This window comes from Salminus brasiliensis, chromosome 2 (assembly GCF_030463535.1).
Source record: "Salminus brasiliensis chromosome 2, fSalBra1.hap2, whole genome shotgun sequence".
Lineage (NCBI taxonomy): Eukaryota > Metazoa > Chordata > Actinopteri > Characiformes > Bryconidae > Salminus > Salminus brasiliensis.
The window spans coordinates 9,391,058-9,452,267 of NC_132879.1; the positions used below are offsets into that span (position 1 = coordinate 9,391,058).

Sequence of the window (61,210 nt, forward strand, 5' to 3'; positions counted from 1 at the left end):
ACATTAATTACAGATTATTTACAGGTAATTGCAAATGACTCTTAATTGTGTGTGTGAATGCAGAAATGTTGAGAGATTCATTATTACTAATACATTAAAACATGTCTCCCAGGCTTTCCTGCCACCCAGATCACAAGGCTGATAGACTGGTGCCAGAGGGCATGTATCAGTGCCAGAGTTCGCAGAATTTGCATGGAGGATTATAAAGATAACAGAGCTGCACTAAGTAAGGCAGAAAGTTAATCAGGTCCTAGAATGGATAGCTGTACTGATCATGGCATAATTGAATAATGTGAGTTCAGTACAAACAAACTATGAGCCTCAAATACTGTTCTTCCTCCTTCAAAAGAAAATCCAGCAGAACCAAAAACAGAGCTGTAAAACAGGCCAATTCCAAAACCCCAAAACTGTTACATCACAGTCTTAACTTATTCTATTTACGCCCCCACAGTTTAGCCTAAACGCAACTGCTAATTCAAGAGAAGTGATGGAAGTGATGCTGAAGAGTCAAAAATAGACTAGGCTATGCTACATGGCTACTGTAAGCTGTTGCGGTGCCGTAAACCAGCCAATCAGAGCAGAGCTCTTTTTTTTTTTTAAATCAGCATCTTTCCTTCTGAGGTAAAATAGTAAAATAACAGGGTGGTAAATGGGCTTGTACAACTGCATCGAGTATTTTCCACCCACTTAAGTAACATACTTTCTATTTATTCACCTTTATTCAACCAAATATATTTAATAAATACATTTACCTTTAAAATAATGCAGTGCCAGATGATACTGCCCTGACACCTAGAGCACAGGGGTTTTGTACGGTACTGAATAAGGTTCTTGATTCGTAACAGTAGTGGAACCATCTACAAAAGGTTTTTCACCCGTGTGAAGAACCAGTTAAGCACCTAAATGGTTCTTTGGGCTGTCTTGGTTCTATATAGAACCACTGTCTTTACTAAAGAGCTGTTGAATATCTATTTTTCAGTGTAGATATTACAGTAGATCCCTCAGTATTGAACAGCCTACCATGGTCTCAGTCTCAGGTTGGTCATATGACTGTGTAACATGTGTACAACAAAGTACTGTATTATCGCTTAAAAGCTACTAAATACACGACCATTCTGACTGAAAGTTTTTACTTACTTTTGAAGATCTGCTAATCAGTGTTTTTTATGCATATACTAGCTAGATCTGAAACAACCCCCTTGTTTTTGATTCCATAAAAGATATTAAATCATATGTAAACACTATTAAATTATTTAAACACACTGTATGGACTCCAAAAATAAATCAAATCACGTTTATTGTCACGTCACATTTCAAAACTTAGGTGCATCATCCCTCACAGTGGAACAAAAAGCAACACGTATTTACAAAAATAGAAATACTGAATATTTACACATTAACTTACACTAAACATACACACACATTATACATACTGCACTGGTTTAAGCAGTTAATGTACAGGTTTGATATAATCTAAATGTCCACATTAATTACAGAAGACACTGGATGGGTGTGAGTTCAGGTGTAGTGTGGGTGAGGAAAAGTCTTTGTGGGTGCAGTGTGACTGTGCATAGGGTTTCCAGTCGTAAGTGCAGGGTGCAGAGTGTGTTTGAATGGGGAGGAGGTGTGATGATACAGATGAGGTCCACAGTGCATGAGATATTGCTCATTCAGCAGCCTAAATGAATACAGTCCATGCAGTCCATATGAATTAACATACTGAAGTCACATGTATTTTTATTTTTTTTTTGCTCATTCATCTTACAGCTTCGCCCATTCACACTTACGTTACTAGAGTTCTTTCTGAAGGAGGCCCAATACAGGGCAGCTGGAATGGAGGTCATTTTAGCTATAACTGTATTTTAAAACCACACTAGGAAAATCTACCTTTAATTCTAAATGATAGACAGTTGGAAAATGGTTATTAAGAATTAATTATGACAGTTTTTTAGCACATTAAGCAAACTCAATCATGCAAAATCAAATCATGCAAATGCTGCAATGCAAAATATTTTTGCAACAGTTGCAACACAGCAGGAGCAGTGGTGGCTCAGCGGTTAGAGCGCCGGGCCATCGATAACAGGGTTGTGGGTTTGATTCCCGGGCTTGGCAAGTTGCCACTGTTAGGCCCTTGAGCAAGGCCCTTTACCCTCTCTGCTCCCTGGGTGCTGGAGTTGGCTACCCATCGCTCTGGGTGTGTGTGTACTCACTGCCCCTAGTTCACTAGTGTGTGTGTGTGTGTGTTCACTACCACATATGGATTAAATGTGGAAGACAAATCCTTGCACCTTTATCTTTTACATACATTTAGCAGTTCCAATTAAATGCTCCAATTAAAAAACAACATTATTATTATTATTATTATTATTATTATTATTATATTATTATTATTATTATAAAAACATATTAGTGGTTGGTGTGGCGCAACAGATAACACCACTACCTGCCACTGAGCTACCACACCATGTGGGAGACTGGGGTTCGATTCCTAGTCTGGGTGACTATGCTGCACTACACCAATAAGAGTCCTTGGGCAAGACTCCTAACACTACATTGGCCCACATCTGTAATACGAGTAACCTTGTAAGTCGCTCTGAATAAGAGTGTCTGCTAAATGCCATAAATGTCAATGTAAATTATTTAGTTATTTAGTTAAGTTGGCATTTAGGAGTTACAGCAGTGATAAACAATGAATTAAAAATGGGCTACATTTCCTTAGATACGTTTTACACACCTCAGCATGTAGATTTGTAGATAGGAGCATGCAGACTTCTGCACAGGGATTGGCGGGTACAGCCCTGCTTGCTGCGCTAGGATTGGCTAACAGTTCTGGGACAGTTTGTCAGCTTTGCCAATCATAACGCAAAGAGGGAGGAACTTTCAGGTCCAGAACCACCGGCGAATCACAGCGCAGGAGGGGCGGGACCTGTCTCAATACGGGTGTGGAAAGGAAAGTGAGCGGGACGGAAGTCAACTCGCACCCAGACGAAGAGCGTGTGTGGCGCTGAGCGCTCCTTAACTTTATTAATATCATTATTTGGCTTTTTCTGAGGGGCTCGGACACTCCAGAGCATCATGAGCGACGACAGTCAGACAGAGGTCGAACTTTTCGTGAAGGTGAGGCTGAGTTTTGCTCCATGTTCTCCATCCGCTGAATTAGAGCCTGTTTTGAACTGGTTTAGAGCCAAATGTGAGAATAATGGAGCTCAGACTGACACATGTATCAGCAACCACCCTGTTAAAGCGCTGCAGGTGAGGCTCAGGTGCGGGGAGAGCTGCTTAGAATAAACTGATAGATAAGGTATCTGATTAGAGGAGCCAGGTGCAGCTCTCCACAGGCTGCCCCGCGCTACAGGCTCGCTCAGGTCCGCAGGAACAGCCGGTATTTGCTGCTGCTGCTGTTTTTGGGGCCGTGCGTGACAGAGATGGTGTCTGGGTTGGGGTTTGGGGCGTTGGCGCTCGAGAGGAAACGATGTGAGCTGCGCTTCAGCCTCAAACACACGCTGAAGTCTTCACTGTGTGGGAAGGAAAGTGTGTGTGTGTGTGTGTGTGTGTGTGTGTGTGTGTGTGTGCGCGCGCAGCCGTATGAAAGCGGGCATTGTTCACTGGCACAGTTCTGAAGGCCAAAAAGCAGCTTTAGTGCTCCGGTGTCCAACAGCGCTCAGAGCAGACCAGCTGGACTGTGACTATTACTGTTATAATAATAATACCCCTATCACTGCCTCTCACTGCCTCTACTGACACTTCTACTACTATCACTGCCTCTCACTGCCTCTACTGACACTTCTACTACTATCACTGCCTCTCACTGCCTCTACTGACACTTCTACCCCTATCACTGCCTCTACTGACACTTCTACTACTACTATCACTGCCTCTTACTGCCTCTACTGACACTTCTACTACTATCACTGCCTCTACTGACACTTCTACTACTATCACTGCCTCTACTGACACTTCTACTACTATCACTGCCTCTACTGACACTTCTACTACTATCACTGCCTCTACTGACACTTCTACTACTATCACTGCCTCTACTGACACTTCTACTACTATCACTGCCTCTTACTGCCTCTACTGACACTTCTACTACTATCACTGCCTCTTACTGCCTCTACTGACACTTCTACTACTATCACTGCCTCTACTGACACTTCTACTACTATCACTGCCTCTACTGACACTTCTACTACTATCACTGCCTCTACTGACACTTCTACTACTATTACTGCCTGTACTGATACTTCTATTACTATTACTGCCTCTACTGACACTTCTATTACTGTTACTGCTACTACTGCTACTTTTGTTACTATTACTGCCTCTACTGATACTTCTATTACTATTACTGCCTCTACTGACACTTCTATTACTGTTACTGCTACTACTGCTACTTTTGTTACTATTACTGCCTCTTCTGATACTTCTGTTATTATTACTGCCTCTACTGATACTTTTATTACTATTACTGCCTCTACTGATACTTCTATTACTGTTACTGCTACTACTGCTACTTTTGTTACTATTACTGCCTCTTCTGATACTTCTGTTATTATTACTGCCTCTACTGATACTTTTATTACTATTACTGCCTCTACTGACACTTCTATTACTGTTACTGCTACTACTGCTACTTTTGTTACTATTACTGCCTCTTCTGATACTTCTGTTATTATTACTGCCTCTACTGATACTTTTATTACTATTACTGCCTCTACTGATACTTCTGTTATTATCACTGCCTCTACTGCTACTTTTGTTACTATTGCTGCTACTGTGTCTATTACTACTGCTTCTACTGTTACTAATTCTACTACCACTTTCACTACTACTACTACTACTTCTATTATTTCTACTATGACTGTCAGTACTACTTCTATTATATCTACTATGACTGTCTAACTGTTAATACTACTATTACTATTAGTACTGCTATTTCTACTACCACTATCTCTACTACTACAGCTCTTACTACTGTTACATCTTCTACAACTATCTCTACTATAACTACTACTACTACTGTTATATAATAGTATATAATACTAATAATGTAATATTAATAATTTTGGGATGTTACTATAGCATCAAAATAACACTAAAATAATGAATTATTATTAAAATAATTATTTAACAATTAGCAATATACCATGGCAACAAAACAACAAACTAACCATGAGAAAAATGTCATATTAATTATGAAGCAATCAAGAATGTACATGCTTCCATAGCAACAACATAAGAATTAGAGTAATGAAATGAGTATGATGCAGCAATCAAACAGATTAAGGACACCATATAAACAAATCAACAAAACAATAATAAAAATATAGTAATTACAATCATATAGCAGTAATGTAATATGTATAATATATAATATGGTGATATTAATGGTTACATGAAATAGTAAATAAATGTAACATTAAGAATAATTAAATAGTATTGATGCAACATCAGCAGCAATACTAATAATGATGAATGTCAGCAAATAATAAAACATTACACCAACAATAATAACATTGGTAATAATAATAATAAGATGGTGATGTTGTGTAACGCTTGTGGGTGTGCAGTGAGCACACTGTGACACTAGAAATTTGAATGGTTTACTTGCATTAATAACCCACTTTTTTTTTACATATATCAAGATAATAACTTATATGACTACAGACATTACAGACAAATTCACCCTATGCTAAGGTGCTAGTTTACTTCATGACTTTCTCTCACTGTGTGTGTGTGTAGGCGGGCAGTGATGGTCAGAGCATTGGGAACTGTCCCTTCTCTCAGAGGCTCTTCATGGTCCTGTGGCTGAAAGGAGTGACGTTTAATGTGACTACAGTGGATATGAAGAGGTATGTAGATGTTTCATACATAAAACACACCAAATGTTTGTGGACACCCCTTCTAATGAATGCATTCAGCTACTTGCACCCATTGCTGAAACAGATGTGCAAATGCACACAAACACATCTCGTCTAGTTCCTGTAGAGAAGTATTACCAATAGAATAGAACTTTCTGCAGCAGACAAGCATGAAGCTATTGGCACCATGCCTAATGCCTGGCAAAGGCTATAGGGGGATAAAGCCAACAAGCATTGAGTTGTGGAGCAGTGGGACTGTCTTTGTTGCAATGATGGTGTGCCATCCAATACTTTTAGGATGAGTTAGGAAGGTGGGGTGGTGATCATCCCACATCCTGGCCTCAGTAGAGAAACCTTTTTTTAATTCCCATTAAAAAAAAATTTCGTAAGGCAATGAATGTGCAGGTGTCCCAATTCTTTTGTCTATAGTGTATCAATAATGTTACGGACCAACAGAACATTCTGACCAATGACTTTCTGTTTGTTTGAGTTTATTCTAATGTTTTACAGGTAGACACTCTCACTGACCACTGACTTTATGTTTATTATATACTTTTGATTTGGGTTATTTTGTATATTTTCTATTGGTCCATTCATCAGGTAATGTTCTCACAATGTAAAGTCCACTCAAAATGGTCCTAAACATAATCTCTCTCTCCCTCCCTTTCCCTCTCTCTCTGCAGGAAGCCTGATATCCTGAAGGATTTGGCCCCCGGAGCCCAGCCCCCGTTTCTACTTTACGGGAGGGAAGTAAAGACAGACACAAACAAGATCGAGGAGTTTCTGGAGGAACACCTCTGCCCTCCAAAGTATTCACTCACTCATTCATTCATTCTTTCCTTATGTAGCCATCATCCTGTTTACCTTATCCTGTATTCGTCCACTGTATCTAAGGCTGCACTCTGTGAACTGGGAATTGCTTTATATTTACACCATCACTGTAAATTCTCCAGGCCAGATTTTAATGGTGCATTCCTTAAAAAGAAAGAATCTACAAAAGGTCTTTTGAGTGCTGCCTTAGAAGCACCACTTTTGGGTTCATAAAGATCCATTTTTGTAATAGAGAGGTGTGTGAATTGTAAAGCACCTTCAAAAACCCCCACTTGATGTACAGGTTCTTTACCGATTTAAAGGTTTTTGGAATGTGTTGTTTTTACTGTGTCACTGTGGTGGGTCTCAGTGGACCACCTCTTTTTGCTCGCTACTGTGGAATATTTTCACTTGATCTCAATCAGAATCCACAAACTGCAATTAAACTGCATGTTTGAGCTGATTTCATTACTTTAATTTTCTTTTTAAATAATTACAGAGCAAAAGAATATCTGTCCAGTTGTTCTACCATCTGTTCTTAGATGAGAAGCACCACAGGGACCTGTAGCACACTCACTTACTTACTCAAGTGTAGCAGACTGTAGCAGAGGATTATCACTGTGTGTGCCTAAAAGTGGTAGTGGGAGTTTTAAAAATCTTATTAATTTCTCTCATTCAGAAATCCAGATTAAGCCTGGAGTCCCTAATGTTGGCAAGATAACATTACAGAATGACCACATAACTTAGTGGACTATAAAGGAGGACATGATGGGAAACAAATGGGGAAGGCCAAAACAAGGCAGGACTGTTACAGAAATGTATCATCTCACTGGTTCATGTGGTAATTTTTTGTAGGACGGTGTTCTGTTATAAAGCGGTTATATGAATTTGTCCTTCCATCTTCAGCAGAGAGTTTAGCGGATGTGTTGTTTATGTCCAGTATGTTTTGTAACTTTCACTGGTCCCTTTCAGGCCACTGACCTTTACTCTCCTCACTATAGGTATCCCCGCCTAGCTGCCCGAAACCCAGAGTCTAACACTGCTGGCATGGATGTGTTCTCCAAATTTTCTGCCTACGTCAAGAACTCAAATCCTGGGATGAATGACAGTAAGCAATACTAACAGGGATTGTTTTTCACATAGTATTGTTGCTGACAAAGTGAGTTGCTACTAGGAGACAGTACAGTCATAAAGGAAGTCTGCGGTATACGAAAGACAATTAGACATTGCTAAGTTCATCTGCAGGCCTCTGACTGAATTTGGTGGTATTAATAGGGAAGCTGTTCCCTTTACTGCAGCTATACTCTTCTAAGATGGCTTTACACTAGGTGTTGGAACATTGCTGTGATGATTTTATTGATTTTCACTTCACAAAAGCATCAGTGTGGTCAGGTTCTGATGTTGGATAATTAATTCTACCACTCTGCATCTCGTTATATGTTGGACATTATATGTCTAAATATATCCAGAAGAGTATAAGCTGGAGCTCAATCACTCCAGAGATCACAGACCACTGCTCCACAACCCATATTACTTGTATGTACACATGTGTTAGCACCCAAAAGGTGCTAAATCCATTCATTCGAAGGGGTGTCTTGATACTTTTGGACATGTTAAAAGGTCAGTCATTTTAATGGAAACAATTGTCAGGGTTAAGATGCTCACGTATGTATAGCAGAACTCTAAAAGCTCTAGACCTCTAAAGGTGTGGTCCTAAGTAAGTACTAAAGTAAGTACCCTGGGGGCTTGCATGTTTTATCCCAGGTGAATTCACAGCCATCTGTGACCAGAGGTCCAAGAAAGCACAATCAGTCTTGCTCTTTCTGATGGGGTAGGATAGCCCACCCTCTCCCCCTCCATTCAGGGTGATTCTAATCTACTCAAACACTACTAATGTTTAATGCGTAATAATTAATTTGCCATTTTAGTGGTAGACTAGCTTACGGTTAGCCCTGAAAAACTGTATCTGTAAATATGGTATTTAAAGAACTGCAATGTTCACACTTTCTACCCCAAACAGGCCAAACCCAGTGGAGGGGGATGTGCGGGTTAGTTTAGGGGATTTGTCGGCACCTGCTCTATAAATGTGCGTGCCAAACCTAATCCAAATCCAATGTTCTAGGATTACAGCTGAACTCTAACTTCCCTTTAACACACACGAACACACACACACACACACACACACAGTTAGTTTACTAAACATGGATTAATCCCAGTCTAAAACCTCATTATACCCACTGGAGAAATTCTTTATTGACAATGTTTTGTAGTCTGAGCGTAAACTTTTGGTTTTAATGGTGTGTGTGTGTGTGTGTGTGTGTGTACTAGACCTGGAGAAAGGCCTGCTGAAGGCTTTAAAGAAGCTAGATGATTATCTAAGCTCTCCTCTGCCTGATGAGATTGACGAGAACAGTGCTGATGATGTCACCACGTCGACCCGCCCCTTCCTGGACGGTCAGGATCTCACGCTAGCCGACTGCAACCTGTTGCCCAAGCTGCACATCATCAAGGTAACAGACGCTGGTGCTTTATCGCAAAGGATAAATGTACAGTCTGTGAATCTGGGTATTAACAATGACTCCTGTGCAAAAAATCAGATGAACGTGATTGACCACTGAGCTCAGATTTAGGGCATTTTCAAAAGAGAGTTCAGTAAGTCTAGTCTAGTGAAAGCTGTTTTCAAGCCCAGTAACCGCCCAGAGAACCGGTATCTGGTCCTCCTTAAATTGATGACCTGTAGTTTCAAGCTTCACGCTGACTCTGGTGCGTCCTGCTGCACATCTGGAAGCTATCCACTCACACTGCCATGTGGGGTAGCATGATTGGTTGATTTTGTCATGTGACTGCTTGGACTCATCACTTGCATGGCTAAAAACCTTCTCCTACGAGATCAGTTTCTTGATTTCTGGTGTTCCTGAACAGTTGCATTTTATTTTTTACGGAACTAAAGCTGAGTGACACACAGCTTGTGTTAAATATTTACTTGTTTAAAATGTACGAATAGGTTTTGGCAATATGACGACATTTTATCATATCGTGATATTCAATATGCTTTTCTAAGCATGTCGAGGAAATTGTCAATGCTTAAAGGACACTGATCAACTGCATATTTCATCACAAACAGTGTAATTAGTGTGCTTTAATTAGATGAGGTGCAGCAGATTTTTATTAAAAAATCACATTACTAAGTGTGAGACAGTATTTGAATAGTAATGTTTAAGAATGTCTTTAAATACTGTGATAGAATATATATTTTTTAGTATCATCAAGACAACATTAAGATAGAGGGAAGCTTTCTGTCCCACTTTATATGAAGTGTCTGTAATAACTGTGTAGTAACACAATAACAATCATGTCATAGCAGAATAATTACTAGAGATTTCACTGTTTTTACACATGCATTAATGTATTACTCAAGTAAATATGTACATATTTGTACATTTTAGTGTATCTCAATTGCAGTGACAGAAAAAGCAGCAGTTCATATTACACATATATAATTACATAAGAGAATTCATTGTTAAAGCTATTGAGACACCCTTACGTAATTACAAGAGTTATATACACATGTGCATTTCCATAATCAGTTCTACTGCAGTCCATCTGTAACAGTGACTGCATCGTCAGTAGTTACATTGTTGTTGCTTGGTTATTAATGTGGAAGTACACAGTTATTACAGACACTAAATTTAAGTGGGGCTTCACTGTATGTGGGTCATATAGTACAGCTTCACTGTCTATAACCCCCCCCCCCTCTTCCTTTGTGCCCCGCTCAGGTGGTCTGTCTGAAGTATCGGGGTTTCTCCATCCCACGTTCCCTCTCTTCGCTATGGCGATACCTGGATGCAGCTTACGCACGAGAGGAGTTCTCCTCCACCTGCCCGAGTGACAACGAAATACACATTGCCTATTCATCTGTCGTAAAAGCTCTCAAGTAGGACAGGGAACACACAAACGCAAACACACACACTGCTGTATACACACAGAGACATGAAGAGGTTGCCAATATGTGTATTGCCAATGTGCTCAGGTTTAAAATGAGAGTTTTCACATACACACGTTCCCCCACACACCCTTGTATATAATCACACACTTTTTGTTTTCTTATGAAATGCATTTCAAGAGCTCTTAAAGGGAAGGTTCATCGTTTTATTTTATTATAGACGGCGAGCCTAATGTCACTCATTTCAATGGAAAGTTTAAGGTTGTCACATCACATATCTTTGGTTTAGAGAAAAATTGCATGCAAATTCGCTGCTATGACTATGATGATAAAGGGGCAGTCCTTTGTGAGTAAGTAGCCCAGATCCAACTATCATCAGGAGATTGCAAGTTCAATCCCTGGTGATGCCAGTGTCCAAAAGAGCATAATTGGCTGATCTAACAGAATTAGCAGTAAATGTTCTCCTCCAAGCGTATTGAGCTCCATTAGGGGCCATTTGAAAAGATGTGGTGAAGCATCACAACACTGTAAACATCGAAAACAGGGGCAGTCCCAGCTAGTGCATGGAATTGGCAGTAAAAAAAATGGAGGGGGGCCGTATTTTACAGTGTAACATGTTTATTGAGTTGCTCTGAATTGCTCATCTTCACAGGCTAGACATTTTATGCAATTCTTCCTAGCCTGACTATAAATGTATGCACAAAAGAGACAACACAGAAGTATGGATAACAGTATTCTTCTCCTTTTTGTTCCTCATTTTCACCAAAATATCTTTAGCCATGGATAAATTGTTCATTTGTTAACAACACTACACTGGAGGACTTTTCCCCATCGTCAATCTTTTGGACCTACCTTCACTGAAACAAATAATCTGCTTCTTTCTAGATGTTTTTACATGCTTTTAAGTCATTTTATCCAGTCAAATTAAACACTTCTTGTTTGTCAGGTATTTTTTCTTGCTTCATAAATAAGATCATTTTTCTGCAGATAAAATTACTCAACTAAAACTTCTTGTATTCTTGAAGCACAGTGATTTCTGCAGATAGAATGACTTAAAACAAGTAAAAACATCTAGAAAAACCTTAAAATGTCCTTCATTCAGACATCAGTCCTTTAGACAGCAATCTCAGAATGTAAAATAATCGATTTATTGACTGGATTTAAGTTTTCACTTGCCAAGAGATCATTTTTTGTTGTTGTACCTGTTTCAAAAGGAGTTGTGAAACTGCAGATCTTTAGAGTGACTGCAGTTTAACTGTTGGATTGCTTCATTCCCAATGTATGGAAGTTAGCATGCTGAAACTCTTGAACCAGCCACGTCTGACATCTGAGCTAATTAGTGCAATTTTGAAAATGTAGTGAATCTTCCCTTTAATTGCAAAAACATGTTTCTAGTGGGTTTTTGTTTTTTAAGCACTGGAGGTCAAAGCTCACCTTATGATTCGCACCACAAAGACAAAGCCTGGACCACTCCCCTGCCTCGCACTTCTTGGAAGTGTGTGTTTTGTTAAAAACACACCCTTAATTGCCTACTCGTACACACCTTCGCACAGGTATGCGCCACATCATCTCGCGAACGCTTTGCTTCGTTTTTTACCACGGCGTGTGTGTTTATGGTCCAGCATGGCACAGTGTTCTCCTGTTGAGAGATCTGGCTGTTAGTCAGCACAGAGTTACTGGTAATGTTTTCCTTTCTTATTTTAGTGCTTGTTTGGACGTGAACCAACACCACCTCTACTGTTCCCACACTCAGCTTCAGCCTAGCGTTCAGCCGCCTTCTCATTGCGTTTTTGATACAACCGCTCACGCACACACCAACACACGCATGACACTTGTACGGTTCGTTAAGATACACCCAGCAAAAAACGCTATTATATTGAAAACATACTGCTGTTTATTGATCAAGATTTGCCACCCGTCTTACAAATGGGGTGTATTTCAGACCCATGGACGTGTATTTCTGCAGGCTTCATGCAGTCCCTCCAGTCGTTGTCCGTTGTCAACCAATCACAGAACTGCTATGGCTATAATGACCTCTAAAGTGGCTGTTCTTCATCAGTAAGTATACGGGGAGGTTGTAAGTCAGATCCCTGATGATGTCACAGCCATCCATGACCAAGGATTTAAGAGAACATTTTTGGTCTTGCTCTCTATGGGTGAGTAGGGTGATTAGAATGGGCCTCTTTGTCCATTTAGCAAAGTGCTAGCCAGTTAGCTGATATAACAGAATTGGTACTTAGTGTTTTCAAAGCGTGTAGAGCTCCATTAGGGGTAGTTAGAAAAGATGCGATGGAGCTTCACGTGACTCTGAAGAGGTAGTCTTCACCTGGCTTGACATTATTACCATTGTTAGCTAGTCTGTGGAATTGGCTGTGATGAAATTGGGTCCAATCCACCTCAGCAGCCCCACATTTGCATGTCATATAATCAGACGGCTGCTCATGTATCTCGCTCCTTCATTTGCACTGAAGGAAATAAGTCAGGTACTCTTTCAATAGTTTCACTTCCCCATCGCCGTACACTCAGCATATGCATGACAGCGGGTTGGAGGTCAGTTCTGAGCTCTGCTTGACCTACCCAGTTTCCAGCAGCGGTCTGATCTCAGATCAGATACAAGCAGGGCTGACGTCGTGAGCGGTTTTTGACAGGATGCAGTTGCCTCAGACTCTTGGCACTGCTTTCCTTTTTCAGTTCTTCTACAAAACGAAAGACTGTTCGACCGTTTCTTTACTGTCACGCTGGAGGCCTGTTATACTGGTTAACACAACACAAACTTCAGACACGAAATTAAATTAGCCCATGCTGCTTTTAGCTGGTTTGGGGACACCTTGTCTTCTTTTGACATCTGAGTAAAAAAGTTTTGTTTGATTCGCATGTTTACTTTTCAGATAAAGTGGCATTCTCCAAGAATGTAATGTATAATTCATGTTTTGAGATACCCCTAAAGGACACACTCTACACATGCATTTGTGGACAAGCTGAGAGATACAGAACAGACAAGCATGTCAAAGTAAAGAAAATGGCGTTAGCACTTAGAAGTCTTAGTTATTTTTTGCAGTGTTGGTCACTTCTGTTTTGCAAGGAGTTGCAAACTGCTTACCAGTGTTGATGGACCAGTTTTTGGACAGAATGGAGGCTATAAGGTGTTTTACTCAGTAGATAATCATTATCACAACATATCCAACTGATTTAGCATTATCCAACCAGTGACCAGGGTTATTAGCATTCTGAAAGCAAGTACCGCTCTAACAGTGTACCAAGAGCGCACCAGCAGCTATCAAAACAACCTCCACCCTCCACCCTAAGTGACCTTTGGCTTAATTCCCAAAGTAGCTTTCGTTTCATATGCCATTATTGCAAAAAGAAAAAGCTAATTTCTGTTAAATCAGGGTGTCCCCAAACATTTGACAGGCATATGCAGTACTTTCGTTTCATATCCTGTTGCTGCAAACAATCTAATTTCTGTCCCCAAACTTTTGACAGGCACATGCAGTACAGTGCCTATGCACTTGAATACCTGGGCGCATGCCGGTGTGGGTGATTGTTCAGCGCATGGTCAGATCTCCTGTAGGCCCACTGCTTCCGCCTCCGTCTCCCAGAGGAAAGCAGAAGCAGAGTGAATGGGTGGGTGTTGGTCGAGTCGTTGCTCAACAGCAGCTACCATCAACTCCACACCCACAGGAGGTGAAACGGTGGTGTTATGTGCTCGACTCGTCCTCCTTTGAAGAGTCAGTCAGGGCAGATCAGCTCCAGCGGTTGTTTTGCTGCACAGTTAGCTGATTGCATAGAGATCGCATATGAGTACAGAGGCTTCGGTGGCATTAACCCTTGGGAGTCTGGAGTTATTGCTGTTTTCAGCAAATTAAGGCTGATTAACACAACAATAACTTGCTATCAAATTTCCATCCTAATATGATACATTTACTACTTACTAACTCAAATGTGATTGAATTGGTTGAATGTTAAAATCTGGGGCCAGATTCACTAAAGTGTCTTAAGACTTAAGTCTCTAAAGCAATCACAGTTGGTATTCTGCTGATCCAATTGAGCATTTGGTATTCTTTAAAAGTGTTCTTATGTATTTTCTTAACGACAAACTTATGCTTGTCTCAGACAGTAAGGGGTCAGAAGGTCAGTCTCTGAAATGATTATTGTCTGATTTAACAAGGTTAAAAATAGGGGTTGTTCTTAAAGTACTGTTAGTTTCCACATAGGTAAAATAATGTCACGCCACAGTTCTCATGTTTTCCACATTTTGATTTCCACCTGATTTTTAACCTGTTGGCCCTTTTTTCCCAACATGACGACTAGATCCTGTTTACTGAGATTTTTGAACGCTTAGTTTACTTGTGTTTTTCCTTATTTTTCTCAGATTTAACTAAATAATCAAAATAAAAGGTTACATTGCACACGTCTACAGTGGAAAATAACAAAAAATGGCTTAAGAAAATTGCAAAAGAATTCAGAAATAATCTTAATTTCACAAAGATCCCTTTTTTTCTTTTTCATTTGGCATTTGTTCAGTTTACGAGGACAGTGAGATCCGTCATTATGAGAGTTTAAAACACATGAATCTTACGACTTTTTATGGATTTTTTTCAACAACAGCTTTAAGAACATTCTTAGGAAGATGTTGCTGAATAAGACCCATTCTTATGAACTGTTTATCATACGTTTTTTTTTTTTTCTCAGGAAAGCTTTTATGAATTCAGACATCAGACAGACATGCTTCTCTTATCCCTGGCAATAACTATGACATCTAAGGGTTAAATATGCAGGCCAGAGGTCAGAGTCTATGCACAGCTGCCCCACATTCACATTTACTCAATGTTTGCCAACACAAAGCACACGCCCTGTATAACACGTTGTAGTGGTATTGCTGCTGTTGGCATCTATTGCTGTCAGCACTTCAGGAAACCCGACTTTCCAGTTACACCAATTGAAAATGGTGGCATTAGGTCTGAGTGGCAGTATGAGGAGAATAGAGGCTATGAGGTGGAAATGTGGGTCTAAAGCACTGTGTTGGTGGAAATTGCTGAGTGTTGGAAAGCTAATCTGGGCTCTGAAGCGTGAGATGATGGTGGGATTCAGACCAAAGCGAGGTGTCTACGTGTGTTTATTTCACTGCATTTGTTTGACTTTTTGTCCTCGGCGTTGCTTGTGGTTTCAGATTGCATCGTGCCTCCCTGGAATTAGATTCTCAGGATTTCACTAGCATTGAAAAGCTGTAGTTTCAGGTTCCAGAGAGCAGATGTGCTGGTATAGGATCAGAAAGCACTTCAAGTCTAAAGACGGTGGTGGTCTTGAAAGGTAAAATGAATCACTAGGTTCGCTAAAACATCAGATGTACTCCAAACATAGTAAGTTGACACTAGTTGACATGAGTTGATACTAGTTCAACATACTCAACTGCAACTCTACAGTGGTAGAAACACAGTACCTAAAGAAAGCTCCAGTTCCACACTCTATACCATGTCACCATCACTCACTGATCAGGGGGCAAATGTTCAGGTTTTATGGAATATGTGCGGCTAAGGTGCAGTCAACTTGAGCGTGCTGTAAAAACATGGGAACAAGTCTTAAATTTATATTTTTATTCCATTCCGATATAGTACTCTTAATTATTGTGCTTCAGCAGTGACCTCCTTAACTGTTAAGGGACCAATGTTATGTGATTTAATACACTTAAAGGACTGAAGGCATTTTTGTAAAACTTTGTGGTGTATGTTTATTAGACAGGTTGTTGTAACTGTCTGATATGATCATGTCTAAATGGGTTCCTATTGGGCGTAACTGTTCAAACTATAGTTTATTATGCTAAATTATACTTACAGGGTATATACAGTACTGTATGGACATTAGAGACCCCCTTTATGTATTTCATTCCCAGCCAAACAGCCATTAAGTAAAGAAATCTAATTTTTTTTTTACAGAAAATCACAGAAAGAACTGATTCTACCATCAGATGGTTGAGTTTCATCCTTTACCTTCACCAGAGCCTCTATTCTTTTCAGCAGATTCGCTGCCAATTTCAGCCTTAGAAGTTTAGAGTATTGTCTGCACATTCAATGATTTTGAGGTCTGGTCCAAAGAGAGAATAGAGCTTGATCTACCTAAAGATGAAGCTTTGTGTGCTGTTTACCTGATGCAGGTAGGTTTGGTGGTCTACCAGGTCTTGCAGAGGGTTGTTAGGAGTCACATTTTCTCTGTATCTTTGTTTTGTTATTTTCCTTATGCAAGTGCACTCTTAAAAATATAGGTGCTACATATGTTCCATTAAGCAATGCCATAAAAGAACCACTTTTGGTTGCATAAAGAACCACAATTGTGCAACATATGAGATATATGAAGGTAATTTCTGAAATGAAAAGTGGGTCTTCTAAGATATCACTTAAATAACCATTTGTATCACCTTTATGTTTAAGAGGATGGATTGTCTAATCTCCTCAGCAGTATCTGAACTTGGACTTAATGGCTGTTTTGACTGGAAATTGTATATATGGAGGCTGGTCTTTGACGGATGGACAGCACAGTAGTTAGTGAAGAAACAAACTGCAATGTCAAACTTTTATTTCACTTTTGTTTGCTGTCTTTTCTTTTTTCTCTAAATGTCACCATATGTTACGCGAATATAAAAGTTACATCTCTGTGCTGATTCTGAAGCGTCACTCTTTCACCTTCTGTATGAAAGCCTGAGTCACACATGGAGGAGAACCAACGGATGATTTACTGTAAATGCACAGTAGGAAAGCACAATTGTTAGCAGCATGGAAGGAAAAACCATCTCTGACTACCCAGCCCACCAGCCCCGCCCCCCCCATTTCCGTGCCTCTTAACTGCTGAACTCTTTGTCCGAAGTCACTTTCCTCTTTTTTTGAGTCCTGTCATTCTCTTCTTCCTGAATATTTCAAATACTGCACCTTTGTTCGCGTCGTACACATCTGTGTTTGCACTTAAGGGATACACAGTGTTTGAGAGATCGTATCAGTGCAGTTTTATTTGCCTGATGCTGATGTTTCTTTAGACCAACATTTGAGTGACAATCAAACATAATGTGTTTTGTCTTTTGTATCATTTTTTGTAAGTGCAAATTCAAAGACCATACAAAACTAATAGGCCTTAATAAAGATCATACAAAAAAAGTCAATTAGAGATTGTCTTATTTATACACACACACTGAGCACTTTATTAGGGACACTTGAAAAAAAACATATTCTAATCAGCCAATCGTGAGGCAGCAGTGTAATGTTGAGAAGTGTAAACCACTTTTACTCCACTGTCATAAATACAAACTGCACTTTGAGCACCACCTCCTGGATAGTTGTAAATGTACATTAGTTGAGTGTTGAAGTTAAAGGTAAAGAAGCATGTGGACTAAGGTGCTAGAGTATTATTACAAGAGTTTACACAAATATGACTCAGGTTACACAGTGTTACACAGTTCAGGTGAGAGGTCTCATGCAGCTCTACCAAAGTAACAGCAGCTTTCAGGCCAGAAGTGACAATCACAGAGACGCCTTTCTCCCTATTTCTGTCAGTACCACCAGCATGATTCTGAAGCTGATATTTTAAGGCACAGTTGCTACATAATGCTGCTGTTTAAAATTGTTTTATCTAAGATGATTTTTGTTTTTTTGTTTTTTGTTAGCTTTACCAAACTGTACCCTTTAATTAGAATCAATGATTTATATTCTAAAATCTTTCGTCTATTTTGACCCAATCAGGTGCAGAGCATTCATCATTAATATGCATGAACTCATTAACACGTTAGTTTTGATTCTTACTGAGACAATTATTGACCATTATGATTACCATCACTTTTACATTAGGAAATGAGACGGTTAAAAATGAAGTTGTTGAATGCATGACGTGTTTCTTTAGCTTTATTTAGTCATTAGAAAACTGTTAGCCCACAAGCTAACCATCTCCATAGCAGTCAGACAGTCAGATGATGACTGGATGATGATGATGATGAAGCTTACTTGATTATACAGAAGCTTTGTGCAACTTGTTTAACCCCTTAAACCAAGGGTGGGGAAGCAAAGGCCGAAGTCCATCACAGTTGGCTGATTTCCCTCCTCTAACAGAGCTACTAAACTAAACTAAATGTGTTCGAGCAGGAAAAGTGCAAAACTGCTGGAATCTGGCACACTGGAGTCACCAGCCAAGTTTTAAAACCTTTTATGTAAGCCCACACTTCTTTACTGTCATGGTTTACACGGTTTAATTGGCCCTAAAATAGAACCCTGCGGGACTCCACAAAATCTGTAACTATTGAATCATTAGCCTAGGGTTTAAGGGGTTAATTGTCTTAAGTGAATAAAGAGACTTGAGGGTTGAAGCTGCAGGACAGTGCAGAGTGAGAAGCAAGGCGATCAGCGGCAGACTGAGTTCAGTCTTGGGTCTATATATAGAGGAGGGAGTTTTCGATGAGAGAGAAAGAGAAAGACAGAGATCTTCGCTATGTGACTCACTCCCGCCAGGCCTTGCTCTGTATGTGTGTGTGTGTGTGTGTGGTTGCATCTGTGTTTCTTTTTTAGATGTGAACTTCCGCTCATGCTTTTTAAAAAGCCCTCTTTGCATTGGTGCATGTGTGTGTGTGTGTGTGTGTGTGTGTGTGTGTGTGTGTGTGCATGCTTGTTCGCTATTCTTTGTGGACGTTAGTGGTCAGGGTTCAACTAGGCCTATATGCTTGCAGTGTTTTTGTTAATACTTTACTGGTTAGTGTGCAAATAATCAGTTGTATGAGAGTGTGTGTGTGTGTGTGTGTGTGTGTGTGTGTGTGTATGTATGTGTGTACAGTGGCAGTCTAAAAGGATTATGCAGATAAAGCCTACATGTGTTGTACACGCAGAACATCACCAGACTGGTCAATCAGGAGATTCTGGGGAATTCCCAGTGGGCTGGTAGAGTTAAGGGGTTGGTTACAGTTAGGAACCTTAGGCTCATATATAAAGCCAATATGTAAATATGACAGTATATATTATTAAAATTTTAAGGGGTTAAATTAACAGTCCCTACTCCTAGTGGTGTAGCCCCAGTGTGCTGCTTTTACAGTGTATAGAGATGAATCCTCGCATTGCTCATGAAACTTAAACAATTGGCTCTGATCTCAGGCTCTTACGCCACACAGTGATGCAGCCACAGGTGGTTGATTTTACAGTGGACAGAAATGAGATGAATTCAGGGCTAATCTCATGCTCTTATGTCCACCACTAGTGGTAAAGCCACAATTTGCTAACTTAACAGTGTGTAGAAATGAATCGAGGGCTGCCAATTCTCACACATTGGTCATGAGACTCATGCAATTGGCTCTGATCTCACGCTCTTACATCGCACATGGTGCCCACCACTAGTGGTGCAGCCCCAGTTCGTTCTCCTCTAGAACAACCACCAGAAGAATTTGACGTCTGAAGGTGTTAAGCAAAGCAACCTCTTCTGGATTTCACAGATTAGGGTTGGCAAGACCAACCTGAATGCCAACCTGAAGTTGGCAGCCCTAATGAAGCTTAAGTTAGCATCTAATTGGATGTTCCTGTTCCCTGTAACTGCTGTATTATTTAAGGTGGAACGAGAAAATCAAATAAGCTGATGAACTGAGGCCCAGTCTGGGTGCACTACACCAATACAATTCCTTGTGCAAGACTTCTAACACTGCATTGGCCCACCTCTGTAACACGAGTATCCTTGTAAGTCGCTCTGGATAAGAGCGTCAGCTAAATGCCAATGAATGTAAATGTGACTGGTTGGTGCTAATACTACTTTATATTGTGCAGTCCTTCTTCAGTTGTCAAGAAGAGGACCATAAAATGACATAGAACCCCCTGCGACCACAAGGTCACAAAGGTAACTATATGAAAGCATCAAAATTAGAGCATCACATGTGGATTATATTTCTAATGCTACTTGAGGATGATAGAGAGGAAAATATCAGACATATCTGAGAAGGTCGGCAGTAAGAAATGCTGACAGAAACAGAACTTTTTCACTGTCATGCTTAGGTCACATTTACGATGAAATGCTTTCTCGAGTCCTTATTTTATCACAAACTGACCAGCTTGTATACCCCGAAGTAGCATTAGCTAATAAATACAGATTTCTATAAATTAAAAAAAACACAGGAAAAGGCCTGATCCTCCAACAACACCATGTGAGATCCTACACTGCTCAGCAAGTGATGGGCTGGACTGAGGTGTGAGGTTCAGGTAATGTCTTGAACAGCACCATTGAGAACGATTGGGACTGTTTTGGAAAACGTGTGGAGAAGAAACATTCAGCCACTATAAAAGATATGTGGACAGCAGTCTGGGAATGTTTAGGAAGCAGCTCATGTGAATCAGTTTAAGAAAATGTTAGCAAATTATGACAAAGCACTAGTAGGTGATTATCAAGCCCAGAAGAGGACCCATTCCTAAACATTTCAGCAATTTGACCACCAGTGTGTGTACATGTGCTTGTATTAGTGTATTACTTTGTTTACATGCTGCAAGGACTACTCCAGTGTTCTTCAACTTAATCTCTACCTGCTGCTTCTGCAGCGTAGGGTTGATTATCACGGACGACAATGTCGGCACTTTTCTCTGAACTTGAAACAAACAGAAAACTCAGAAACTCAACTTTTGAAAGTCACAAAATACGACAATTTTGGGATTCAAACTGGAAAGAATTAACCTAACTCAAATTTAGGTTTCTTATTTTAAAGCAAATATTTCTGACAGGATGGGAAGTGTAAAGTTTTCACTGCCTTGATGTTTAGTAACATTTTCCACCTTTTAAGCTCCACCACACACACCACGTTTTAGTGTTTCAAGCATGCATTGTCTTCATGTAATTACTGAATAATCTCATGATTATCTTGGGATAATAGATCAAAAAAGTTCTTTGAGTTTAAGAGGATATATGACTAAATTGTCTGGACTGTTAATAAATAAATGTTTAAAAAAATTCCCAACTTTTACCTTTAAATGTTTTTCATACACAGCAAAAAAAAGCCAATAAAATAACAAGCAAATTCTCTTCTAAATAATATCAATACTGTTTATCTGCATGATAACTTTGATACTCCAGTATTTATGGTTTTGTCATAAATTAATCAGCCAAACATGTTCATACATGAAGCCGTATATAAAAAAAAATAAAGCTAATAAAGTATAATGAAGTAAATGAGACTTCCTCCGCTACAATACCAATCCTATTATATTATACCAATACAATGCCTTGTGTAGCTAACATATAGGAGAAGCAGTAGCTCTAATGAGTATTGCTCAAAAAATGTTTTTAGTTATCCTCTTTAATAAATCTGTGTTTTTAACAGAAATTGATAATAATATGCCAACAGCTACAATATGAAGCATAACCACATGCTTTCACTGTTGATAATGAAGTACATTTACTGGAGCAATGTTTAAAGAGGGGCACCACTGAGCAGTGTTCACCACTGTCGGTCAGTATTTTAATAATAACTGGGCAGGTGGAGATTAGGTTGAGAAGCACAGGAGTATTCCTCTAAGCTATACAGCAATCAGTGTGTTTCCTCAGCACACACTCAGGCCAGCAGGAGAATAAGGGTCACACTGATGAGGCTCAGCAGCAGCTCTCTCCAGCAGGGGGCGCTGACCTGCACGGCAGAGTTGCAGAGGTCCATGTCGCAGCAGGTGTTGGTGTAGGTGAAGTTCAGTCCTGCAGCGTGTTTCTCTCCACTGATACCACACTGAGACTCCACCGCACAGCTCTTCTCATGGAGAACTATAACAATGGAACCTACACACACACAGATAGAGAGGCAGATAGATAGATAGATAGATAGATAGATAGACAGACAGACAGACAGACAGATAGATAGATAGATAGATAGATAGATAGATAGATAGATAGATAGATAGACAGACAGACAGACAGGCAGATAGACAGACAGACAGACAGATAGATAGATAGATAGATAGATAGATAGATAGATAGATAGATAGATAGACAGATAGATAGATAGACAGACAGACAGACAAATAGATAGATACTTATACTAGCTGAGTGCTTGCTATTCCGTGCTTTACTGGCTTTTTTTTAAACATCACTGCAGTACCCTAATTCATCTGCCAGTCCCGCCAGTGGTGTAAAGGCTTTAAACACCAGGCCTAAACACTGCCCACTGTCTAGACATGCAAGTTTATATGCTCACTTTACTGCTGTTTCCCAAAACCGTAAGAGCTTGATGTGAACACCAGCATTCAGATGAAGCCCCAAGTCTACTGCACTCATCCATTCACCCCAGAGCGCATTCACCTCTAATGCTTTTACTCAACAGCGTTTGCTTTCAGGGACTTGTTGCAGTTTGCAGGACAGAATCACTGCACTCGGATATTGAGCACCCTCTGGTGGTAAATACTACCAAGTATTGAATACTAAATACTTCCATTTATTGGTCACTTTATCAGAAACACCATGCCTTGTGCTTCCACTCACTGGCCATTTTATTAGAAACACCTACCTTTAACTTCTACCCACTGGCCACTTTATTAGAAACACCTACCCATAACTTCTACCCACTGGCCACTTTGTTAGAAACACCTACCTTTAACTTTTCCCCACTGGCCACTTTATTAGAAACACCTACCTTAACCGAGAGATTATTGAGAGATTATTGGGGTGGTGGTCCAACTCATCACAGCAGTTAGACTGACATGACAGTGTGCATGGTAATGTGTGTCACTGTACTGGTGGTGTGTAGAGTAGTGTGTGTCACTGGATTGGTAGTGTTAATGGTAGTGTGTCACTGGTACAAGTGTATAAGGTGAATTTGTGCACTTTCTTACCTCTGACCCCTATAGCCTCACTAGACAGGCAGCGCTGGCCTGCAGGACATTCCTGCGGAAACTTTAGACAGTCGAGTGGAGAGATGGCCGGGAACATGCATGAATAACAGGTCAGAGAGAGCACTGAGAAAGAGAGAGAAAGAGACAAAGAGCGAGAGAGACACAGAGAGAGAGAAAGAAACAAATTTACATGTTCAGGCATGGTGTAATAATGTTTAGACATTGTGTAGAAATCCACTGTTTAGCAAATCTGTAGAATTCAGGCTCATAGTGTAGAAAATCTCTGTTCAGTCATTCAATTGAACTGTGCTGATAATGCAATGTGTAGAATTCCCACATTTAGACATTGTGTAGAATTCTACTGTTTAGACACTGTGCGGAAAATGTATTGTGTAGAATTTCCATGTTCAGGAATAATGTAGAAAATCTATGTTCAATCATTCAATTGAACTGTGCTGATAATGCACTGTGTAGAATTCCCATATTTAGGCACTGTGTAGAATTCTCATATTTAGGCACTGTGTAGAATTCCCATGTTCAGACATTGTGGTGAATGCCTAAACGGTACATTATATGAACTATTAAGGAATTGCAGAGAATGTCGCTGTTTGGGCATTGTGTAGAATTTCTGTCTTTGGGCATTGAAGCTAATGGGTTTCTGATAAAGTGGACACTGACTGTATTGTCTGTCCATTCCAGTCTGGATCAGAGGAAAGGTCATGTGTCTTAAAGTAAGAATATGCACTGTTAAATATATATAAAAATAAGATTCTTTAAGAAACCTTCAGGAAAAAGTTTTTAGAAGAAAAAGATTCCTTAAGAAGCACCTTCAGAGCTTCCTCCACAGTTTCAAACTGAAGAACCTCCAAACGTTCCTCAAGGATCTTATACTTTTAACAGTGTAGAACGGTTTATTTAAGGTTCTCGTCCATCTGTCCATGCAGATACTACCATCAGTTTACTGTAAATAGTAATCTGAAGGAATGTGATTATACCAGAAAACCCATTGCTTTAACTACCGACGAAACCCAGGCCTCCACAGAACATGCATCCTACATAAACAGAGATAAATCACACATATAATAAGAGACCTTATTCCCAGGAAAGACTGGGCTATTTCCCACTCATTGTTGTCCTCAGACAGATGTTTATCTCTCTACACCCTCTACACTGCACATGGGCAGGAGCCGCCTGTCCGTCACATCTGAAGTCACGCCTAACCAGTTATGGCATTTGTGGGGCAAAAAAGACTGAACAAGCTGCCATTGTGAAGGTCCTCGCTCCTTTCCTGGTAGCCAAGTCAAATCCCGTGTGAATGCCTGAGTAATGTTATTATCTAGAACCTAAAGTTAAGGCCGGAAAACTAAATATAGTCAGAAAATCTGAATTTCCCAACTGCAACTACAGCCGATCAGTTAAAGGTATTAGGTTTGCGGTGGAGGCTAATGCTTCTAATAAGTAACGGATGTTCATACCCCACAAATTAGCACCATACATACCTATCGCTATGTCACGCTGCTAGGGGTCAACTCCAACTGGTCATTTTTACAATGGTGGGGAATGAAACCAGGCATCACCATGACTACAATATATAATCAAAATATAGCCATTTTATTTACCATCCAAGTCCACCAGTGAACCTACCACCACCATGTTTTATATGCAGTGTTGATTATGGTAAAATTGGGGCAAACATGAACAAACATGGTTTCATAGGGACTATTTTGCCCTAAAATGCCCTGCATGTATCCCTTCACCATCAATGGATTTAACCAAAACTACTTGTCAAAACCGCTGTTGAACAGTGTCTCAGGCAGCATTATGTTTATAATAGCTGTCTGTGGGGTAGATTTTAAAGGTATTAAACTCTTTAATCACTATTACTGCACCAACAAAAATGTCACTTTAAATGATTTAAATATCAAATCAAATGATTGCAAATTTATCAAATGTGTTACTTTAAAAGAAAATGGGTGTATTTCACTAAAACAACATGATTGACTCACCATTTTTATTTATTAAGTAGTAAAACCAGAAACAGAGCATTTTTTTGTTTGTTTGTTTGTTTTTTCTTTTTTTAATTTTCCTTAAAGTGCAGTTTGGTATACTGGAACAGGTCATATGACCATGTCTTCTGACCAGAGGCGCTGCTTGTCACGAGCTGCGGTGAGGCAAGGCAAGGCAGGAAATTGCTTGGGGCACCAGGCCAGTAGAGGGCCCCTGAGGGCTGACAAACGTTGAACTACAGCAGTGGCAACGTGCAGTGGCGATTCTGGACTTTGCTGGGGCCCTAGGCGAAAATTTACAGAAGGGCCCCTTCAACCAGTGTTCCTCATCATTATTTTATAAATAATCTGACACCAACAATAAAATTGTGAAATGCAAACGTTTTCTTTTTACTGTTTCAATTGAATAAATAATTAAAGTGGATTGCCGGACGTTTGGAGCATTTAAAGGGGACTTTTTATCCTTCTCTCTGGCTGCTGGAGCCAGAAACGTAGGTAATGATTCTGAGGAAAGTGACTAATAAAGTGATGTAGTAAACGATATTCATATCAGCCGATCAACTTTTTTTGCCCCAAATCTTAGGTGTGTGTGTGTTTGTGTATGTTTGAGTACAGATAGATACAGTGTATCACAAAAGTGAGTACATCCCTCACATTTCTGCAGATATTTAAGTATATCTTTTCATGGGACAAATGACACTTTGACACAATGAAAAGTAGTCTGTGTGCAGCTTATATAACAGTGTAAATTTATTCTTCCCTCAAAATAACTCAATATACAGCCATTAATGTCTAAACCACTGGCAACAAAAGTAAGTACACCCCTTAGTGAAAGTGTCAATATTTTGTGTGGCCACCATTATTTTCCAGAACTGCCTTAACTCTCCTGGGCATGGAGCTTACCAGAGCTTCACAGGTTGCCACTGGAATGCTTTCCACTCCTCCATGACGACATCACAGAGCTGGTGGATATTCAAGACTTTGCGCTCCTCCACCTTCCGCTTGAGGATGTCCCAAAGATGTTCTATTGGATTTAGGTCTGGAGACATGCTTGGCCAGTCCATCACCTTTACCCTCAGCCTCTTCAATAAAGCAGTGGTCGTCTTAGAGGTATGTTTGGGGTCATTATCATGCTGGAACATTGCCCTGCGACCCAGTTTCCAGAGGGGGATCATGCTCTGCTTCAGTATTTCACAGTACATATTGGAGTTCATGTGTCCCTCAATGAAATGTAACTCCCCAACACCTGCTGCACTCATGCAGCCCCAGACCATGGCATTCCCACCACCATGCTTGACTGTAGGCATGATACACTTATCCTTGTACTCCTCACCTAATTGCCGCCACACATTCTTGAGACCATCTGAAGCAAACAAATTAATCTTGGTCAGACCATCAGACCATAGGACATGGTTCCAGTAATCCATGTCCTTTGTTGACATGTCTTTAGCAAACTGTTTGCGGGCTTTCTTGTGTACAGACTTCAGAAGAGGCTTCCTTCTGGGGTGACAGCCATGCAGACCAATTTGATGTAGTGTGCGGCGTATGGTCTGAGAACTGACAGGCTGACCCCCCACCTCTTCAATCTCTGCAGCAATGCTGACAGCACTTCTTTCAAAGACAGCATTTGGATGTGACGCTGAGCACGTACACTCAGCTTCTTTGGACGACCAATGCGAGGTCTGTTATTAGTGGACCCTGCTCTTTTAAAACGCTGGATGATCTTGGTGCAGGTGGAGATAGATGAGAGGAGAGTGTCTGTAGCAGTTTCAAGTGAGAGAGAGGAGAAAGATTCAAGATGAGGAAGAGTGGTCAGGACAGTTGAGGCAAGAGCTGAGGGGGAAACAGAGCGAAGATTGCGGTGAAGAGTGGAAGAGCTTGCAGAGGTGGTGGTTGAAGGAGCAGAGAGGGGGAGTGAGAAGGAGAGAAAGTGGTGATCAGAGAAGTCCAGAGGAGTCACAGCCACATCCAGAGCAGGGACAGGTCTGCTGAAGATCAGGTCCAGAGTGTTCCCTGCTCTGTGTGTTGGTGCAGACTGGTTGAACGCGAGATCAAAAGAGGATAGGATTGGGAGAAGGCATGAAGACTGGAGTTTCTCTGATAGAAGGTTGAAGTCGCCAAGTAGAATAAGTGGGGCGTCAACAGGGAGTCCACTCAAAAGAACATCCAGTTCATCAACAAAATTGCCCAAAGGACCAGGAGGACGATAAAGAACAATGTTGTGAAGTCTAGTGGGAGAGGAGACAGTAACAGCATGGTATTCAAAAGAGGAAACGTCAAGATTAGAAAAAGAGAGCGGGGTGAAGCGCCACAGAGGAGAGAGAAGTAGACCGGTGCCGCCGCCCCTGCCAGTCCTTCGTGGACAGTGGGAAAAGGCAGAGGCAGACGACAAGGCAGCTGGAGTTGCAGAGTTGTCCGGGGTGATCCACGTCTCAGTCAGTGCCAGGAAGTTTAGAGACTAAGCAGAAGCAAAAGCAAAAGCAAAAGCTGAAATGAAATCTGCCTTCTGCACTGCAGACTGGCAATTCCATAGTCCCCCAGTTACCATCACATTGGTATTAGAACAAGGTGAGTAAATGAGGTTACCGGAATTGCGGCATCTGCATCGGTATCTGCACCTCCGGCTGCTGTCAGAGGTGAGGACAGGAATTGCAAAGCAAATTGAACACACCTGCTCCCTATGCACACCTGAGACCTAGTAACACGAACGCGTCACATGACATTTTGGAGGGAAAATGACAAGCAGTGCTCAATTTGGACATTTAGGGGTATAGTCTCTTAGGGATGTACTCACTTTTGTTGCCAGTGGTTTAGACATTAATGGCTGTATATTGAGTTATTTTGAGGGAAGAATAAATTTACACTGTTATATAAGCTGCATACAGACTACTTTTCATTGTGTCAAAGTGTCATTTTGTCAGTGTTGTCCCATGAAAAGATATACTTAAATATCTGCAGAAATGTGAGGGGTGTACTCACTTTTGTGATACACTTTAGATAGATAGATGGACTGATCGATAGATAGATAGATAGATATTTCATGGATCCCAAGGGAAGTAGCAGTTACACAAAACAGTAATACAATACAGTATTGTGTATACAAATGTATTTGAATCTAACCAGGGATGAACATCTAATCATAATTTACAAGTTTTTTTTTCCAAAATTACCCTAAACATGATTTATTTGTGACTTTGAAACCAAAAAAAGGAGACTTTTAATGCTACAGATGGACCCTGATGGACAGATTGACCCTGTTCAAGCAGCAGCTGAGAAGCTTGACGGTTAATTAACATGTCAGAGTTATAAGTATCATTTACTGTATCACTGTATTATCTTTCCCCAGAATCATTACTTATGTTTCTGACACCATCATTGTTGTGCTGATCATGCTAGCTGAAGTTCAGTAATCAGCTTTTAATTGATTATTTCATTCAAATAATAAAAAAAAATACATATCACAAATTATTTTTTTTCTTGGTGTCAGATTATTTATAACATAATGGTGATGAACACTGGTTAAAGGGGCCCCAGCAGACTCTACAATCCACTGCCCCTGCCCCTTGTATGAAACCAAGTGTGTGTGAGAGTGTGTGTGTGAACCTACCTGCTAAAGGCAGACAGCACAGAACAAGGACGAATGAGCCAGAGGATCTGGACATGATGAACAGCTGAATCTTCACAAAGGAAACTCAAAGCAGATCCTCATGTTTTTCACGTTGTCTCTTGAAGCTCCACCGAGGTGTGTGTGTGTGTGTGTGTGTGAGAGTGAATGTGAAGCTTGTTGTCTTGCTGAGACGTCTCCACCCTCCACCATCATTGTAATTCATTTAAGTGCGGAGGATAAATTAAAACAGCACTAAAACTGAGCAGAACTGCAGAATTGAAAGAAGTACACGGATTTGAAGGACGTTGATCATCAGATACAGAGATATTATCATCAGCTTTGTTTGTTTCGAGGTGTAATTGTTTATTTATAAGTCCATAATCAGTAGATGACACCTGGTGATGAGTGATAGAATAATGCTAACTTATGAAAGGCCAAAATTCTACATTTTATTTGTATAGTATTGCATAAATTCTGCACTTATCATATTTGTATGGGTTTATGAGCCAAAAGCAGCAATCAATTTTTCCACGAACATTTACTGAAGGCTGATTTGGTAAACTGTGTCATTGAATATATGCAAATGAGCTCTGTTCTGATTGGATGCCCTGTTTTATATTTATAATTAAATCGCAGTCTGGGCCGAAACACTGCTTATAACTTCAGGCTGAATTTGAGTATATGCAAATGTCAACAGCAGGGAATGTAAGACAGGCCATTGGCAGCTTTATTTCTATAGACTGGGAGTCAACAGCAGGTTTCCAAACATTAAAAATGTTTATATAATATATTAAACTTTTGTTCTCCAGGTGATTTTTCCATTTTGTCTTTGACATGGTTCTATAAACCTATAGAACATGTGTGTAAAGCTGCTTCACAGGGGCAGAATAAGATGTAAAAACAAGGGGGAAAGTCATTTAACTAAAATTAAACTCAGCTGAAGAGAAACTGTAGATTGAGTTTTGTGTTTGGGTTTGTGTGTGTGGGTGTGTGTGTGTGTGTGTGAGAGAGAGAGAGAGAGAGAGAGAGAGCATTACTAGATTAACATATATGGGTAAATAAGAAGCAGAAGGGGAGTCAACTGACTATTGGTCTTGTGATGCAAGTTCATCCAAGACAAGGGCAAACAGAAACACACACACACAAACACACAGTCAACCATTAGCAGTAGAGTCTGAGATGAGGACACACAAGTCAAGTTTAGCAGTTACATTTGAGTCAAAACCGACATTTTTAGTAATCATGTCCGAATCAAGACTGTATCAAGTAGCAGAGACTAAACGTGAAGTCTGAGTCAAGGCAGATTGTTTTAGCTGAGTCCGAGTGAAGACTGAAATTTTTCAGTATTCAAATCTAGGTCAAGACTAAACTATTTTAGTAGTTGAGTCTGATTCATGATTGAATCTTTTAGTCTTCAAATCCAAGTCCAGACTGTATTTTTTTGTAGTCCACATCAAGTCCAGACTGTATTTTTTTGTAGTCCACATCAAGTCCAGACTGTGTTTTTTGGTAGTCTGTCCAAGTCAAGACTGAGGGCCCTATTGTAGGGATATTAAGGTGAGCCGCGAACCGTGCAGCTTGATTTAAGGCGTGTCAGTGTCTTTGCTATTGCAATGATGTGAAAAGTAGCTTGCATGGCTCAAAATGTGCAAAAGACATGTAGGTATCTAAGTCTCCTAGATAGATCAGCATGTCACTCACCATTCCCTTTAAGGGCCAGAAGCGGTCTGACTGGCGTATTGCTATTTCAGTGGCGCATCTTGCTCGGTCTGGAAGGGCGTGCTGAAGTGGTGGAGCGCCTCGTCTCTAGAATTATGTTATATTATATATATTATTTTCTGTTTATTGTTGATGTAAAAGTTTTGCATAGCTGCCAACTGTCACCCGCTATGGGTTTGTGCACTGCTGCGTGTCCATGTGTGCATAACAAGCAGGGGTGTATGCGCGTTGGGCACGCGCCTGTGATGACAATTCACTGCCAAGATAGCAAAGAACGTCTGACTGTTGACGTCTGCCTAGGTTGTTTTCAGTCAGTGGCACAAGACAAGATAGCAATACGGCAGAAATTGACCTGAACACACCTCATTTCGAGACCACCATGCCCATCGGAGTAGAAATGTTCACAAGCACAGTTGCTGTTTAAATAACGAAAGGGCCCTGAATGTTTTGGTAGGCCACTTCAAGGCAAGACTGATCCAAATCCATGTGAAGACTGAAAGTCAAGACTCCCTGTACCTCTCTCTGAGTAATAGTAGTGAGTCAAGACTGGAGGTTTTCAGTATTTGAGTCCCAGTCAAGACTGAATCTTTTAGAAGTCATGTCTCAGCCAAGACGGATTTTTTTCGTTAGTGTAGTCTGAGGAAAGAATAAAATTGTTTAGTTCAGTTTAGTTGAGTTGTTTAGTTTAGTAGTTTAGTTTAGTTTAGTTAAGTTGTTTAGTTTAGTAGTTTAGCTTAGTTTAGTTGAATTGTTTTGTTTAGTAGTTTAGTTTAGTTTAGTTTAGTTTAGTTAAGTTGAGTTGTTTAGTTTAGTAGTTTAGCTTAGTTGAGATGTTTAGTTAAGTTGTTTAGTTTAGTAGTTTAGTTAAGTAGTTTAGTTTAGTTGAATTGTTTAGTTTAGTAGTTTAGTTTGGTTTAGTTTAGTTTGGTTTAGTTTAGTTTAGTAGTTTAGTTTAGTTGAATTGTTTAGTTTAGTAGTTTAGTTTGGTTTAGTTTAGTTTAGTTTAGTTTAGTTTAGTTGTTTAGTAGTTTAGCTTAGTTGAGATGTTTAGTTTAGTAGTTTAGTTTAGTTTAGTTTAGTTTTTTTAGTTTAGTTTAGTTGTTTAGTAGTTTAGTTTAGTTGAGTTGTTTAGCTTAGTTGAGATGTTTAGTTTGGTAGTTTAGTTTAGTTTAGTTGTTTAGTTTAGTAGTTTAGTTTAGTTAAGTTGTTTAGTTTAGTAGTTTAGTTTAGTTGAATTGTTTAGTTTAGTAGTTTAGTTTAGTTTAGTTGTTTTGTTTAGTTTAGTAGTTTAGTTGAGTTGAGTTGTTTAGTTTAGTAGTTTAGCTTAGTTAAGATGTTTAGTTTAATAGTTTAGTTTAGTTGAATTGTTTAGTTTAGTAGTTTAGTTTAGTTGTTTAGTTTAGTTTAGTAGTTTAGTTGAGTTGTTTAGTTTAGTAGTTTAGCTTAGTTGAGATGTTTAGTTTAGTAGTTTAGTTGAGTTGTTTAGTTTAGTAGTTTAGTTTAGTTAAGTTGTTTAGTTTAGTAGTTTAGTTTAGTTGAATTGTTTAGTTTAGTAGTTTAGTTTAGTTTAGTTTAGTTGTTTAGTTTAGTAGTTTAGTTTAGTTGAGTTGTTTAGTCTAGTAGTTTAGTTTAATAGTTTAGTTTAATTGAGTTGTTTAGTTTAGTAGTTTAGTTTAGTTGAGTTGTTTAGTTTAGTAGTTTAGCTTAGTTAAGATAAGATAAGATAAGATAAGATAGTCCTTTATTAGTCCCGCAGTGGGGAAATTCCCAGTGTAACAGCAGAAAGGGATAGCAAGACACTCAGTTACAAAAATTTAGATAAATAATTTACACTATATACATAATATAAATAAGAATTAAAAAAGCAATAAACAGTATTATTTACAGCAAAAGACTCTTAATTGCACATGGGGGGGGGGGGGGGGGGTATTGCACATAGTATTCCCTGAACATGAAGATGTGTGTGTAGTTAAGTGTGTGTGTATGTGGTCCGCTGGGAGCAGTGCTGGTTGTGCAGTCTGACGGCAGCAGGAAGGAAGGACCTGCGATACCGCTCCTTCACACACTTGGGGTGAAGCAGCCTGTCACTAAAGGAGCTGCCCAGTGCTGCCAGAGTCTCATGCATGGGGTGGGAGCTGTTCTCCAGCATGGATGCCAGCTTGGCTGTCATCCTCCTGTCTCCCACCACCTGCACTGGGTCTAAGAAGCACCCCAGGACAGAGCCGGCCCTCTTTATGAGTTTGTCCAGTCTCTTCTTATCTGCCGTCAAGATGCTGCTGCCCCAGCAGACCACTTCATAAAAGATGGCAGATGCCACCACTGTGTCGAAGAACATCCTCAGGAGTGCTCCCTGCACTCCAAAGGACCTCAATCTCCTCAGCAGGTAGAGTCTGCTCTGGCCTTTCTTGTAGAGTGCAGCAGTGTTGACTGACCAGTCCAGTTTGTTGTTCAGATGAACACCCAGGTATTTATAAGAGTCCACACTCTCGATGTTCATACCCTGGATGTTCACTGATGGAGGGGGGTGTCTGCACCTGCGGAAATCCACCACCAGTTCTTTGGTTTTTCCAGCGTTTATCTGAAGGTGGTTCTGCAGACACCAGTCCACAAAGTCCTGAATAAGTTCTCTGTACTCGCTGTCCTCCTCATTGGATATGAGGCCGACGATCGCTGAGTCATCAGAGAACTTCTGGAGGTGACAGGTCGGTGAGCTGTACATGAAGTCAGCAGTGAGATGTTTAGTTGAGTAGTTTAGTTTAGTTTAGTAGTTTAGTTTAGTTGTTTGGTAGTTTAGCAGTAAATGTTCACACTGATGGAAGACATGCGAGTTTAAAGCCTCTAAACGATTCCTCACAGAAAGGTATTACATGATGATCAATCCAAATGTGACAAACAGTCATGTGAATGTTCACTGGTGGGTTTAGATGGTAAATAAAATTGCTATATTTTTTATGTGTAATCATGGCGACCCCTGTTTGCTATATCACCACCACTATAAAGAAATCGGGAGGTTTCACTAGAATGAAGCACAATTTCACACCCAATCCGATTCTGAATCACAGTTTTCATCTCAGCCACTGAGTAGAAAAGGCAGAGGAGACACACACTTTAAACATGCTGGTTCATGCCACTCATTTACTGTTTACAAGCAATTCAGTAACATTATTAAATGACTGTTACTAACAGGGTGTGTGTGTGTGTGTGTGTGTGAGAGAGAGAGAGAGAGAGAGAGAGAGAGAGAGAGAGTAAGAATTGTATTGAGCTGACTTAATTCTCTCCCTCACACACAAACACACATCTGCAGGGTGGGGTGTGTGTTCCTCTGGGATTAGTGTGAGTGGTTGAGCACTGTGCTGGACTGTGTGTGTGTGTGTGTGTGTGTGTGTGTGTGTGTGTATGCCTGTGAGACAGTAGACAGAGCTGGACAGATGGTGGGTGAGCTTTAATCCTGCCTGACCTCCACTAACCGTATCTCTCTCAATCTCGCTCTCTCACTGTACCTTTCTCTCTCTCCCTATCTCTTGCTCACAACCAACCAACCAACCCCTCACCTTCCCTTTTTTGTCCTGCTTTCTCTCTCTCTCTCTCTCTCTCTCTCTCTCTCTCTCTCTCTCTCTCTCTCTATGTTTTGAGGTTATGGTCATGGAAGTGGTCAGCAGGTGGCAGTGTAGGGCAGCTATAATTCACTGCTGTACTACACGAGTTTTCCATGTGCAGCTCCTGGCAGTCTCTCTCTCTTTCCTTCTTACCTTTTATGCTCACATTCTCTCTATCTCCCTATTTCATTCTCTTCATCTGTTTTTTTTTTTGTTTACTTGCTTTCTAGCTTTCCTTCTGATCTCATTTTTATCTCTTACCCCCCCCCCCTATCTGTCCCCCCTGCCCACCCTTGAGCTGTGAGAACAGCCCTGTCAAAGCTTTGTATGACTGTCCAGATGTCGGATGCCCAAAATGCCTGTTAAACTAAATGATGATAAAAACAAAGGCACTTATCTTCTAAAAAGGCCACCTTTCATCCATTTTTCTCCCCAATTTGAATCACCAATTACCCAAGCCATTTTCTCCCCCTATCACATGCAGTGCTCCCCACACTAGGAGGGTAAAGACTGACACACGCCTCCTCATACTTGTCATCACCTCTTTTCCCAGCCAGCGCCTCTTTTTCCGAATTGCTGCCTATGCCGGCGCAACCAACACACTCCAGGAAAGCGGCCAGCAGAGTGATGTGTAAGATAGAGAGCTTGTACTCCACCTAACCCAACCCCAACCTCTGCCTCATCTGCTGTGGCCCCTCTCGTTTACTGTTCCTGGTCAAAGCTAAAGTTTTTGGTAAGAGAAGTGATATTTCTTTGAGTGTCAAATATTAAAACTGTCTTCTTAACCACACAGTGTTTATGTTCTCATCATTCTGGGGCCCCTGGTCCTCACAAAGAGCTAAATACACACACACACTAAGTAATAAACACACACTGCATCACTGAACTAACTGGAATGACCCACATATTGAAAAAGAGAGGATTATTACACTAATGGAAGAGGACCGTTGGCCTGCAGGATAAGCTCAAAAGCATCATTCAAACATTCAGCATGGCAATGTCATTCAGGCCGAGAGTTTTAAACCATGCTGAGGTCTCTTTATCCTTCCCACACACACACACACCCAGGCTGTCTGAGGCGTGGCTGGAAACAACATACGGATGAGAAGGCACTCCTTTTAGCCGATGAGTCTTTGTGTTTGTGAGTGTTTGGTGGAGTTTTAAACTGCTGAGCAGGTGTTTACACAACCACATATGCTTCCAAAGCACAGGCCGGCCATAAACTGGAAGCTACTGGATCACCAGCATCACTGTCTACAGTCCAGCAAGTTCTACATCACCATGGACTGAGAGACAGCTGTCCACAAAGGAAGCCTCTGCTCGACAAATGACACATTTAAGCTCTACTAAAGTTTGGATGACATGAAGACAATGACTGAGATGTTTGAAAGGTGTATTTGGAGGAGTAAACCCCAAGAACACTGTACCAGCTGTTAAGCATGGTGGAGGTAGCAACATGCTCTGGGGCTGTTTTAACCATGTGCAGGCCTGCCATGAACTGGAAGCTGCTGGAACAACAGTATCACTGTCTACAGTCATGCCTCCATGACCAAAGGTGTGTTTGGAGAAGTAAACCCTAAGAACACTGTACCAGCTGTTAAGCATGGTGGAGGTAGCAACATGCTCTGGGGCTGTTTTAACCATGTGCAGGCCTGCCATGAACTGGAAGCTGCTGGAACAACAGTATCACTGTCTACAGTCATGCCTCCATGACCAAAGGTGTGTTTGGAGGAGTAAACCCTAAGAACACTGTACCAACTGTTAAGCATGGTGGAGGTAGCAACATGCTCTGGGGCTGTTTTAACCATGTGCAGGCCTGCCAAGAACTAGAAGCTGCTGGAATAACAGTATCACTGTCTACAGTCATGCCTCCATGACCAAAGGTGTGTTTGGAGAAGTAAACCCTAAGAACACTGTACCAGCTGTTAAGCATGGTGGAGGTAGCAACATGCTCTGGGGCTGTTTTAACCATGTGCAGGCCTGCCATGAACTGGAAGCTGCTGGAACAACAGTATCACTGTCTACAGTCATGTCTCCATGACCAGAGGTGTGTTTGGAGGAGTAAACCCTAAGAACACTATACCAGCTGTTAAGCATGGTGGAGGTTGCAACATGCTCTGGGGCTGTTTTGGGCTAGAGAAGTGTAAAGCCCACCAGCATTGAGCTGTGGAGCAGTAGTACTATGTTGTGTATGTTGTGTATGATGGTGGTGCTTTATCCAGTACTTTTGAGATGAGTTTGGGAGTTGGGGATGAGGTGGGGTTGGGTGGTGATCGTCCAACATCCTGACCTCACTAGCATGCTTTTCACTGGATGCAATCAACTCAATCCTCACAGCAATTCTCCAAAGTCTAGTAGAAAGCCTTCCCTGTTACTCCAACAAAAGCAGGATAAACTTGTTTTTAATACCCTTGATTTCAGAAGAAACAATGAAATGAGAAGGTGTCCCAATACTTTTGCCCATATGGTGTCTATCTATGTGTACATACACACACACACACAAACACACACATTATGTGTTAAAGCAGTGAAATCTAGGCAGGGAGTTGAAGTGCTGGAGTTGTGGAAAGGGGGGTGGGGAATAGAAGTGTAGAAAAGGGAGGGAGGGAGGGAGGGAACAAGAGAAAGGGGGTTGAAAAGGGGACAGGGAAGGGAGGAGGAGAAAGGGAGGGAGTGGATAGAGACAAAGAGGGAGAGGGAGAGGGAGAGAGAATAACGGGCCGTGTGGGTGTGGGAGAAGACATGAAGCAGACTGAGCTGCTCTGTTTGAAAGTGGAGTAATTCCTGATGAAAACACAGCTCACCGCTTCCAAAGCCTTAAAGCCTGAAGGTAAGGAGCTCAGCTGTTTCTTACAACAGTGAGAAGCTCACTTTATTCTCCTCACTCACTCTTAACTGCTCTCCCTCAACCACAGTGTAGGACTGCTGAGTGTTTCCTCTACCAGAGAGTAGCTTTAGCATTCTGTATCCATGAGCAGTTACTGCAGACCAGAGTTGGTTTTGGAGCCTGTTTGGAGAAAAGCTGTTGAGTAGACTTGTCCGGCTTTGTGAAGGTTTGTAATCACTCCTCTCAGTCTAGAGCTTCAGCTGTTGTTGGAATATTGCCACTTGTTTAGTGGGTCAAGGCTGGAACTTCCAGTGCTGCAGTTTTTTTCCTCTCTATAATTTTGCAAACCTGTTAGGTCTGTCACTTCACTTGTTGCTGCAAGTAAAGTAAGTGTCAGTTAAGGCTGGCAGTTTCTATTATCAGGCTGTACTGTTAGAAAAAGGCCAGAAAAATAGTCTTAAATCTAGTGACTATTTCTCATTATGGGTTTCATGTGAAGACATTTCAAGAATATTTAACTTATTTCTTAATATTTTAAGCAAATTGGTCATTTTGTCTTGTGTAATATGATCAGTTCCCTTGTTCCATTAAAGCAAAATTATCTGCCAATGGAATAAAACAGTTTAACAAAATTAAATGACTTTAATCAAGAAACAAAAAAGGTCTTGAAATCAGTTAAACTTCCTACATCTGGTCAAAACCCCTCATTTCTAATAGTGGGATTGTTATAGTATAGTATACTGCATGCATACTCATCTTATTTCTAGATAGTCTGTGTATTTTGAGTGATCTGATCTTATTCCATTTGAAAATAATGCAAAAAATGTAATTTTCCTTATTCTATGAAAACAACAGTTAAATATAAAAGTACTGTTTATTATTATTTATTAAAACAAGCAGAATAATGACAATAATGACAATAAATAATAAAAGTCTTTTTCAGTAGATAAAATGTCAAAACATGCCTAAAAAACAGTTAAACACCTCCAATCTGTTCAATGTCTACATGAAATGTTACTTGATGTTGGGCATCATCTCTCAATATGAAATAAGATCATATAATAAAATGTCTAATATTCTAATATGATCTTGTGCATCATCTCCCAATGATTGCTTCTGCTCATGTCAAGACAATACGACTTGAAAACAGTGAAATAATCTGCCAATAGAATAAGAAACCTTCTAAAAATACTTAATACATAAAATAATCCTGCAACAATCAAATAAGAAAATAGATATTTGCTAAATTTTACTTAGCAGCCTACTTTGTTAAAAATAATACATATTATCTATTATTTATATCTTTTTTGTCTTGAAACACAGAGCATAATCTGATCCTTCTTTAGATAAAATTACAAAAATCAAATAAAATAATTATTTAAAAAATGCAATTCTTAAAATATTCTTTAAAATGTCTCAGAATGAGAAATATTAAACATGTATTCTATATTTAGATCATTTTACTTGCAAAAGTGTAATTTGAGACTAGAATATTAAACAAAATCCGGAGACTAAAATAGACTATATAGTGGAAACGGTTTGATCCAAAACAATGCAGCCTGGAACAATCAGCCTCTTGTCCACAGCGAGTTTATACCCTCTTCCCTTCCCACCGGTGCTGCCAAATTCACATCCTTGCTCCCGGCCAGGGCTTGCTGAGGGCTTAGTTAGGGTGGAAGTATGAGTTCAGCATGGGAGTGTTTCCTATACTGGACAATCCAGCTTCTAGATTGCAGTGTTTCTTTACTGTTCCTCCTGCGTTAATGTACCTGCTGCCACTCACTAATTAACCTGACGGAGCTCTTTGTGCGGTTACTGTAGGAGCGTTAGAGCAGGAAAGCACTAAAATGTGGGGCAGAATGGGAGCACACTGATGTAGGGGGTAGGTTGCTGATGTAGCACCAGATTATCTGTTCTTATCCTGATCCTGGATCACTCCGCACTCTAATCTGCCATGAAAACGGAATGAGTTGTATGTTATTGTACTGCGTGTATATGCATTGGGCTGTGGAGCAGCGGAACTGTGTTTGCTCCATCCATCAGTTTTGGGATGAGTTGGCGTAGCAGAGCTGATCATCTAACATGAGAACCTGACCTCACAGATTTTCTTGTGAGGGTGAACACAATTAATTCCTCACAGCAATGTTCCAGCATGTTTATAAAAGCCTTCCATGCCCGATACTGAGCCTCGGCTAGAATTGTATAAAGCTGCTCAGCAGTAGGACTGTTCTCTGATGGGCTGGAGCTCCATCCAGTGACTTTGGGATGAGCTGGAGTGTCAAAACTGATCATCCAGCATCAGAACCTGACCTGACTGAGTAATGTTCCAAACATCTAGTGTAAATCCTTCAATGCTCAATACCGAGCCTCGGCTAGAAGGGTATAAAGCCCCTCTACCACTGGGCTGTGGAGCAGTAAAAAGGTGTTCTCTGGTGGGATGGAGCTCCATCCAGCTCCTGTAGTGGACAGGAGTGACAGAACTATATATCCAGATATATCAGAATCTGTCCTCACGGATGCAATCAAATCCACCTCACAGCAATGTTCTAACATTTAGTCTAAAGCACCAAGCCTTGATTTCTCTCTCTCTCTCTCTCTCTCTCTCTCAGGTCTGGAGGATGCAGTCACTCTCCTGCTGATGTGAACAGTTCACACACACTAACACACACCACACACACCACACACACCCGAACACGTGTCCCGAACACACACTCGCAGCTGGGGACGCCCACTGTCCCCTCTAATCATTTGGTGGCAGAACACCAGGAAAAAGTGAAGCCAGCTCAGACTAAACACACACACACCCTCACATTCATACACACTACACCTACAAACACACTTCCACGAACAGTCACATAAGCTTTCCCAAAAAAACAAGCACGCACGCACGCACGCACGCACGCACGCACGCACGCACGCACGCACACAGTCATGGCCAACGTATGTCCATACGGTCGCTTCACCCACGCCGTCGTCCGAGGAATCCCAGAGTCCTTTGGGCAGCGTGCTGACGGTGGCGATAGTGTGTCGGTGGACGTGGCAAAGGCCCAGAGACAGTTTGGGGTCCTGACAGGGGCTCTGAGGCAGAAGGTGGGCCTGCAGCTCATCGAAATCCCTGCTGACCCCGAACTGCCTGAGAGCTGGAGGATCGAGGACACAGCTGTCATTCAGGGAGACACGGCGCTCATCACACGGCCGTTCAAAGAGCAGAGACGAGCAGAGGTAAAATATGCTGGTACGATACGTCGGCGCAATTACAGTCAACAGTTAAAGCTGTGTTCTGCAAGAGGTAGTGGGTTTTACTCATGGGCTCCCCCTACTGGTGGGGAGTGTAATTCACTTTTCCTCCACTATTGCAAAAACACAAATTTTGAGCACCCCCTCATGGACAGCTGTACACTTGCATTTGTTGACAAGCTGAGAGATACAGAAGCGGCATCTGAAGGTAAAGAAGCATGTGGACTGAAGCGGTAGAGTACTATTACATGATTTCACACAAACATGACTCTGGGTACGCAGTTCTGGTGAGAGATCTTGTGCAACTCTGGACCAGACTGGCAAAGACCGAGACACCATTTTCCCTGTTAACAGTCAGTGGAGCTTCAGCATAATTCTGGAGCTGCTATTTTAAGGTCAGTTAGCTACATCATGTAGTTTAAGGCCCAGTCACACTAGCATCTGGCAGTGATGCTGTACATGAGCAAGATTCCACTTGCTTTAGTGGAATTGGCCGCAACGAGAAATCCCAGGAAGAAAGACCACTCGGTGACCTGGAGAAAGGGGCTGCGCATGTGTTGTTATTAATTACAGACTGGACTGAACTGAAATGTTAAGTGCGTGTGTGTGTATGTGTGTGTATGTATGTTATCCAGGCGGAAGCAGTGAGGCGGGTTCTGAACGAGCTGAATCTGACAGTGGTGGAGATGGGAGTGGAGGAGGGAGGGTCAGGAGGGGCCACTCTGGAGGGCAGTGACGTTCTCTTCACAGGAAGGGAATTCTTTGTGGGAATCTCCAAACACACCAACCACCGCGGGGCAGAAGTTTTGGCCGATACGTTCAGGGTAAGAGCCACTTGGAACTGCAGAAAGGCTGTCTTCTGCAAAAACCATTAGCTAAAATGCAAGAAATGCCCTGAATCTGAGGAGAAAATGAACTCACAGTAGTGGGGTGGTCTGTCCACCCAACAAGATAACTTTACCTGACTAGAATTCTTAAGTTAGAATAAGTTGGCTTTAGTGTAGAAATGAACAGGCTCTGATCAGGATCCATTGATTTGAAAAAAGTAGTAAATGCTGTTTTTAAGATCAAATGACTTAAGATCAGACTCACTAAAGTCCAGGGAAACTAAACTTGGGTGTTATGTAAAGCGTTCAGCAGAGTTTAAAATAGAAAACACAAAGCAGAAATATGGTAAAACACTCCTCAAAAATCACCACAATCACTCAAAAATGCTTATAAGTGTACTTTCTGTTAGCCAGACTTGATTTGTTCTGTAGTAGGCCGACTGTTACCCAGCGAACACAGCTAATACTAACCAGCTTCCTATTATTATTATTATTTGCAGTTGTTGTCAGACGGACGATTTAACACTTGCTGAATGATGCCTATAAAACTGCACTTTTCCACTTTTTTTCACCATGTCAGCAACCTCAACTTTTGCATTTATGCATTTATTTGCATTAACTTTGCATCATTGCTTCAGTTGTACAAAGGCAAGTTGAGGTAATGCAGAAGCCACATAAAAGCAGAATCATTTGCGCTACCCCTCTAATACAATACACCACGGTGATCTTTTGAGACAGTATGGAATAATTGGATACCGCCCAACCCAAGACACCATGCATTCTTATGGAATGTTTCAGATGGTTGTTAATTTTGGGGGTGAGCAGTATGACATCATGTGATTGTAACTGTGATAGATTGGGCCCTATTTTAGTGATCTTTGTGCAAAGGCATGTACTAAATCTGTTAATTAATCATGGCTGTGTTTTGGGTGTAACATGCAATAAACCCAAAATAAAATCAGCACGTCACTCGCCAGTCAGTCCGGTGCGGTCTGACTTTGGCGGATTGCTATATCAGTGGTGCAAAGCGAGGGTGTACGTGCATTAGACACACGCCTGTGTTGACAATTTACTGCCAAGATGGCAACGAATGTGTGACTGTTGACGTCTGCCTAGGTTGTTTTCAGTCAGTGGCGCACCTCCAGTGTTTTCCATTGCTAGGAAAGCAATACGCCAGAAAGTTAACTAAACACACCTCATTTCGAGACCACCACGCCCATCAGCGTAGATATATTCACAAGCACCATTGCTATTTAAACAACGCAGACAGAAGATGTGAAAATAGACTGTTGGCATGGTGTAAGATGGCAATGAGCATCGTGACACGCCTAGATCAGGGTGTAAGATGGGGCCCGTTATGTTGCACTGCACTTTTTAGAGTGTAGTCAGTGGTTGGTGTAACATGGCAGGGTAGATAACTCTGTCCTCCCCATGGCAGACTACGGTTTAATTCCCCAGTTAGACAAGCCCACCACACTACACCCACGGTCAAGACTCCTAACTCTGTATTCTCCTAAATGTAACTGCAGAATAAGAAGTAAACACACCTTTACAAATATAATAATAATAATAATAATAATAATAATAACTGTCATAAAACCTACATAAAGCCTTATTTCAAAGGCTTGCATAATGGCAATAAGTCTTTAAATGTCCCACAGACCGTTAGTCTGGCATGTTCTATTACATAAGGAGATCCATGCTGGCTGGTATTGGTTGTGTGAATTAGGTCAGGAAAAACTACCTGCAGATGTTTAACATTTTCAAAGTTGAATGAAGCAGTTTTTCACCACCATTCTGAGCAAGTCCTGGATTACTGTTTGTCTTGCCTGAAGAACATCAGTATGAAGAGCAGATTTTAGCTGAATAATAAAGTTTGAATTGTTCTTTTCCAATCGGTTGATAAGTTACTGCAAACTGAGAAATAAAAGATGCTCGGATGGAGACAAAGACATCTTGTATTAGTTAAGTGTTCCCAATCTGTTGGAAGGAACCATAAACTGCAGGTACTTTCACATTTGCACTTGTCAAATCTCCACAGCTCTCCACACTCCTTCTCCACAATATGCAGCCAACTTTAGACTGAGTTTCAGAACTGAAATCTGTTCCCGGTTTTGAATAAAGTGCTTCTGCAGCTGGTGCTCTGGCCTCTGTGGATTTGGATATTCAAATCCGTGGAGGCCTTCATGGCCTCAGCATGTCTGACAGTTTCCAGAATCCCCAGTCTTTTCCTTGCACTTTTTTTGTAGTTTTTGCACATCAGTACTCGGAGTCAAACAATAAGGCATTAAATTTCAAGTGAAATGTTAAAATGTCAAATAAGAAAACAGAACAGTGTTCTGTCGTTTTGAGAAAATACGCCATTATTGATTATCAAATAAGTGGTTATTCAAAATGAAACATTTGAGGAAAATGTTAAGTACATCATCATTGTGAGAAAATAAATAATTATTTTAAGACACAAAGAAAACATTTTCAGAAAAAATATTATTTTAGGAGTCAAAATTGTAATACATTTAGTTTTTTAAGTTAAGTTTTAAGATGTCAATAATATAATAGCTATTAAATTAATATCAGAATAAAATACAAAAGTAATTATTAATATAATTAAATTATGTAATTAAATAATTATTTCCACATAAAAAACCTATGGAAACGAAACTTGGGTGTTATGTGAAGAGTTCAGCAGAGTTTAAAATAGAAAATACAAAGCAGAAATATGATAAAACACTCCTCAAAAATCACCACAATCACTCAGAAATGCTTATAAGTGTACTTTCTGTCCAGACTTGATTTGTTCTGTAGTAGGCAGACTGTTACCCTGCTAACAAAGCTACTGCTAACCAGCTTCCTATTATTATTTGCAATTTACATTCCCTTTAATTAAATTTTCAGATGTCAGTATTTTAGAGCTATGAAATTAAGGTCAGAATAAAATACAAAAGTAATTATTAATATAATTGAATTATGGAATTAAATAATTGTTTCTACATACAAAATCTATGTAAAATAATTACATTTTGAGACAAATCATTACTCAAGTAAAATGAGTTTCTCTTTTTTTTTCTCATTAGTTTCATTTTTAAGAGAAACTAATGTCACTAATTTTGACTGCTGCCAGGAACAGAGAAAGAGGGATAAAAAAGGGGGGTTTGTGTTTTTTTTTTTTTTTTCTCCTCTATTTATTGGGGAAGGGCCTCCATTGATTTGTCTTGTACTGTATTAAAACACACATTCCCTTGATGTGAGATTTTAAAATAAATAAATATATATAGTCCAAACCTGGATTAATGAGAATTCTTAATAATACAAAACTTAAAAATACTGTCAAACGTTATAATTTATGTACAGCTTTCTGTGATGAACTGTATGAGATTAACAAACCATTCATTTTGTGACCTGTTTAATGCAGAAACTGAAGCAGTGACTCTGCAGCTGGATTACCTGCTCTGTGTTTGTGTTAACAGGACTTCGCTGTGTCCACGGTACCGGTGTGTGGGGGTTCTCGCCTGAAGAACATCTGCTCTATGGGAGGTCCTGAAACCATCATCTTCAGTAACAGCGAGGGGGCAAAGAAAACCCAGAGGGTGAGAGACTGATCTAGCTGTACTGATCAAATCGGACTATCTGCACTTCCACTAAAAACATATCATATAAAGAAGACAACTATCAGTATTGTATTGTTTATTTTACAAACCCTATTTAAGATAATTTTAATATATATATATATATATATATATATATATATATATATATATATATTTTTTTTTTTTTTTTTTTTTTTTTTTTTTTTTTTTTTTTTTTTAACATAATTGTATCACTACATAATATAGAAGCCTAAAATATAACATTACTGCATTATAATAGATTTTATTACAGCACTCGTACAGTAATGACCTACTGTACTATACAAATGTTTGGACAACCCTTCTAATGAATGCATTCAGCTAGTTTAAATTGCACCCATTGCTGACACAGATGTGCAAATCCTTGTCTAGTCCCTGTAATGTGTTTCCAATAGAATAGGACTCTCTGAAGCAGATAAATATGAATCTAAATTGAGCTGTGGAGCAGTGAAACCATGTTCTCTGGAATGATGGTTGGTGCTCCATCCAGTACTTCTGGGATGAGTTGGGGAGTTTGGGATGAAGTGGGGTGGTGATCATCCAACACCCCAACCTCACCAATGCTCTTGTCGCTGATTGCAATTAAATCCTCATAATGCTCCAATATCTAGTACATAAGGTTCGGACCATGGTTTGGACCTCGTGGTTCGGTGCAAGTTTGGTACAACCAAAAAAAAAAAACATGGGTATATGTTTAATTTGAACAGACAGGTGTGCAAGTTCCACTCCTAAACCACTACAGTTCCCACAATACCATGCCAATCCAATGGCTCACAGTTTAAGGTTTCCGGGTGACGCATGCATTTGTGAAATGACCATATTTACCCAAAAATCATGTACTGTATATTCTCCATGCAACTGTGTGCACTGAACCGTGACCCCGTGCCATAATTGTTCGGTATGAAGACACCATTACACCCCTCTACTTAAGTGGTAATATTAACCAGCCCTAGCTTTGGTGCTTAAAACACATTTGCAGCATCACACTGGACTGATCACAGCACATTATTGTATAAATTACAGTCCAGCCCATTCTCACAGCTGTAGCATTTCCTGTTCGCTGCTGACCCTGCTGTCCCTTAAATGTGTGTATGGGAGTTTCTCCTGTAGATAGCCATTAGTGAGGTAACCTGATCCTCGCATCGCCCCTGAGATGCTCAGGTCCAGTTATAACCTCATTAACTTTAAGAGCAAACAGTCTGGGAGGCAGCCTGGCTTTGCCTTTGAACCAGAACTTCTCGACCCCAGTCCAGAAAACGCTCATACATGGAGCATTTGTGTGTTTCTGCTCATCTAAGTGCATGAAAGGCCTGATCTGTCTGATGTCGGTCACGATACTGCTGCCACCTGCTGAAAATAACTGTCCAGCTGAAGCTGGATGAGCTGGTTGACCAGCCTTGCTCTTGGCCAGCTTAAAGTTTGATGGTTTAGCTGGTCTACCAGCATGAAAAACCTCACCAAGCAAGTGAATCAGTTGGTTGACCAGCATGAGCAAGGTTGGTTGACCAGTACGATCACCATGACTAAAGCTGGTTGAACAGTTTGATCACCATGACCAAGTTTGTCAACCAGCCTGACTACACTTGTCCACCAGTATGACTGGCTTGACCAAACCATGCTAGTAGACTAGCCAAACCATGCTAGTAGACTAGCCAAACCATCGCCCTCAAATGTAAATGCAAGTTATGCTTGTTAAGAGCTAAACATGCTTACCAGTACAGGGTATATTGGCACCTGAATGATCAGCTTTTCAACAACCTTGACCATTAAAGTCCAGCTTGAACCATCTATCAGTAAAAGCTGGTGCTGAGTGGGATTTTTCAGCAGGGCCTTTCCCCTCTAATAACTGCCCTGTTCTGCTGTGTTACTGTAGATGATGGAGCAGCTGACGGATCATCACTATGACGTGCTGTCTGTGCCTGAAGACATGGCCTCTAACTGTGTTTATGTGCGCGGTCCGGCTAAAGTGGACTACCTACTCCACCCCACGGCTGACGAGTGTCCCAACAGCGTACCTGTAAGCTTCCTTTTCTGCACTGTTCCACCTTAACATCCTGTAGAAACAGGCTGCTACATACACGGTGGCCAGTGAGTGGAAGCACACGGTCAGGGTTTATGATAAAGTGGCCAAAGAGTGGAAGTAGAAGGTAGGTGTTTCTAATAAATTGTCCAGTGAGTTGAAGTACAAGGTAGGTGATTCTAATAAATTGGCCAGTGAGTGGAAGCACAAGATCAGGGTTTCTAATAAATTGTCCAGTGAGTGGAAGCACAAGCTGGGTGTTTCCTTATTACATTACTGGAGCTGCAGATGTGTTGGAGTGGTAAATGGTCTGGAAAATCCAGCTTTACTGTTTGGCGTGTCCCACTAAAGGCCCCAGCGGGTTCCAGTCTGTTTTCTCTCTCAGCCTGATTGGTGGTGTTGATCTTAAAACAATGTAAACTGTTCTTGGTTTACATTCGTATGACAAAAGGATCCACACTAAATCCTTGGCACAACACACCCCAAGCACTCAGCTGTGCTCCAGAACCCGTCCTGTGGCCTCTTTTAGCTCATCTCAGAGGGAGGAACAGGAACAAGTCTTTGCTCTCTGTTGCCCCCTGCTGGTAAAACCTGACTACCTGTTCTAAGTGAGAACTTGCTTCTTCAGTTTGCTCTGATTCTCTGAAGTAAACATAGCTCATTCAAAGTAACAGAAGCATGTAACCCACCGATTAGCATTGTGCATGCTAAATCATCACACACACCTCCAACTGTGTGAGGTTCAGTCATTTCTAATAGACGTGCTTGCGGTATCTACAGAGGTCATGAGTTCTTTTGTTCTGTTGTGAAGATAATAACATTTATCTTTAAAATATAATCCATACAAATATAACTAACGCCTGGCCTTTCTGGACTTCTGGAGGTTTCCGACTCTGTCAATGATAAACCTGGACAAAATGAAGACTTGCTGCTGTCTTTAGCCAGGTTTGACACTGTTCTGGAAGGAGAACTTCTTTTTCTTGTACTCTCGAGAGAAGTTGTTTCCCATGATCACAACAAATACGTATACAAATACATCAAACTAATACGTCAACCAGCTGTAATATTAACACCACCTGTCTAATATTGAGCATGTCCCCCTTTTGCAACCACAACAGATCTGACCATTTGAGGCATGCACTTCACAAGACCTCTGAAGGCATCCTGTGGTCTCATTTGGAAGGTACTGACCACTGCATACCAGAAAACCCCCACAAGAGCTGCCTGATGTTTAGTCATCACAATTTGCTCTTGGCTGTTCACTTGCTGCCTAATGTATCCAACCCCTTGAAAGATGCCACTGTAGATGAACATAATAGTGTTTTTTACTTCACCTGTGAGTGGTGCTAATGTTATGGCTGGATGAGGTATATGTTGTGATCTCAACGAAACAGTGTATCTCGAGATCCAAAGAAAAACAAGTTGAGATTCTGAGAAAACGTTAGTTATTCTGAGACATTAGAGTGTTACCTTGAGTTAGAGCTGTGTGATGATATTGTAAGTAAGGCCATATGTTTGGTTGTTGTTATTATTGCTGTTGTTGTTACATAATAATAATAATAATAATAATAATAATAATAATAATATAAGGGTATCAGAACAGTCCAATCAGAACAGTGGGATCTGAAGATCTGAGTAGAACACTGCCATCTAGTGGTTGGGGTTCAAACACAACACTAAATTAACTTATTTTTTCAAGTAAACTATATATAATTTAAAAAGCAATACTGTCTGAGAATCAAAACCATGTTGCAAAACATAACATTGCGTAACATTTTAATATATTTTAAATTATGGATATTTTCTTACACCCCTACTTAAGAACACAAGAAAAGGACATCGTGAAGGTGATAATGTTTGTCCTTTTGAAATCACAAGAAAAATCATTTGTAATCATGAGATAAGAAATAAATTCATGGCCTTTCTAGACTTTAGGTTCAGAAACTGTGGACAACCGTAAAGACTGAATTCAGACTTGCTGCCGCCTTCAGCTAATTTTGGCTCACTGTTCTGTGAGCTCCATCACACATTTCCACCTTTTGTAAGCGTTAAACCAGAGTCATCTCTCCCGGTGCCGCTGCGGGCGTCTACTTTGTATTCATCACTGTACACTAATTTATTAATGAATGTCGTTGTTATCAATCCCATTAATGAGCTCAAATCAATTAATTATTCATGTGATTGCCACGTTTCTGGCACGCAGTGGTTCTTTCTAAGCCCTAATTAGAGGAATGGACCATATCAAAAGAGCTGCTAATTACCACACAGAGAACAACGTTCACCATTAGGAAAGAAATAATCTGCATCAACTGAAGGAGATCATTTAGAGGGAAGTGTTGTTTCTTTCAAAGCTTTTTAAGTTTCTTCTGCCTTTGGGCCAATTGACTTAACAATTTCTGTTGTAAAAAGGCTGGGTGGGTGCATCTGGTGGGCCTGCAGTTCATCCTGGAACAGCAAAGACCGTCAAACAATGATGCAAAACAGAGCATTGCATTAAGAGCACAGTCTCTCCAAAGTGTCCTATTCAAAGGTGAAGCACTGATTATCTTCATAAGGTGATGTGTTAAACGCAGGAACAAATAGGCAAGCATAAGAATCTGAGCCACTCTGACAAGAAGCAAACTGTGATGTCTAGACGACTGGGCCAGAACATCTCCAAAACATCAGGCAGGTCTTGCAGGGCTTTTCTGGTATGTAGTGGTCAGTACCACCGAACATGGGCAGCAAAGACTCATTGATGCGATCGATTGAGCCCCACCTCACAACGTACAGGACTCTGTACAGGATCTGCTGCTAATGTCTAGGTGATCGATACCACAGGACACCTTCAGAGGTCTTGTGAAGCCTCGAATGGACAGATCTGCTATGGTGGCACAAGGGGGACTCCGTATTAAGAAGGTGGTGTTAATGATCTGGCTGATGTGTACAGCGGCATGCAAATGTTTGGGCATGAGTAATAAAGTGACCAGAAGATTAACTGGTCTCCAAAAATATTAAAATAAAATTGGGAACAATGCTTCAGTATAGACATTCCAAAAGGAATTTTACCAGGGTCTCAGATCTAGCTAAAGGGGTTGTACCCTTCCGACTTGTACCCTCTCTCTCTCTCTCTCTCTCTCTCTTTTTTTTTTTTTTTTTTTTCAGGTCGAACTAGCATTAGCTTTCAGCATTTTTAGACTCGTTTCCATTTTCTCCTCAAAATAGCCATTTAAATTTGACCCAAAGTGTTTGTGTGTGTGTGTGTGTGTGTGTGTGTGTGTGTGTGTGTGTGTGTGTGTGTGTGTGTGTGTGTGTGTGTGTGTATATATATATATACACACACACACACACATATATATATATATATACTTTTTTTTTTTTTTTTTTTTTTTTTGTAAATATAAGGAGTAAGGGATGTATAAGGGATGTAAATATAAGGAGTCAAAACTGTTATGTAACAGTTTAGGGCTTTTGGAATTGGAATTCTGTTAGATTTTCTTTCGAGGGAAGAGCAAACAGTGTTTGAGGTTCACAGTTTGTCGTATCTATATACCGAACTCTCATTATTCAACTATGCCAAGAACAGTGCTTTGTTGGACTGTGAACTAAAGCTAAACATCTATACTTCAATCACAACCTGATTACTTCATTTCAAATCCATTAATGTGGTCTACAGACATAAAGTGACAAAAACTGTCACTCTCCAAATACTATATTTAATATAAACATAAGATATGAATCTGGCATTGTTCATTCCCAGTGTAAACAGATAGTCGGAGTAGTCGTAAGTTTATATTTACACACATTCAGCTTTGTTCTATTTACTCTCCAAACCAGAGGTGGGCAAGTCCAGTACTGGAGGGCCAGATTTCTGCACAATGTTGTGCTTTTCCTGCTCAATCACACCTGATTCAACACACCGGTTAATAGCCAGGTTTAGTAGGTCTGTTAGAGCAGGTAATTCAACAAACTGTGCTGGACTTTGGCCCTGTTGACCTTTCCTGCTCTAAACAAAAGTGTTCTTTGACTAGAGATAGTGGAACCCTTTTTTCACCAGGCAAAATAATGCATTATTATTTATAGATATCTGCAGTATCTTTTGTGAGTGTGTACATCTCCTTTCTCTCTGTCAAATAAAAAAAAACACTAAACAATGTTTTTGCCTCTCTCCTCCAGGCCTTTCAGAAGCTACCAGATTACACTCTCCTGCCCACAGCCTGCAGTGAGGCCTCCAAACTTGGGGGTGCTCTGTCCTCCTTCTGCCTGCTCATCAACAGGAAACTCAACTATTCATAAATATGTCCTTCATGTATGAACACATCCTTGTCTCAAAGTCTAAACTGCAGCTGAGTTAGGAGAGAGGCCTCGCTAGCACTGGTTTGCAAAGGCTCATCTTCAGGGCTTGTTTATGCAGCATCTCGTCACTCACGGTTGTTTTGTAACATACATGTAGGTTTGTTGGAAGGTCTCCGGGACTCATTTCTCCGCCACATTTTAAGAACAGCCTTCAGAGATATAACGGCTGAGAAATGCAGCCTTCTTCAGGCTGCTTCCTTGGCTTTGAGACATGGCTCATATCTGTTGGCTTCATTTACAATCCTGTATTTTATACATTGTCTGGTGTAAGAATATGGACAGTTATTTTAGCTTTTAAAGTCAGCCTGGAACAAATGCATTTGCCTTTTGTTTTGTAACAAATCCCTGCTGAAAATAACAGCTTGGTTTTCTTCTTGATCAGTATAGGGTATGTGTTCATTTTAGTGTGATGACTTGGCTAATCTACTAGCATGACCAAACTGACCAAGGAAGTCAACCAGTATGACCAAGTGGATCAACCAGAATGACTAAATTGGTAGTTTTGTCATGCTAGTAAACCATCCAAATCATCAAGACCAGCATGGCCAAGGTGGTCCGACACTGGTCCAGTTGGTCATGCTGATAGACCAGCTAATCCATCAAACTCAAATGAAGACATGAGCTATGCTGGTCAGAGGCTAAATTGGTAACCAGCTGGCTTACCAGCATTTTCCACCATCTTCATCACCAAAGACCATCTGAAACCAACTCAAACCAACTACCAGCTGAAGCTAGTCTTTTCAGCAGTGGTTTGTAAAACATAGATTAGACCGAGATTATCAGGGAAAACGGTGATGATATTGGTTAATATTGTTTTGCCACACCCACTTGAGCATGGTGACGTCTTAAAAAACAAACAACAAACAACAAAAAAAACAACTAACAAAACAAAAACATTTGTTTTCACAATGTTTTAAAGGTGGTTTAGAGGTGGGTTAAGTGCATATCATTGCAACTGAAATGAGGAATCACGTCTAAAAGGTGCATTTAGATTTCAGTTTGACATTAATTCACATTTTTTGTAATAATCAGAAATTCAACTTCTATAAAAAATAAAAAAGATTTTCCCAATTCATTTTAATGAGAATATCAAATGTGACTATTAAGGAATTCAATTTAACATGTAGCAACTCCGTTTCCACAAGTGAAAATCAATTTCTTGCATGTTAATTTTTATTTGATTTCTTACTAGTGAAAACTGAATCATAACATGCTGTTTTATTCTGTGTATTTTCACTAGTAAGTCATCTTTCACTACATACAATATTTGGAACTTCAACATGCCAAAGTTTTATTTTTAATGGGAAATTCTATGATATCAAGAAACTGTGGACTACTGTGGGCTAAAATGGCTTTCCATATTAAACCTCTTTATTAAAGTACTTCAACAGCGTCCTGGTTTCCGAAAAGCCTGTATGTGTTCAGAGGCCTCTTTTATTATATCTGTATAGATGTACTACTACGCAATAGCATGTAGGCTAGCTGAAACAGAAACTGTACAAAGACCACATTCATGTAAACACACAAAGGGAAAATATTCAATGAATGCTGCAGATGTATTAGTACAAATGCTAGGCCTTCATGGTACTGTGTGCCCATGGAAATGAAATGAATTTGCCATCACATCTGTGTTTTTGTGTGGTTTTGTAAGTTAGGCCTCAGGTCTGGTTTAAATGACCCCAAAACAGATGACTGTACAGGAGTATGTTAGCATGACTAGATGAATAGCTCCTTCTTACAGCCAGCATCAACCTGTAGGAAGGTATATCTCCACAGTAAAACACAGTAACACCACTTTCTATCAGCTGCTAGTGTTTATATTTCTTTTCCTAAAACTTATGTAAGATTTAATAAATAAATAAATTCCTAAAATCCTCTTCCTTTGTTGTCTTTTCAGATGAAAACATAATAAAATACTTTCTTTTCTATTAAATAATTTCTATTCACTCTTTTAATTTGCTCTAAATGACTGATCACAGCATTGACTTATGCTCTTATCCAGTGTCAGACAATGCTGTGAATAAGTCCTGATACACAGGTGGAAAGTTAAGAGTCTTACTCAAGTACTCTTATTGGTGAAGCATGGTGGTCTTGCTAGGCTGGGGAACTGAACCCTAATTTTCCATGTGGAATGTGGTGCTGACCCATGATGCTACATCAACAAAAAACTTTTTTTAGTGGATTGGTTGTTGAGATCACGTTTGCAGTTATGGGAACTGTTATGACAAAGTGAGGTATTTTAAAAAGCCGTTTTGTAACAAATAGATCATTTAATAATTAAATCAGTTTATATTTACTTTGATTCTTGAACATGTTAAGGTATGTCATTTTCATAAAAAGGAGGTTTTTCTCCTTTTCAACAAAGTAAGAAATCACCATATCTGATTTAGTAGCTCAGTATTACTTAAAACTATATCAGAAACAGACACATTATTAGATTTGATTGGTATTTAAAACTGATAGCTGATGATGTATTGATTGAACTCCAGACAAGTAGGATGAAGACTCTGGACTACTGCACTAATTCAAACATCACTCCCAATGTCAGCTTTCAATAAAGGTGTATGTACTGATGTCGACATCAGCAGCTTTCTATATTAACAATTTTGAATATTGCCATCAGTCCATAATTAATCTTAGAAATAAATCTTTACAAATAGTTTCAGAGACCCGTCTTTAGGATTTTAGAAAATCCAAGGTAAGCACCATTTATTGAGTACTGATCACAACAGCACAGAACAGCTAACAACACTAAAAGCTTCTGCTTTCAGTTAAAACTGATCAGAATTGCTGCTTTTGCTGTTTATCACGCTTTAAAAATATTATGTGAAACCCATGCACAGTTTGGAGGAAGTCTTGGTGAAGACTTCTGTAATCAGATTTATAAATCAAATTAATTAATTAATTCATTAGTTCATTAATTTAGCTATGTAGTGCTTATTGTTGTAAATGGAATATTGTAAAACTGCATTTTATCAGTGTTACAATATCCTACATTGTTATTGTTTATGTAGAAAGCATTAACCTTTTTTAACCATTACCTAAAACTAGGGGCAGTGATGGCTCAGAGGTTAAGAGCAGGGCTGTGGGTTTGATGGCAAGACCGCTCACCCTCCTGGGTGCTGCACTGATGGCTGCCCATTGCTCACTGTCACTGTGTGTGATCACTAGTGCGTTTACTAGAGAGTTCATGGATGGGTTACAGGCACAGGCCCGATTCCATCTGTGTCCAACACAAAAGGAAAGCACACGTTCCAGGTCAAAAGTTTGGCAGGCCAGCCTCACAAAAGTGCCTAAGACTCTCAGTTTGTAGATCACATGGTTCTGCGTGGTTTGATGAAAGCTATACAACTTTTAAAATGGTTCTTTAACTCTTTCCAGACTGAAATATTTCTACATTTTCTCCACATCTCTTCTCTTCATTATTCAAATCTGACACTGATCTGCAGTATGAGTGAGGTCTACACTCAACAGGTCTGGCTGTATTCAATCAGCTCAGTCCTATTATCACTGAAATTTCACTGAAGTGTTGCTTAAGAAGCTAAAGAGGTAATTACTTTATCAGGGCTGATGTTTTAATGTAGGACAGCTTTGCTCTTTAAATAAATGCTGTAATAAAAGTGGGTTCTGTGTTGGATAAGCTTTAATTTCTCCAACAGAACATTTTGATGGAAGATCTAAAAATAAATCACTACAATTTTGCAATTACAGAGAACCATCAGAGGGGGCAAATACTCTTTCAGAGCAGTGTGGGTACATACAGTCATATACGGTCAATGAAGGAACTGACCTCGGTGACCTGAGGGAACCTACGACATCATGCTGATTGTGACATCACAGTGGCGCCGATAGAAAGGAGGACAGCTGTTCAAGACAGTGGTTTCCTACGTTTACATTGACGATGATGTTGATGTCATTTGTCTGATGCTCTGATCTAGAGCAGCATCTATCACACACGACAAGGTAAGCACTATTTATTCATTACTGATCACAACAGTACCAAACCTCTTGACATCCAAAAGAACGATTCAATGAAAGAAACCAAAAGAAGGTTGGAAATGCGAGTGATCTGACATCACGTATTCTAATGTGTGTGTATTGGTTCACTCACAGCTCAGTTTAATCTCTTTCTACTGCCTGGGCCTTGCTAGCATGACTACTCCAGTCCAACACAGGGATATAATGTTAGCATTAGCTACTTTAGAAGATGGAAAAACCAGCATAAAATTCTTTGACTAAAAGATTCTTTGACTAAAAGATGCTGCTGACTGGAGGACTCACAAGCTGTTCTAGACTCAAATTGAAAAAATGAGGTTGTCTCAGGATTGTTTAATCTATGAACTGCTAGAACTTGGGTTAGAAGTGTTGTTAGGCTTCAGATGAAAATCTAATCAAGATAAAATTAACTGTACACCTTAACCTTCTAACGTTCTGCTCCACCTTCCATCTGCAGAGAAAATGGCAACCGATGGAGTCCTAAGAAGCTTGGGTTATGAGGTGGTGAAAAACATTGGTAAAGGGACGTATGGCACCATTAATCTGGCCACATCCCAAAGGCACCCTGGCCAGGTGGCCATTAAAGTAATAGACTGCAAGGGGAAGTCACCTGAATTTGTTTATAAATATCTGCCCCAGGAACTGGCCATTCTCAGAAGAATAAGGCACCCCCACATTGTTCGGGTGCATGAAATTATTGAGATGCCCAGCAGGCAGGTCTACATTGTGATGGAAAAATGGTTCTCCCAACTGCTCAGTGCCATGGTCTACTTGCACCAGCAGGACATCGTCCACAGAGACCTTAAAGCTGAAAATGTGCTTTTGACCGCTGATGGGCGGATCAAGTTGACTGACTTTGGTTTGGGATCCTTTTCAAAAGGCTTCCCCAACCTAAGTTGAACATTTTGTGGCACTCCAACCTACGCTGCACATGAGGTGATTTTGGGTCTGCCCTATGACCCAAAAAAGAGTGATGTGTGGAGCATGGGTATAATTCTTTACGCCATGGTCTGCGGGAGGTTGCCCTTCAAATTCAATTTCAGTTTCAAGAAACTCCTACATCTCCAGCGTCAACCCTTGGTGTATCCAGATGGGATCAGAGTGGGGAAGCGTTGCCAGGGCTTCATCTCCTATTTGCTCCAGATCAATGATTTTGCTCGGCCTTCAATGGCAGAAGTGGCACAACACCCTTGGCTGTGGTCGAGGCGAAAACGGTAATTAAACCATTGTCAAGTTCCAGATTTCTGTATAAATATAATACAGATAAATTATATAGATCAATGATTCTAAATGGAAGAAATTTGATTTCATTTCAGATTCATGCACAGCTGCAGAGACCTGGGATTGCGGATTCAAACCTCTGCCCAGTCTCTGTCTGCAAGGAGCCAGATGTGTTGTTCCTGTGTCCATGTGGATTTCATCCGGGTACCACGTAAGAGGAAGAAGGTAAGTTATAGAACAAGGCATTCTGGGTGGGCTGGTGTGTAACTCTCTGTTCTACAGAAACCTACTGAGACAGAATTGTTCAAATAGGTGGTGAATGGAACCAGACGTCTGAACCTCCTGAGACAGTTTTACCATAGTATTGGGAATATTTTTGTTTTCTAGTGGTGGAGGATTACGTGCAGTGAATTGTGTGGCAAAATAGTCCCCAAAGAAAAACGATTTGTTCAGATTAGCCACATTTTACCCTCATCAATCTTTCATATGAAATGCAGAAGACATGCTCTGGTTCACTGGTGGGTTTGGATAGTAAATTAAAGTAAAACTATATTTATGTTAGTCATGGTGATACCTGTTTTCCATCACCACCACTGTAAAGAAACCAAAGTCAGTAATTGGTTGCATAGCTCCGAACATGTCTTGGAAATTGGGGAATTTAAATTATAGATTTTTTGAGAATTATTTGAACTATTACTGTAACAACATTCACGTTACCCTTCAAATCATGTGTAGTTATTTACGCCAGAATGAGGTGAAGCAAGACTGCTGAGGATTAATCATATTCTATATTCTATAATGACTCTCTTCTCTACATTTCAGGATCAGGAAGAGGCCGGGCCAAGCAGAGTGGCACACTCCTCCAGCAGTGCAGAAACTCTCACACATCTCCCTGCAGCACGGTACGATTTAGGGTTCAGGATTACAATTTACCCTGAAGCTCTGTAGTACTTTTCAGCCTAATAAGTAGTATATATGAAGTCAGGAGCAGAGTGATTGTCCTTCAGGGAAGATTTAATAGCAGAGAAATGTGATATCAGGCCTGTGATGCAGCATTTAAGTATTTATGTACTTTTGTCTGAAAACACTGGCACTAAGGGTGAACACCAGGTGTATTGTGCATATTATGCCCTGATAAAGGTCACTTAAAGTAAAGAGCTGTGTTTGAATAGTATTAGTTCACTGACACTAATCTGTAAATCTCCACATATTTTCTCTATTATCTTCAGAGTTTCCAGGGGGTCTGTGGTGGCAGCTGTTGGAGATCAGGATAGTGAGAGAAACAATGCAAGTTCCCATCAAGATGCCAGCCCAATTCATCCAGGAGAAGAAGAGTCTCAATCTTCTTCCTCTCTAAGTAGAGAGTCATCTATCTCTTCAGACAGTGTGCCATCTCAGAAGACGGGCTGGTGGGTATTTCTCAACAGGTGTCAGAGGTAAAGTCTCAATCTTCCAATTTGAGCAGAGAGGTAGACAGGAAGTCATCCTCTACCTCTGAAGATGGGCTCATGTTCTTCAGTGCTCATGAATTGATAGAGGAAGTGTCTCAATCATCTGTCTTGAGCAGTCAGATTTACAGTGTGTCAACTACCCCTGAAGATGGGCTGGTGTACTTTAGTGCTCATCAATTAATAGAGGAAGAGTCTCAATCTTCCTCTTTCAGAGGTGAGGTAGATGGTATGCCGTCTTCTAATTCAGAAGATGACCTGGCGTTCCTCAGCGCTCAACAATTGATAGAGGAAGAGGCACAGTTTTCCTCTTTGTGTGAAGTACACAGTATGTCATATTCTACCCCAGAAGATGGCCTGGCGCTCTTCAGTGCTCAACAGACGGTTGAGAAAGAGCCTCAGTCTTTCCTGTTGAGCCAGGAGGCAGACGCACTCACATCTCAAAGTGTCAGATGCAAGTCTCCAATGCCTCGTCTAACTTGCCAAAGTGTAGAGGTTGTGGGAGAGGAGTATAGCTGCTTGAACTGTAGCCCACTTGCTGCAGTTAAAAGGGCAGCCAAAGTTTATGTTGTAACACCAATTGGCAGAGCTTCCCGATCACTTCGAGGGAGGATGAGGAAGTTATTCAGTGTTAACTCTGTGGTGCACAACTGCTCCCCTTCTACTCAGCAGGATGCTTGTCACTCTGCTGCTTCTACCGGAGCTCCTGCTCGTTTGATTTCTGAGCAGGGATGTGACGATGTGACTCCCAATGTCCAGCTCCGTGGGCAGATGGTGGAGGTAGACGCTGTTCTCCCACAGCCCACAGCGAAGCATGGAACCAGGAGAGCGAGATTTCCCGGATTTAGGGTATGCTGAGTGATCGTAGTAGCCCCAGATTTTAGACTGTAAAATCACTTTAAAAATGTGTCTGAAATATTGCAGTTGATTAACCGGTGTCATGTTGTGCATCCAGTAGATCCTGAAGAAGAAGAAAAGAGTTCAAAACAATAACATAATGGCTGGGTTTCGATGCTGAAGACAAAGTCCCGCTCCATGGGCAGGTGGTGGAAGCAGACCTGTGCTCCCACAGCCCATAGTGATGCAGGAAACCAGAAGACTGAGGCTTCAGCTCCCCTTAAGATTATCCAACCTGTGATCCAAGGTATGTGAAATTCACTTGAACTATTCTAGATGTCAAGTTGTCCCTCCAACAAGAGGATGTGTAAACCCTGTGTAGCCAATTACAGAAGAAGAAGAAGAAGAAGAAGAAGGACGGTTCCAGATAACTTCTAAGTCATGAGTGTTTGTTTAACCATGAACGTTTTAAACTCCTAAACTCCACAGAATCACATTCCTTCGTCCTAACATTTAAGAAAGATTCGGCCATTTGCATCTTCCATGTATCTGCTGATAATATTTCTAAGGTCATAAGAAGTCTAAGGTCATAAGTTGTTAAGGACTTCAAAAGTGTCCTACCTTCTACAAGACATGAATGCCTTTTACAGTCGGAGTGATGTCTAATGCATAACTTTATATTTTTCTGCAGCAAAGTTCATCCGCATGTAAGAGAATCCCATTCAGGGTGCTTCAAAAACCAGTCCATCTACCAGGCTTCATCTCACATTAATTTTCATGCTGCTTAGTTATACATGTGACTGTTTAGCCTGTGTAGAATTTACACCAGTTATTTGGCTGCTTATTATCTGTTGTGCTATCCGGTGTCAACCAGAGGAGGATGGGTTCCTCTTTTGAGTCTTGGTTTCTCTCAAGGTTTCCTCCTCTTGATCTCCCTGCTGAAAAATGCAGCTCAAGACCAGTATTTGCTGGTAGCTGGTTTTGTGCGGTCTAAGCTGGTTAAGGTGGTTAAAAAAATGGTTATCCAGGCCAAAACATTCCCTGTGTTGGAAAGACAGCTGGTTAACCAGCCAGCTTGATAATTCTAGTCATGCTGGGATATGCTGGTCATTCTGGTCAACTAGCTTGGTGATGGTGGTCATTTTGGTCGACCAACTTGGTCATGGGTCATTCTGGTCAACCAACTTCATCTTGCTGGTCATGCTGGTCGACCAGGTTCATCTTCCTTGTCATGCTGGGTGTCGAATTGGGTGATGCTGGTCATTTAGGTCGGCCAGCTTGGTGGTGCTGGTCATTTTGGTCGACCAGCATGACCAGCAAGATAAAGCTGGTCGACCAAAATGCTGGTCATTTTGATCGAGCAGGTTGGTCAGGAGTCATGTTGGTCGACCAACTTCATCTTGCTGGCCATTCTGGTTGACCATCTTGGTGATGTTGATCATGCTGATTGATCAGCTTTACCTTGCTGGTCATGCTGGTCAAAACAGATTGGTCATGGATCATACTGGTTGACCAACTGCGTCTTGCTGATCATGCCGGTTTACCAGCTTGGTGATGCTGGTCATTTTGATCAACCAGGTTGGTCATGGGTCATTCTGATTGACCAGCTTCACTTTGCTGGTCATGCTGGTTGACCAGGTTAATTTTGCTGGTCATGATGGTCGATCAACTTGGTGATGCTGGTTATTTTGTTGATCAACTTGGTCATGGGTCATTCTGATCGACCAGCTTCATGTTGCTGGTCATGCTGGTTGACCACTTTGGTGATGCTGATCATGCTGATCAACAGCTTCATCTTATTGGTCATGCTGGTTGACCACCTTGGTGATGCTGATCATGCTGATCAACAGCTTCGTCTTATTGGTCACGCTGGTTGACCAGCTTGATGATGCTGGTGAACCAGCACGGTCAAACTTGGTGAGGTTGATCATACTTTTAGACCACCTAATCCTTCTAAGCCTAATGAAACCATACCCTATTCTGGTCAAGTGCTAAGCTATTCAACTATCTCAAGCTGCTTGACCAGCTTTAGCTTGTCAGGCTGTCTTTTTCAGCAGGACTGAGGGTTTTTTTCCTTGCCACTGTCGCCACTGGCTTGCTCAAAAGAGTCTCAGACCCGGATCTTTGTGACAACATTCTCTGTGAAAAGCACTTTACAAATGAAACTAAATCTCAGAACAGCCATCAGATAAATCTCAGAACTGACTTTCCTAAGAATAAAGTTTTGTTGAGCAGCTTCATGACCTCGAGCATTGATTATAGAACTGAGAAAAGAGGAAATGTCAAGATTAGAAAAAGAGAGCGGGGTGAAGCGCCACAGAGGAGAGAGAAGTAGACCGGTGCCGCCGCCCCTGCCAGTCTTTCGTGGAGAGTGGGAAAAGGCAAAGGCAGACGACAAGGCAGCTGGAGTTTGAATACCATGCTGTTACTGTCTCTTCTCCCACTAGACTTCTCATCATTGTTCTCTATCGTCCTCCTGGTC

General features: G+C 40.6%; 3 protein-coding genes and 1 long non-coding RNA gene across 5 annotated transcripts; 3 read left to right on the forward strand and 1 right to left on the reverse strand.

Moving 5' to 3' along the window:
• The first annotated feature begins 2,953 nt into the window (after positions 1-2,953).
• clic1 (chloride intracellular channel 1) lies at positions 2,954-17,764 on the forward strand. The gene is made up of 6 exons (XM_072674290.1): positions 2,954-3,117; positions 5,746-5,855; positions 6,548-6,673; positions 7,676-7,782; positions 9,003-9,184; positions 10,451-17,764. The coding sequence occupies exons 1-6, from the start codon at positions 3,076-3,078 to the stop codon at positions 10,610-10,612; spliced, it is 729 nt and encodes a 242-aa protein (XP_072530391.1). The 5' UTR covers positions 2,954-3,075; the 3' UTR covers positions 10,613-17,764.
• Positions 17,765-29,161, reverse strand: LOC140550344 (protein Bouncer-like). The gene is made up of 3 exons (XM_072674291.1): positions 29,040-29,161; positions 23,427-23,549; positions 17,765-22,377 (listed from the first exon to the last, which is right to left on the reverse strand). Exons 1-3 carry the CDS (start codon positions 29,092-29,094, stop codon positions 22,163-22,165), a joined length of 393 nt encoding a protein of 130 aa, XP_072530392.1. The 5' UTR covers positions 29,095-29,161; the 3' UTR covers positions 17,765-22,162.
• Positions 29,162-37,062: 7,901 nt separating this feature from the next.
• Positions 37,063-51,930, forward strand: ddah2 (DDAH family member 2, ADMA-independent). The gene is made up of 6 exons (XM_072674292.1): positions 37,063-37,184; positions 39,791-40,403; positions 41,054-41,242; positions 44,713-44,832; positions 46,745-46,888; positions 51,047-51,930. Exons 2-6 carry the CDS (start codon positions 40,113-40,115, stop codon positions 51,164-51,166), a joined length of 864 nt encoding a protein of 287 aa, XP_072530393.1. The 5' UTR covers positions 37,063-37,184; positions 39,791-40,112; the 3' UTR covers positions 51,167-51,930.
• A 6,639-nt stretch (positions 51,931-58,569) lies between these two features.
• LOC140549792 (uncharacterized) lies at positions 58,570-59,982 on the forward strand. 2 transcript variants are annotated; one of them, XR_011979030.1, is made up of 3 exons: positions 58,570-58,740; positions 58,847-59,035; positions 59,420-59,982. It is a non-coding gene; the product is annotated as an uncharacterized lncRNA (long non-coding RNA). The 2 variants fall into 2 exon arrangements; XR_011979029.1 differs by having other exon boundaries at positions 58,850-59,035.
• Positions 59,983-61,210: the final 1,228 nt, after the last annotated feature.

Bases quoted from the DNA above. Each gene is read 5' to 3' on its own strand.
- clic1 (XM_072674290.1), top strand. From the start codon at position 3,076: ATGAGCGACGACAGTCAGACAGAGGTCGAACTTTTCGTGAAG. The intron at 5,856-6,547 runs GTATGTAGATGT...CTCTCTCTGCAG, and splicing joins ACTACAGTGGATATGAAGAG to GAAGCCTGATATCCTGAAGG. The intron at 6,674-7,675 runs GTATTCACTCAC...TCCTCACTATAG, and splicing joins GAACACCTCTGCCCTCCAAA to GTATCCCCGCCTAGCTGCCC.
- LOC140550344 (XM_072674291.1), bottom strand. From the start codon at position 29,094: ATGTCCAGATCCTCTGGCTCATTCGTCCTTGTTCTGTGCTGTCTGCCT. The intron at 23,550-29,039 runs GTAGGTTCACAC...TCTCTTTCTCAG, and splicing joins GTGCTGTCTGCCTTTAGCAG to TGCTCTCTCTGACCTGTTAT. The intron at 22,378-23,426 runs GTAAGAAAGTGC...GTGTGTGTGTAG, and splicing joins TGAGGCTATAGGGGTCAGAG to GTTCCATTGTTATAGTTCTC.
- ddah2 (XM_072674292.1), top strand. From the start codon at position 40,113: ATGGCCAACGTATGTCCATACGGTCGCTTCACCCACGCCGTCGTCCGA. The intron at 41,243-44,712 runs GTAAGAGCCACT...TTGTGTTAACAG, and splicing joins TTTTGGCCGATACGTTCAGG to GACTTCGCTGTGTCCACGGT. The intron at 44,833-46,744 runs GTGAGAGACTGA...GTGTTACTGTAG, and splicing joins GGGCAAAGAAAACCCAGAGG to ATGATGGAGCAGCTGACGGA.